General features: G+C 45.9%; 1 protein-coding gene across 2 annotated transcripts; it reads right to left on the bottom strand.

Annotated features, from left to right (window-relative positions):
- Positions 1–7,880: 7,880 nt before the first annotated feature.
- Positions 7,881–34,459, bottom strand: SLC5A9 (solute carrier family 5 member 9). Of its 2 annotated transcripts, XM_010309262.2 has the most exons (15): positions 32,862–32,974; positions 31,458–31,655; positions 29,987–30,058; positions 27,396–27,500; positions 25,358–25,522; positions 22,669–22,774; positions 22,013–22,093; positions 21,022–21,227; positions 20,075–20,210; positions 19,083–19,190; positions 18,757–18,907; positions 17,376–17,544; positions 16,372–16,587; positions 10,917–11,064; positions 7,881–8,828 (listed from the first exon to the last, which is right to left on the bottom strand). In XM_010309262.2, exons 2-15 carry the CDS (start codon positions 31,584–31,586, stop codon positions 8,620–8,622), a joined length of 2,001 nt encoding a protein of 666 aa, XP_010307564.1. In that variant the 5' UTR covers positions 31,587–31,655; positions 32,862–32,974; the 3' UTR covers positions 7,881–8,619. The 2 variants fall into 2 exon arrangements, with proteins under 2 accessions (XP_010307564.1, XP_075615568.1); XM_075759453.1 differs by lacking the exons at positions 31,458–31,655; positions 32,862–32,974 and adding an exon at positions 34,348–34,459 and having other exon boundaries at positions 8,588–8,828.
- Positions 34,460–53,237: the final 18,778 nt, after the last annotated feature.

The raw sequence follows: 53,237 nt of genomic DNA on the forward strand, positions 1-53,237 counted from the left end.
AACTTGGCCAATCAAAATTGAGGTTTCTCATGTACTTGAGGATTTTCCTTAATTGCGGCTTATGCATAGCCTATAAAGTGATGTGTCCCTCAGTGCTACCCAGTATTACACCCAAAATGAGTGCCAAAGATTGAGATATAACCCAAGCCATTTGGAAATGACAAGAATTAAGTGCTCTTAATTTTGCATTGATCTGCTATTTTAAGTTAAAAAAAAAAAAGGCAAAAAAAAGGGAGTAATAGAAGATGGGCATATGAAGGGATTGTACTCCACTTTGTGGAAAATAACTCTCTGCTGTTTAAATGCCTGGTACTGAAAAGAGAAATCCCAAGACTGATGGTGCCCTCCTCTTTAAATAAAAAAAAAAAAAAGTCATTTTTCATGCCAATCCAGTCCTGTTTCTTCACTGACCCCCATAATCTTGACCATGAACCAGGAGGTACCATCAGTCTTAAATATACTGCTAGTACGTAAGAACGCAGCCCTGACTGTTTATTGATAGCAGCCATATATTGTCAGATACTGATCTTATCTGCCAAACGCTTTTCAGAACCATCTCGGTGACTGACAGAGGCCCAAAGTATTTCTGTAACAAGAGCTTAAAAAATAAAAAAAAAAAAAATGAAAAGGAGGAGTAAGAAACTAGCAAAAAAGGAGTACATATTAAACTGTTTCCCCTTTGCTGAGGTATGAGGCTGGAGGGAAAGGGTTGGAGCGACTGCTCCACACGAATGCGTGGGGGAGTGGGGAGGGCAACTTCAGCAGTTCTGACCTAAGGTCGGTAGAAATAACCAGCTGGAGTGACACGAGTGTAAACCTGCTTGAAGTGACAGGCAGCTCAGCTCCTGGGACTCTATTTACATATGTTTAAAACAAACAAAAAAAGCTGCCTTTGTTCCCCAGGAAAATCTATTTACTTGGCATTCAGCTCATGTATAAGCTGGAACTTCTTTCATGGAAGATGTAGAAACAAAGCAACTGACATTTCTGCTTTGATGTGAGGCTGAAGCTAAGATTTGATTTTGAAATATGAAAGTAAACTGAAACTACCTCCAATTTAAAGGTGGGTTTTTTAATGACCTTAAAAGTTTTGAGAAGGGGTTTGTTTGGTTTTTTTCCCCTCCCCTTAGGGACCAGAAGAAATTATAACAGTAATCTTACTTATAGCTGTAAGTCTACAGAGACAGTGGCTGTAGGTTAATGAAAAATTGACACTGCTACCTGCCTGTGCTTCCAGCAGAATTTTTTTTTTTCTTCAAACTGATGTGAACTATTGCACTGCGTGAGTTGGTTATGAGACTCTCATATTAAATTGAATGCTGCTTTTGTGGAAGCTACAGGAGCGAGTCACAGCTGAATGTTTTGAACAACATTCCGGTTTTGAACAAATGCAGCAAAATTTATGGATTTCTTAAAATGGTTACCCTGGTCCTTCCCCCCCCCAGGAATAAAGCCTGCTGTGTTAGTCAAAACCAGAAAGCGGGCAGAGGAATTGTCCCCCATGATCTCCATCCCAGCACTGGCTCTGGAGTGCTATCAACCCAACCTGAGAGAAGTCTAGTAGAGACCACACCACGGAGCAGTCAGAGTGTTGTGAGTGTACTTACTTTATGTTTTGTGTACACGTGTGTACTGTTGCACACTCACGCACACTGGCCCTTGTGTGACCCTGGGACTCCTTGGGGTACCCTGTGGCTCGCAGAGCATCGTTCAAGTGCCCTCTCCGGGAGCCTTTCTGCACCGTGTTTTGGGACAGCTTCTTTCTTGTTCCTGCGAATCATGCACAGAAATGGTATGAACTCAGCAGCTCAGGCTGACTTTGGTTTGTACTCTGACAACTTAATATCTCTGTTTGTTGTCCTTGGCATGGTGGTGCCATCTGGTCTTGCTTGGACAGCTTATCCATAATATTGCACTGAATGATATTTCAGTTTTTGCTTATGAAATCTTGGGCTGTGCTTGAATGGCACACCGCTACCTTGATGCCAGCCTTTGTCCAGATGGCACATGCTTAAATAACATCCCCGCATGTACTGTGATGGAGACGGATATGCAGAAGTACTGGAAATTGCGTTTGAGATAAGGGGAGGGAAGGCATAAAGGCAGGTTCAGATATTATATGGGATCTCAGATTAGGAATAGAAGAGCCATGGGATGTCCGCAGACTTCCCTGCTCCCCTTGAAGGACTTTAAACCTATAACAAAGAGTGCCCAATTCCTGTGTTGAGGGGCAGTTCTCATGCAGAAGCGTTCTGTGTCTCTCCTGTAGGAGTTTCAAGACCCTTTGGGTCACAAAAAGGTGGAGAAAATGTGTGACTTGGCAAGTCAGGGTACACTTGGGAAAAGGCAGTGGTGTGTGCAGTGGAATTTGGGGCGATGATAGGCAATGCTGACAAAAACTCCTCCTTGAGCATTTCTCCAACAAGGACATCTGTATTCTAGTGTTCCCAGTGGATTTGCTATCTCTACTGGGGACAACGTTTCGTCTGGGTGATGATGAAGTCGTCGTTCGCTTCTCTGAAGGAGACGCAGTGACGTTTCTTTGCAGTATATCACAGCCTGGAAGGATGCCGGCATCACCACTGCAGCAACACTGCGTTGAGGCGACAGCTTGACAATTGTCTTCCTCACTCATGTTTGCCTCCTTCACAGGAGGTTGTACAAAAATCTCAAATTGTTGTCACACCAGCATTTTACCTATGCTAAAACAAACAAAAAAAAAAATCACTTTTATTTATTTCTCCCTGTGTCACCTTCACAATACCTTGTACATCACTCTTAGTTCTCAAGGCAAAGAAGCTGAAAACTTCATACCCAGCTTTGGGGAATCACCGAGGTTGGACAACACCTCCCACATTATGTTGGCATTTGTCTGAAAGGAGGAAAATAAATGTACCCCATGAAATGCCTATACAGGACTGTGAGATGAGAGGCTTGAATTTGTTTTTTGCATCTGCTACATTTTGTCCTTTGCCACTTCCTTTTGGCTTTATTCCCTTTTTTGCCTTTTATAAAGCCCCATTTCGCTGCATGCACTGCCTATGATTTTTATTTATGTGGTGTGAGTTCATAACAGACAACTTCTTAATGTCACAGCAGCAGCTTGATGAAATCCAGCAGTTGAAAGCTGGAGTGACATGCAGGCGCACTAGAAATAAGGTGCAGCTCTTTTTTTTTTATCTAATGTAATGAGTATTTAGCTTTTAGAGCACCTCAAGCCAGAAACTGGTTTCTTCTTAGCTTGCAGTCTTTGTGCCAGGATTGGCAGTTGTGCTAAAAGAAACATGGCTAAGCTGGCAGCTTGCTAAAGAAATAGGCAGGGATGTTCTGCCATATGCATTGGAGTTATTGCTCAGTCAAAAATCCCAAATCCTACCAGTAAATGCCATGTCAAAGTTGAAGATTCAACCTTTTACAAGCTCAGAGTCTGGTCCTACTTCAGTATGCATGGCCTGGGCTGCACAGCCTGAGCTCTCACCACTTGCCAAATTACAGAGTGTCACAAAGAGAGATGGATAGATGGAGAGATACCTCTCCAGCTTAAACAGAGGGCCAACAGGCTTCTCTTACTAACTCATTACCTTTTGATCTGCAGACAAGCCAAACCCTACTTTGGGGTATATTCAGGCTCTTCTTATTAGTTATAAATTTTTGAAGCCCTATGCTACATTGATGACTTTTTAATTTAAAAAAAAAAATAAATCCAGAAGACTTTGTTACGTAGCAATAAAATGTATGGTTAAATACCAGCTGATACAGGGAGTGTGCTTTTGCTGCTCCGCAGAGATATACAAACACACACTTGGAAATCCTCTCGCCAATATGTCAGCATTTTGAAACTACTACAGCTTGAGGTTAGCAGGGTTATTTTCTTTTGTCTGAGGTTTAAAACATGGCTCCTGACCTGCTATCTGGGTGAGATAAGATGAATCCACTGAGGTAAGAAGTTAACTTTGTTATCTGTAGAAGAAACACTTCTTGACTATGTAATTCAAAATTATTTTAAGCAACCTTCTCCTCTTCCCCCCCTGGCAAGGAAGAGGAGTAATTTGCTGGCATTGGAAGCACCGGGCACTGAGAAACAGATAAGTGAGCTGCGATATTTGGGGAAAAGAAACACCTTCTGGGCACAGAGCTGTGGAGGGGGTGGTGGGATTCCCATTGCCAGAGATGTCACAGCCCAAGCTGTGGGGAAGGTCCTGCAGAGACACAACAGTGGGTACCTGCACAGAAATGGGGGACAAAATATAAGTTCATGGGTATAAACACAGCAATGCAAAAGCAAAGTTGGTATTAAGTTCTTGCATTCTATTCATAGTAGAAGTAGGAGGGGGTTCTGATATGTTCTTTGATGATAATTATCGTTTGTTAATATTTTACTGAAATGAAGGGAAAGGACAAAGAGAGTGCAAAAGGAAGGAAATGAAACCATGTAAATTTACTGTTTGTTTCATTTCCTCATAGGAACCAAAAGTTGAGAAGGGTGCTGGGACTCTGTCAGCCCACATGTCCTCTCCTCTCCCTCAGATCTCCACGAGCTTTACCCTGGTGAAGTTTCCTTGTGTAGGAATACAGGGAGGGCAACGCTCCCCTCGGGGAAGAGAGTTTGTGAGCCCAGATAGGATCCGTTTTAACCCAGAAACAGTGACTTCCAGCTACAATTCACCTGGGCAGGTGCCCGTCTGCGCACGCCAAGAAGGCTGCGGGTGCTGCTCCCTCCTTCTCCCAGAAAACGAACGCAAGGAACCAGAGAAAACACGGTGCCCTGTTTGCTAACTTACTCTCCACCCTGCTAAAATGCATGCGGTTTTGCTTCTTTCCTTTGTAATAAACTGTGCCCACCATAGCGTATATTCTTTTAAATAACATTTTAAAATATTTTCCGGTAAATTAAAGTGATGACATGTTTGTAGGGTTCATTGTTAATTTCATTTCCTTTGGCTCAGCCAGCCAGATAAAATGCAATGTTATTAATCTTTGTTTAAAAGAAGATCCTTTGCCGAACAGTAATAAATGATCTTGATAGATTTGTCAGGAAAATGAACGATAATCATTTGCAGATAGACACAAGCCTAGTATGGAAGATTAATAAGAAAATATGTATTGGCATCATTAATAACATCTGCTGCCAATGGACTTGTATATTGGTTACAGCTCTGAAAGCGATGCATTCTTGTTAGGATATTGCAATTCATCACGCGCTGTGAGGAGCGAGGCCATATAGTGCTCCTGCGGCGATGACAAGCTGCTCCCCAGGAAAGGCTCGCGAGGAGCCCAGCGCTGAGGCCGTGCCGCATCCGCCGTCGGATGAGTCTGTCATCGTCGAAGCCCTGGTTCTGCTGGGCTGTGACTTCCCATGTGCGTTTGCCATGTCACTGCTAAAAACTCTTCAGGACCCCACGAATTTGCTCATTCCTTGCTTTTGGGGCTATGGCTGGCTGGATTTGCAGGTAATCCTTGTTCCCTTGGGAGCTCTGCCCTCGTGGTATGGGCTGAGCAATGCTGGTGGAGAAGCTGCTCCCGGCGCAGAGCGGCTTGGGCTGCAGCAGCTGCAGCACCTGGTGTTTGACATACGCTTTCGCTCAGGGTCTGTGCTCGTCCCACCACATGTATCTCTAAAACGGTTCCTCCAGAACCTGCCACAGGCATTTAAGCACTTGTATGTCTTCAGCTGACACAGCTTTGGAAAGTACCCCCGCTTCCCTGGATCCACAACGCGTTAGGAGATAAAGTTCTTCACAGGTGCTGCATGTGACTGTCATGGGCCTTGGTTTTTCAGCCTCGATCATCCCTATCAGGAAAAGACCATTTTATTTTGGGCTTATAATCACTCCACCTGCAGAACCTCTGTTGGGGTTTCCCTCTTAAAACCCCCAGAGCGTATCTGAGATGGTGCAAAGAGCTGCACACTCACAGCAGCGTTCTGCCACAGTGTCACCCCTGCGGCACCAGGGAGTTGAGAATCATCCCACCCCGCCCTGTCCTGTCCCCATCCTTGTCCCTATCCCTGTCCCCGCAGCTCCTTGGCACGCAGGGATGAGGCAGGGGGAGCTGCCGGGGCGAGCAGGGTCCTGCTTGCTGCTGGGAGGCGAGCGGGAGCTGGGGCTGGAGGGACTCTGTGTGTTTAGCCCGACCCATGGGGAGATGTAGCATAAACTGGAAATTACCAAGGCTGGGAAGGAGGGGCTGGGAGATGCAGAGGGAAGAGCTGCACGTGGATGCAGGCAGAGGGAATGGGTGTGGGAGACAAGAAGGAAGGAGCAGAGGGACTGAAATGAGGAATAATATGAAAAGGAAATTCTCTCCACCCCAATCTTCAACCAGGAGGAAAAATATAATCTCTTTTTTTGGGTTTTAATTTTTTTCAGCTAAATATGGTGTTTTCCTAGAAAATACAAGGAAAAGTCAAGATGTTTTGAGATGACTTTGGTTTATTTCAATAAAACATTTCAGACTCCCCTTCCCCAATGATTCTTTTCTCTTTTGTTTTCCTTTAGTGGTTCAAAGCAGAGTAGTGAGTCAAATAAATTTACCAATGAAATGTGTTTCTCCTGTGGGGTGCACAGCTGGCTGCATCTAGCAGTGCGGATGTCTCCATTCCTTCTGTGGGCCAAGCTCAGGGATGCAGTCACATCTCTCAAAGCTCATTACTTTGTTTAACTGACATAGACATCAGCATTTTAAAGGAAACATCATCTTCTAGGGTCCGTGGGGTGAGATGGGGAGGGGAAGAGGTCAGCATCGTATATCCAAAGATTAAAACTATTTGTGTCATGTAAAAAACCCCAACCAACCAACCAAAAAAACCCATAGTAAATTTCACTTTATTCTCTGCAAAACTGAATTTTTCTTAAGGGAAAAGAATAATCCCAAATGTTTAAAAAAAATGCCCCAGTTTTCCTCATCCTGCTCCACGTTGCTTTCCCCATGGCTGTAGCAGATGTGTGGTCCAAAAAAAGCCAACAAAGCCATTGAGCTAAGTGCTGCTGAGGGGCTCTGTGGCTCAGGAGCGCTCAGCACCTCGCTGATCTAGGCAAGGAGGCGAGCGCCCTGGTATTTCTATCTGCGTTAGAAATGTGTCCATTATTATTAGACATTTACCAGCTATTAATCACAGCTGGTAACTTGATTTCCTCTAAATGTTTTGAGGCACCCTCTGATCTGGGCACCACCTGCTCAGAATTGAATAGTGGAAAGACAAGGCAAGCTCCGTGGCGTATGCCTCTTCCCACAGGGATGGATGGGCGACTGACAGAGCTGAGATCTCCCTTATTCAAAGAAAATCTACTTTTTCCTCTTAGAAAAAGCAAATGCTTGTATTGACCTGCATGAGCACAGCACAGACCCCTTCCTGCATGGCTGATTCAGTCTCCTCCATCCGAACCGAGAATGAGCGGGAGAACCATGACCTGGGCTCCCTGTGACGGGTGGGCACAGAGCCTTGTTTGTTCTCTCCTTGTTGGATCATGACTCATTTTCTTCATCTTTATGGCATTGTACTTCACCTCATGCCCTCGCCTCCCCACACAGCCCATGCCTGGTGGCTTGGATGTGACCCTCAGATGCTGGAGTGGAGGGGTCACATCTCTGTGGGCCTTCTCCAGGTGAGCATCCTAACCAGCAAAGATAGTAACGGTGGGTACCGCCACCTCTTCTTCCAGAGGTGGATTAAAATGCTATAGCCATGCCACATTTCATGATGATACCAAGGTGGGTCAGAGGGGCCTGGCCTTGCACAAGCAGGGCAAGGTCCAGCCTTGGACCTGGCCCAAGGAGGGATATTTCTTTACCCTACCATAGCCAGGTCACCATGGTCCCAGTGAGAGCTTTGTGCCTCAGTGCAGGATATATAACTACAATAATCCAAAGTCAAAATTGGCTTCGTTACTAAGGCACCTTTATTGCTGGTAATGCTGTTAAGGGGCAGGATTGGCCCGACGAGTAAACAAGGTCAGGTTGTTGTAAGACCCACTGTCACATCGCAGAATGGGCAAGGTGGGGGAGCTCAGGGAGAGCGGGGAAGCCCCTGCCCCTGCTGCTGATGCCAGCTCAGGGCAGGGGTCCAACACAGGTCCTGGGGTTGCTGTGGGAGCTAAGGTTGTCACTGCTGAGCTAATCCAGCAGTCCCACACTAACCCCATCTGAATTTTGGCCGTATAAAAAACATGCAGGTAGTGCTTAGGTGTCCTTCCCCACACCACTGTAAACCAGAAGTCCTTCCACTAAGATCAGCAGAGCAAAGTCAGCCCTGAGCTGGTGCATGAGGGGAGCGAGGATCCAGCCATGACACAACCAGACTTTCCAAAGCCTTTGCTCCTTGCTAGACTTGGCTCGGCACCTTTAAAATTGACCCTGGGTCTCCTGACTTCATACTGTCCCACACATCCCCTGCATCCTGGATGTGACCAGTTCTGAGTCTTGGTCACCCCTTATCTTGTGGAGAAACCAAGCCCCCACAGTCATTTCCAGCAAACAGTGCCTCTGGGGGAGGGCTGCACCAAGGCGTGCCAGCGCCTCTGGGGACCATCACCAGGGTGTCTGTCACCCGACGCCTCTGGCTTAGACATGAAGATGAGGACATCTGAGAGAAACCAAAGCCACATGCTGCCTGACCCCACCTCAGCCAAAATATGCCCACAGAAAGACATTAATGGTCAGCAGGACAATAGCATTAACATTGCAAACAGTCTTCCACAGGGCCTTTTCCTCGATGCTGGTGAGTCTCTGCTCCAGGGCAGCTCTCTCCTCCTGGGACAGCATGGGTGCAGGGCCAGTGGACAGACCACAGAACCACAAGTACAGCATTTTCCAGCAGGGAGGCTTGGCTGCTGTGAGAGACAGACCAAAAAAATGGGTGTTATCATCTAGCCAGGACTCTTCCCTCCCTCCTTCCACTAGTTTGGACGTGCATTGACCAATCTGGAGTGGGGCTTGAGATGCACCTTGGATAGGAGCTGCAAGATTATGATAGAAGATGAAGGGAGGGGAAGGGAAGGGAAGGGAAGGGAAGGGAAGGGAAGGGAAGGGAAGGGAAGGGAAGGGAAGGGAAGGGAAGGGAAGGGAAGGGAAGGGAAGGGAAGGGAAGGGAAGGGAAGGGAAGGGAAGGGAAAGGAAAAGAGAAAGCTCTGCCTCGACCATGTACAGCACAGCCTGATTACAGTTGGTTGATTGCAACACCAATCATTCATTAGTTAATTAACAGACCTCTTCCCCCTCCTCCCCGACCCAGCTTCCATCCACTTTCATAAATTTCTGACAGCATGATGGTCCATTTAGAGATCTCCTGGCTTATTTATTACACGTGACATGCCGGGTGAAGTATGTGTTTTAATTGTCAGCCCTGTGCTGTGTGTATTTCGCTGGCTGTTCTTTCCAAATATAACCTTTTTTTTTGAAATGCAGAATGTCATAAGGCCTTGAAAAAGGTGTTACCTGGGAAAAAAAAAACCCTCATTAAACTGTCAAGTGCTGTGTTTCGCATTTCCTTTCCCATCATTACTAATTACCAAAATACCAAGACATTTGTTTATAAAAATCTGAGCTAGTTAAGTGAGCTAGGAATTGATAAGAAATGATAAATAATGCTGAATGTCTGCATTCAACTTTTAAACCCAAACTTAGTCTATTCGGGAAAAAAAAAATTAAGAGATTTCTTTAGTTGTTCACTTCTGTTTAGCTTGGCTGTAATTGGTACCAGTGCCCTTTGGATTGACCAGCAGAAGGAAGGAGTGAAGAAATCTTGTGTATATCTGCCTTTCTTCTGAGTTTTTCTGCTCTGTAACCTTGGAAAGTTAAGCTCAAAACCAAAAAGCTGCATTTTTTAATGGATTTGCTGAATAAACCTCTGTCCACTCTGAAAAGATCTTGCCTATGTATCATCTCCTGCTACTCTTCTGTCTCCTGACAACTTTTAAGTTTGTTTGACTCTTTGTCTTCCTTCTTATTAAATATCCTTGGCAGGGCACACAGCTATTTAAGCAATTTGGGTCTGAGTTTTAATGATGGCTTATATCCTAAGGGAAGATGAAAGATACTATTGGCATAATGTTAATGAGAAAACTGAGGCTTGTAGATTTACCGTGGGACATCCACAAAGTGCACACATCTGCCCCTGGCGTCTCATGGTCCCTTTGGACCGTGGTGCTATTGTGATACAGTTTGTTACAGCATCACTGGGTGAATTTGGCCAGCAGACCCACACAGGGGGACGCATCTCTAGCACACACACAAGGGATTATCTCCTATCAGTGATGAAGACAGGAAGGGGTGCCACTTTTTTTGTGCTAAAAGTTGAAATTACAGAGCCTGCCATGACTTTCATAGTGCTAGTGGTAGCTGCTGCTTTGGTTATGCCTGCAGTAGTGCTATGGAGCTCCTCAAGAGCATCTTGGTGAGACAGACAAATAGATGCAGTGTCATGGCACAAAGCCCCAGTGTCCATGGGGCAAGGAGCAGCACAGACCACCATCCTCCCAAGGGATGTTCCTAAGTGGCCATTGACTCCCATCTAAGGAGTCCAGCACACCACTAAGTGCCCAGGTCTGAAGTGCTGAAACCGCACTGTGAGTTGGGGAGAACTGGACGGGGGTAGTTTGCATGGGTAAACGACTTGTTCTAGGGAGAAGGAGGAAAAACGTTTTAGTGAATGGTGTGTGGGGTTTTGGTTTTTTTTTTCAGCAATGACAGTTCTTCTAAGCCATTCAGAGGATTGTGATGTGAAGGTAAATGCTAGAAGATATGTTGGAAGGAGCAAGAAGTGCAACACTTTCATTTGTCACATCCTTATAACCGGTATACCCCTAAATACAACCCCCAACTCCAGTGTATGCAACAGATGGCCTCTCATGAGCTTTAGAGTGACTTGCATGACATCTTGGCTGTGCATGAGCATGCTTGTTCACAGAGAGCCACCCTACCTGCCTCCTCCTTATCGCCTGAATCTGCACTTTTGACCAAGTCACTCTCTCCATTGGCTGGATTGATCTGTGCTTCTTCACTCTTGTAATTTTTCAGGTCAATAGCAGGTTCTTTTCTGTGTCTTGTCCACCACGTCAGGCAAGCGAGCTGCAAAGTGGGACAGAGAACAAACAGGTTATTGGCTGTCAGTCCCAAAGCACGCCAGTCATCTCCCTTTTGGAGGGGGACAGATCCAAGATGGTGCTGAGAGACCTGTTCTGGGGCAACGGTTGTTCCTCCAATTTCTTTCACCTCCCTTTTGCACAGGTGCCCACACCCTGGAAAAGAAGGCTGGTACCATCCAGTTGGAGCTCAGAAAAGTGTGAATTGCTCTAGTGTCTTTCCTTCTTTTTTTTTTATTAACCTGTTCCATCCCTGTCTCTACCAGGAGTAACCGTTTAGCAGACATTGACACAGCAGCTTCCTATTTGCTAGGCTCACTTGATTGACATGAAGTAATGATGATGTGTGTCCAGAATGGCAGCCCTCCAACAGGGAAGGGTAACAAAGTAAATTTAAAAAAAAAAGAAACCCCTTAGCAGAGAAAGACCGGTTGGGTGCTGGCATGCAGATATATGGCCATAGGGCCATGACACCGACATGTGGCCATGGGAGCACTAGTATTTGAGCAGCTCCTTCTCTGTGATATGGGAAGGGATGGGAGGGTCTTCTGTTTTATCTCAGTTGTTGTTTTATAGGAAAAGAAAACCCAATGTGAACATTAAACCGCACAGTTTGGACAAGCTCACATCAAAGTAGTAACCTGCACATCCAAATGAGCTTATCTCAGGATCTTAGTGGGAAAAGTAGCATTATTGTGGCTGTGCTCTGTGACTGCAAGTATGTGTTCAAGAAGTGCTACTATGTGGGCAGGCAGAGCCATGACAGCAAATATCAAGTCACAATTCACAGGGAGGATAATACCATGCATTAGACCAACAGCTGTAGTTAGAAGTAGAAAAAAATGAGCTCTAGGCACACACTTGCCTGTCCAAATGCCTTTTCTCTTTTTTTGTTTGTTGGTTTAACCTTTTTTCTTTGCTTTGTTTTTTAATACCAGTTTTCTTTATTGGGCCAATACAAGTCATTGCGCCTCTCTGCAGCCTTTCAGTGAAAGGACCATCGAAAGCCATGAAAGATGTTCAGTCCTGGACAGGCTGCCATGGCTGCAATCTGCTGTGCTTTACAGAAGTGGGAGGTCTGAAACTCTTATCCTAAAGCAAGTCTGAAAGTCTTCTCCTTCCTGGGACACAAGGAGTGCACAGGAGGCATTAATCTGGCAAAATGTGACAGCGATCCTTTCGCAGTGGTGGGGTGAGGGCTCAGGGCCCCCTTCCAGGGGCTCAGGTCTTTGAATTTAAGCCAGCCCTGCTGTTTCTTTGGCTGACCATGGCACACCAGGCACTTTGATGGCATCGGCACTTCCTAAACTTTGCGTGCTCTGGCCGAGACAGGCAGCAAGGACCACGCTCATCAATCCCACTCAAATGCAGCTGCCCAAGTCCGTGGTCTGCCCTCTTGCTCCAGCCTGTCAGCTGCCCTGCAGAGGAGCCGCAGGATGGGACCAGGGCAGCAAAGCCGCAGTGGTGACAACAGGTCAGGCAAAGTCACACATTTGCCTGACAGGCGGCTACCTCCCTGCTCTGCCTGTATGCAAATGAACGTCTCAAATGGGTCACTTACAAAGTAACGTGAGTTTAATTTTTGAATTTTACACACACAAATCTAGGCAGGAGTTTCCAGCTGACACAAAATGTTGCATAATATCCAGAAGATTTATAGCTTTATTTAAATCATTTTCAACCAAGATGAGCATTGGGCAGGGCTAATCTTTCTTGTCACGATGTGCTAAATTGCTTTGATTTGATGATCCTCATCTTTCTCAAGGATTTTTTTTTTTTTAATCACTTAGGAAATGTCACTGGAACATGGTAAAGTTTCAGGGTACTAAAGGATTTCCAAAACTTTTTTTCTTTCCCCTCCTCTTCCTATGTGTCACTGTATGACTGCCTCTTCACATTACAGCAAAGTCTGCAAGGGTTGGAGTTTGCCTGGGACTCAGCAATGCCAGACGGGAGCAACTCCCAGTTGAAAGCAGCATAGACACACAGGTAACCTCATCACATACCATCCCACTGATCCACCCAGGAGCTGGTGCTTTGACCATGGCCGGATAAAGGAAACCACCACCCTCAGTAAAGCATCACACCCACGCTCCAAATTCAAGATCCCCTGTGGTGGGTTTTGGCTGGCTGAATTCCTTGAGGTCCCCTTTTCTCCTCTTTGCCATCACCAGAAGGGCAGACCGGCAGCATTGTGTGGCCGTGGAGGCCACCACGGGGATAGCTATGCTTCCCTGGCACAGGCTCCGAAGGAATGGGGATGGGAGAGACAGATGATGGCACATGCCTGGAGAAAGTAAGCAAATACATAGATAAGGAGAACTGCTGATGGGGAAGCTGTGTTAGCAGAATTGACTTGGACCCTGGAAATGCTGCCCGAGGCCACCATGCCCAAGGGCAGGGGAGCAGGGGTAGCCGCTTGGCGGGTCCCGAGGTGCCCTGTGGGTTTGCTCCCCACTGCAGAGCCATGTGCGGGCACTGCTTGTGGACCTCCATCCCCCCCTAGTTTGCTCCTCTGCGAGTGCCTGGTTCCCACAGAACCTGAGCACGCTTTGCTGTCAGTGGGACTAAATGATGTGTGGGACTAAATGATGTGTGAGCTGCAGCACCTCAGGAGTGCACGGCGTGGGTGCAGGCCAGCCAAGAGAGCTTGGTGCTCCTCCTAGACCACGCAGCTAAAGCAGCCACTGAAGCCAGACCTCGGGACACAGGGAAAACACCCCCAACTCCAAAGCACATCAAGTGGAATTACCAATCCATCAGCCTGTCTGAGTGAACCCTGGCCCCTGGGGAGGTGACCTGCTCATGTAGCATTCATGCTTTATGGTCTGTTCCTCTCCCTTTTCACCCTCACATTCTCCTTGGGCAAGGGAGTTTGCAAGAACTCAGCAAAGTTTTTCTTTTGTTGTTTGTAAACTAGAATAAATCCTTCTGTTCCAAAATGCCATCTGGCACCTGACAGTTGTTTTTTAGCTTCACAGTCTCAAATTTAATTGTAAGCTCTTTTGCAGGGTTTTCAAGGACGGCGTGACACAATATGGACTACCTACAATGAAGACATATGAACTCTGGAGCATACCAAACAAATTCCTTGCATACTTGTTTTCCAGCACAGCATCAATCACCACAGGGATGGGAGAGTGTCCAAAACAGCAGGAGAAAATGCTACAGCTTGCAGTTCTTGGATTGTAATTCATTTAAAGCCAGGCACACTAGCTGTACCACTGTAACATCAGATACAAATATCTTTTCTCCTTTTGCCCATTTACTATCTGTAAAGCATTGAGATTCAATATTTAAAGTTGTCCAGCGTAGATCCTCAGCTGGTGTAAAGTGGCATAACTGTGCTCAACAGCTGCTCCTGGTCTTTGAAGGCAATGGAGCTGTGCTGATTTCCATCTGCTGAAGTATGATCTATCACTATACTTCCTTGGCTTTTTCTTTGGTGGCTTGTTTTTCTTTTCCTTTTGCTTGACAAAATAAATGGCATAATTCCTAGCTCTTATACGGTGTCTTTCATCATTACATCTCAAAGCACTGCACGGATAAAGGCTAGAAGAACTAGCCTCATGCGATTTTTATGGGGGAAATATCTGAGGCTCATAAAGTGAACTGACCAACACATGGGGCTGGGAAGAACCAGAGCTTCAAATATCCTCAGCCTGAACATCCCTCTTCAGAAAAATTCCCCAAAAAAGCCCAGCCTGTTTGTTCATGGCCTGCAGTGCCCTCTAGCAAGCTCTTCTCCCTCCCTGCCTCTCCAGATATCCAGATATACATGGGGGAGCCAGCCACCACCCCTCATCCTTTGTTCCTCTGGAATAACTGCACACAGATGTTTCAGACTAAATCCCATCCTTGCTGACCATTCCTGGACTGCTTCCAGTCTGAATCCACCTTTTCTGAGCATTGGCTCTTTGAAGAATATGTCAAATAAGGTCTCTTAAGTCCAGCACCTATAAACTCACGTATGTCTACTGAAAATCTCCTCTAAGGAAGGACTTATGATTATAACCTCTCTTTCCCTGATGCTATTACAGTAGGTCTTCATCCTTCAAGCACCCTTAAAACGTACTTTAAATGTTTTCATACCTTTGAGGTCAGACTAAAAAGCCTGTAAGTGCTGTGGCCAGTTTCTTAATTTCCTGAACTGTTGGTATGATGTTCACTATTTGCCGGTGCCTTGTTAATGCATCTTATCTTGCTATTGCTGTGGGCAGGGAGCACTGCACATGTTTAGTTATCACAGGTCAGATGATGAGTGGGAACTCATTAAACCACAGTAATTAATTGCTGGCAACCATCTGGCCACCCCTGAGCAGTAGTGAACAACGTAAGCAGCAGAACTAATGGTGCCTCCTTGCCAGTATTTCTCTCTCCCATGTGGATCCTCTGATAGCTAATAAAAGCTGAGACTTTATCTCAAAGCAGACACAAAGACAGTCTCTCTCTCTCTTCCCCGCCCCCCCCCCCCCCCCATCTGAGCACCTGCTTTCATGTACTCTTTAGGAGCTGGGTATCTTTGACACCACTAACATTCAATCAAACATCGATGGAACTGGTTAATGCTTTACAAGTTATGAGGAAGCAACAGATAGAAAAAGCTATGATGGCATCACCCTCATTTCCTCATGCAGTTAGACAGGAAAAAAAATTGTTTTTTTAAATCTATCCAGTAACCTTTGTTTGGAGGTGGATGGCAGGTTTTTTTATATTGACAGTTGCTTAAAACTTAGGACTGGGAAGAGTTGTTTTAAGGCTTTATTATATAAAGCCTCCCAACTCTGCACCATTTTAATGTGTTAAGTAAAAGAAAGTTGTGCCTGACTCAAAGTTATTAAATATAATTGAAATCACATTGGGACAAAATGTTATTTTCCTAAATGCCCATGTTGCAAAAGATATTAATCTTATTTGCCTGCAAGATTGATGCTGGCTCTGTTGAAACAGGGTAGATGCTACAATTAGATATATTTAATTCCTCCTCAGCAGTGCTCTGTAATATGATTTCATCTCCTTCCCCTTATTCTTTTCTTTCTATTCCAGTTATGATGGGCTGTGGTGTCTGCCCAGCTCTAGGCACAGCATGTGAACTCACACTCAATTTGAAGCACTCAGTGCCTCAGGAAGCATTAACACTATGCAACCTGGGGAATAGAAAGCTGAGGAGCAAGGGCTTCTTTGCAGCATATGCATTACACACCATTTCTTAACCATGGGAGGAAAAGAAAAGGACAGATTTCAGGGATTTTTGGAAACCAAATGGGGGCCCTGAGAAAAGGGTGTCACTTACCTTTTCTTCAGGGATCGGTGGGGTGCAGAGACTAACAAGGACAATGACAATCGCAGTGAGGACACAGAGGATGAGGGCAAAGTAGAGGTAGTGCAAGTCCTTTAGCACAGCTGGTCTTCTGTCCTCCTCACCACAAGACGGTGTGCTATAAATAAACTCGATGATCATCCGAACGAGACCAACAGCTAGCCCAACCATGAGGCCCCAGAAAGCACCCTGAGAAAAGGCAAGCACAAACAAAAGGTCAGCATATGTTATCTTTGGTTAAAGTTTTCCTTTTCCTTTTCCTTTTTTCTTCTGCTTTTTCTCTTTTCTTTTCTTTTCTTTTCTTTTCTTTTCTTTTCTTTTCTTTTCTTTTCTTTTCTTTTCTTTTCTTTTCTTTTCTTTTCTTTTCTTTTCTTTTCTTTTCTTTTCTTTTCTTTTCTTTTCTTTTCTTTTCTTTTCTTTTCTTTTCTTTTCTTTTTCCTTCCCTTCCCTTCCCTCCTCCCTTTTCCCTTTTCCCTTTTCCTTTTCCTTTTCCTTTTCCTTTGCCTTTTCCTTTTCTTCCCTTTCTTAGACCAAGATCTTTTATGCCTGATGGAAACCCACACTGACATGCATCAAAGGAGGATGTTTTCAGTTAAAAATCCTCATATTTTTTTCTTTCTGCCCTTGAACATGGAATAGATAGAGCACTGACAATGTGTATCTTCCTAACAACATGCCTCCAAGTGGACTTTGACACATCATCCCTAAAGTGCGGAACAACTTTGCCTTTCATGCTTTCAAATGAAACTGCCAAGAAGTACCACTTGCAGTGGTTTCTTGGAAGCAAACACACATCCTCTAGAGACTGGGCTGAGATCCACTAATGCCTGCCAGGGCAAGGCTGTCTAATTGTCATACTCTAGCTGGGCTGGCTTTGAGTTTAAAGAGTCTCAAAGGCTAGTTAGTGAGGGAAGAGTTATTTATTTACTTTATCAAATTAAATATGTATATCAATTGTTTTTTGACACTCTACTTACAGGCTCATTAATCCTCTTGCAGAAGATTGCCAAGATGAAGAGAGCTGTGATTGGTGGGGCTAGATAGCTGGTTATGGACTGAATGTAGTCAAAGAGCTTGCCGCTGTTGGCTGATTGAATGATTGGGATCCAGAGAATACTGATGACTACAAGGATGAGGATGAAGATTCTGGAAGATGAGGATAAAATTGTATTAGCTGTGCAGGCGGTCAAGTCCACCTGAAAATGAAGTTTTGCAGGAAAACACACTACCAGTTGCTCTCAGAATTTCCAAGGAAAAAATCCACACATCACTTTCAAGAAGAACTGTTGCCTGTGTGCACAGGAAAAGAGAAACTTTTTCTCATCTAGAAAGGCAATTCAAACAATTCCCAGAGCTAACTTCACTGATTTCAGAGTGTGCTGAGCTAAGGCATGCCAGTCAACATGCCTGAGAGATCCACAAGGACATAGTGGCTCCCACCATGAGCTGGATCAGTGCAAGCCCTTGAACCTGATGTGTCTAGAGAGTGATAAGTTCTTTGAAGGACTAGCTCTTGGCTGCAACAGAGAGATGGAGCTGGAAGCTGTGGAGACAATCTTTCTGCCACCTTTCCAAGCACATAACATGTTCAGCTTTGTGCCTTTGTCAAATTCCAACTCATTTGTTGCTTATTAAAATTGCTTCTGGGGTCTCAGGTGCATACCATAACCTTCCTTCATCTTTGCACTGTGCGTTATAGAGGTTTCTCCATATTGCTGAACAAGAGGTACTTTCCCTCCCACTGCTCTACAGTGGTGGAATGTGAGATTGCCTGCAGCCTTCACCCACCCCACAACGCAGTTTAGAAACTTAATGCTCATGACAGTAGAGGAAAAGCACCACAAACAGGCAGAATGCAGCTTAAATTCTGCTGTCAGGAGGAGAACTTTATATGCCCCTGATATAATGCAGTACCAAAGCTTGCTTGCAAAGGGCACTATAACTTATCAAAGAGATAGAGAGCTGGGAGGCCCAGCTCTCTGCACTTTTCCCTGAAAAAGGAGTAATTGCAATGTATCGCTTCTGTCTGATGCAAAAATAACATGTTCTTAAAGACCTCTGGTGACAGTGACTCTAGAGTACCTTTGGCTTTTCCGAAAGTTACATTTAAGGCAGTATTTATGTTAAATTTAGAGAAGAGAGAGGCAATGATCTGCCTAGCTCAGTGGTACGCTCAGTGTTTCTCTTTGACCAGGTCTATCTGAGATGAAGCTGGAAAATGTAATGCTCTTTCCCAGGCTGCATTCCTGTTCTATATTTTAGGCACCAGATTTTTCTCAGTAAGTCCAGACTGAAGAATGTAAATGCTGTATTCAAAACAGATGATGAGAGAAATGAGACTTAAAGAAATGTAAAGACCTGCCCACAATCATCAGCTCCTGCTCCGAAGCCTTTCTGCGGATCCGCTGCCAGATGTCTATAACGAAGAGAGTGCTGCTGCTGTTGAAAATGGAGGTGAGGGAACTCATCAAGGCTGCCATCATCACAGCAATCATCAAACCCCGGAGCCCTGGCGGAGCAAAAAAGGGAAGGCAAATCAGGACTGCATGTTTGGCCTCTCAGCACTGGTTTTTCAACCAGTTTCTGGTAACTGCAGTAAGATTTCCTCATCCTTAGGAAGGATAAGGGCAGTCTGATGCAGACCACGGCTCAAGCCCACCTCCACAAGTGTAAAGGTTTCTCACCATCAGGCATGAGCTCTATCACGAGTTTGGGGTAGGCGATGTTGGAACAACCCACTGCAGCTCCACAGACCCTTTTACAGATGTCTGGGTCTACGCAGCCCACTTCATCTGTAGAAGACAGGAAAATGACAGGTCAGTGCAAACCCCATTGAGCCATAGGTTGTTTAATTCAAGGGAACAAATCTTGATGCCATGTGTGGTTTCATATAAATTCAGAGTTGCAGCTGGAATACAGCTAGAATGAGTAGAGCTGAAGAACATTTTACATGGTAAAATAAAGGTGAAACTTTAAGATGACATTTTGCAATTCTGTTCAGGGTACAGATATAACTCTCCTGGATGTTGTATAATTGTAATCCTTGACGACTTGTAGTTTGTGGGAATTGGACTATTTCCATGAACCTGTCAGCTGGGTTACCAAGGATGTTGCAGGATGACTTACTCCTGTTTGAGGAAATCTGGGAGAGAGGCACTTGAGACACACTTTCCTCCAGGAGTGGTACTCCTAACCAGGGTATTCTTCCCAGGAAGAGCCATCATCTGGAGAAACCAGCCATGAGAACTCCTTGGGAGACAACAGGAGGGGAACACTTGCTCTTTCACAAAGGAGAGCTGCTTTGTATAATCCACCAGGAATTACATGAATCTGCGTGGTAGATGATTGCTAAAACTCTCACCAAATACCTAATGAAAGTAATCTATAGGACCTGAAGGACAACCTCAGTTCTTCATATATTGCATCTCACTGCTTTCCTCCAGATAGACAGATGCATGCAATGTCCACAGCATGGAGCTATATGATCCCAATGGCAAAGTATGCCCCATATGGATACTCCCAGTGACTTCTCCCACTGTGGGAGCACTGGAGGTGGAGGAAGGGCATGGCCTGCAGGACAGCAGTTTCTGAGGTATAAAAGTGCTGGTGGACCTCTGTGGGATTAGTGGTCATGGCAGGTATAAAGCCCTGTGGCAAGGAACATGGGAAGGCTTACCTGGGTAAAGAGCTCTGCTGATCATTCCTGGCATGACAATGAAAAACATAGGGAAGATTTTCAGATATCCTCCCAGCACTGATCCACCTTTGGCATGGGAGAGGTTCTTGGCAGAGAGAGACCTCTGGACTATCACCTGCAATCAGTGCAGAAAGGGAGCAGAGAGTAAAACAGAAGCACTACAGAGAGAGCAGGCTCCATCCTCTCTCTGTCTCTCGTTCTCATGGATGACTTTCATCCAGCAGGATCCCAGGGTGTTTTGCATGCCAATGGCAACTTTCCCATCTCGGCTGACTGCAGCCTGCTGCCACTGCTCAGTGCACAGGCTTTAGGAGAGGGCAGCGTGGAAATTTCCTTTACAGGAATCATTTCGCCCTTGACTGAAATAAAGCCACCTTGAGGACCGGAGACAGCAGCTGTACGGCTGCAGGAGACAAGGAATGAAACAGACTGTAGGTGATTTGGTAAAAGTTCAGTGGTGGGTTTTCATAATTATCCCATCTTAAAGCACAAAAGCACCGTGTCTTGAGAAACAAGTACAGTTTTCCTTGTTTGTAGCTTGGAAAGGAATAAGAAACATGAGACCTCCAGGAATATCAATGACTTATCTGGAGGTCTACACAAGGTCACTGCAGAGCCAGCTCCAGATCCACATTTTCATATCCTTGTCACGCTAACTGCATGAAGAGTCCCAGTACTCACCAGCCCACAGTAGGATAAAGAGAGAAGAAAATAACCTGTTCTCTCTGTACTAAGAAGTGCACAAAATTAGCAGCTTGCTGAGAAGGTGGAAGGAGTGAGATATTCTGGTCTAGACCAGTGAAAAGGTAGTAATGCCTACACAGTGAGATAGATACAGTTATCTTTCAGCTCACAGATCCACAAACTGAGGAGTGGACTGGAAATAACTATGGTGGTTTGCCTGCAGAGGGAAAGACTTTCTTTACCTGGTCAGTGCACCAGCACCAAAGAGCCAGCACAGAGAGACCAAATGTAAGGCCAGGCCAAGGAATGTCTCCTGTGACCGGATCCCTGAACAAATGAAAGGCATCCCCACGTGGAAGGTGACAGGTCGTGTTTGGGACTATGATCTTTGGTATTGCTGTGCTGTATTTCTCCTGAAGTCCTTCATACCAGCCAACTTTTTCAAATCCTGAAAAGAAAATGCCAGTGATTTAAGGTCTGCTGCATCCTGCAAAGTTATTTCCTTATCTGAGTCTCATGGTTACTTCTCTTGTCTCCTATCTTCCTCTTATCTCCTTTCTTTTCATGCTACCCTCACTTTTGGCAGTCAAGGTTTCCACAGAAGTCACTTGGATTTTGCCCAGAGTCCTTGTGGTTTTAACAGTACATCTTGGAAGAGGATCAATGCAGGAAAATCTCTGTGATCCATAGCCCCACAATGTCCTCCACATATAGTCTTTGCTCAGACACCCTCCAAGAGCTACTGCAGGAAGGCATGACATGAAAAAAAAGGTATACCCTATATTTCTGCTTGCCAAGAAGGCTTAAAGCAAAGACTGATAATCACCAGTTCCAGATGCTTTTTTATTTTTTTTATAATGCTCAGTTACACCCAGATGAATCCACAGTAACTCCCAAAGTCAACAGGCAAAGTCAGCAGAATTACTCTGAGTTTACATGAGCATAGTAAGAGCTGAATTTGGCTTTGGGAATGTAGTGTTGCAAGCTCTCTGGCAACTACAGGTAAACCCAAACCAGTGAGGTGAATTTATCCAGAACCTCACCTCTGTACAGTTAGTGCAAAGGATGAAGCTAGTCTGATGACTTGGTGAATGAGAGTTGTGCTGGCACCACTTCTGTGAGTGGTTAAAACTCATTTCTGCATCATATGTGAAAGGGTGAGGTACCCTGCTAAGCTCTAATGACCTTGGGACCATTAGACTAGTGTATGATGCCACTGTAGATTCCTCTTACCTATGAACATGAGGACCAAAGCTCCCAGCACCATGATCAGGGTTTGCAGCGCATCTGTGTATATCACAGCCGTTAAACCACCTGTCAGGAGAACCAGAGACAACACACAGAGTGCGTCACCATGTGCAGTGAAACAGGTACCTCACCTGGAAAAAGGTTTTCCTTTGCCCCAGCCCTGTGATTTCAGGACAGACCCATTGGGAGAAGCTGGCACTGAGCTGGTCCCCAGGAGCCTACAGCTGTCACAAGCCCTCCTGCAAGGAATGGCCTGAAGGGCTTTTCCACATTCATAGGAGGATTTGGAGGCAGTTCAGCCTCTTAATATCTGAAGTTGCTGATGTTGCAAAAAGAGAAAAAAAAGAGCAAATATGGGCAGTGGTAACTGTCTGCACAGAGGGAACCTGGAGCCCTCTGCAGTGTTAGAAAATCCTCTAGAAAACAGTGATGTTCCCCCCATACCAGTTTCCCTTGGGCCTGGAGGGAAGAGAGGAGTAGCCAGAGGTCTCCAACAGCTGGGAGTGACAGGGCAGGTACCACCAGCAACCAGGGGAATCTCTCCCTCAGACCAGGATCTGAATACTTTCTCCTATGTAGGAAAAGGGAAACTTACATCCTACGGTCCAGTTTATAATGTTTCTTTAAAATCAGCTATTTACCAGCTATGGTGTAGACAGCAGTCACTGCTAGCAAGACCACAGTGGACAAGTAGAGGTTCCAGCCCAAAGAGATTTGGATGAACAATGCTCCGGAAAAAATGTCTGTCTGGAATAAAAAAACCCAAGGGCAGTCTGGCATTAGTAGTGCTTCGTGCAAGTGAAATCTAATAAAGCAGCCTGCAGCCCTCTGCGGCTGAAAGCATTGACGAGGGAGGATGAGGACACCACAAAGGTGAAGTGGAAGAGGAGGAGAGAGCATGGGGCTGTTGGCTGTCAACCTTCTTGTTCTTGGTGTAAGCAAAATCTTCCCTCCAGGTCAGAGCTCTCAGCATCTGGGAGCTGGGGCAGCAGGGGGGTAAAAGCAAGGTCCTGTGCCAAGAGACTAAAAACTCATTAAAATAAAGACTATCTTACAGGCAGCCTTCATGGCACGTAATCCTCACTGGCACAGGGAGGTATTGGTGGAAACTGTCACTCCTTTTGCTGCCTGTGAAGACATCCATGGGGAGCAGGAGCCCATGTATCCACAGGAGGGGAAGGGAGGAAAATAGTAGAGACCAAGTTCTTCCCAAGACTACAGCTTGGTGGCCTAGTGGCCAGGAGACATTCCTGCTTGAAAAACCCCTGAAGAATCCCTGATGTCTTGTGCCATGATTTACTTATCTGCAAAGGTCAACAGCTTGCTTTTCTATTATTGCACTTCAGCACGCTAGAATGACTCCAGAAAAACAGGTTATACCTGCTGAGGACCTCACTAGAAATACAGAAATCCCCATCGGCTTTGTTTTGTTTGGACCTACCGGCAGAGAGAGTGAAACCAGAAACTGGGCAAAAACTGCAATTATACAGATAACATCATTCAAATGCAGAAGGTGGTATGGGAGATGTGTATGTTGGGAAATCAATTTGAAGGACACCTGAAAATCTGGTATGGGGAGAGATACAGGTAAAGACATTTGCCAAGGGAAACAGAAGGGATGGGGCAAGATTTCTATTTGCTGTGCCTGAAATAAGCACCTTAAAAGCAAGCACTTGGTGCAACTCCTGACCTCTGCAACTCTGAGACAGGACAAACACTGTCAGTACCCCACAGGAACCACTGTGTCTTCTGGTTTTTGACTTCCCAGAAAGAAATCCATGCAGGATCAGTCCTTTGACAACACTGTTTTTTGAGATGTGTTTTCCTTTGCAAGTAGGGAAGACACTGCAATGTCCTAGTTGCTAACCTATGTTTGGGCAAAAAGCACAGGGAGAAAAAACCTTCTTGTAACCAACTGCCTGCTGTCCAGCCAGCCGCTAAATGAGCTCTCTACAAACAATAGCGCCGCTTAATAGAAAGCACCTATCATGCCCATAAACTCCACCAGCCACATCCGTCAGCCACGCGTGAATTAGCTGCACAGAGGAGAAACCACTGAGATGAAACAGCAATGACTGAGGCCAGGGTCCTTCTCTGAAAGGCATTGGCAGATACTGCTCTGCTGAAGGTCATTTCAAAAGACTGGTCTGTTTTCACCACATACATTGACTGTGTAGCTGTGCACATTGTGGTGCTGTTGCAGGAGAGATCTTCCATTTACCCCTCATGGGTAAAGAGGTTTCTAATGCCTCTTTGCAGGACCTCTTCCTGGGCAATGCTTCAATCCCACAAAGCTCCTGGAGGCAGTGGTGACAGCAATGGGTGACATGACCAAGAGCTGACCATTGGAGGAGGAAATCTATCCCATTCTCCCAGCCTGGAACTCCTCTTAATGGACCTCCCAGGATGTGAGACATAATAAGCCTGGGAGAAGGACTCTGAAGCCAGCTGCAAAAGGCACATGGGTGCCTCATCTGCAGTCAATGTCTTCCAAGGCAATTTGACAGCTAAATACTTCAGGGTCTAGGGAAAATTGACTTGTACTGGCCACAGGACAATCAGCTGGAGACAAAGGACTGACATTTTCAGTCCCTGTAATGGGCTCTGAAATACAGTCATCTCCCTCCAAGGGCACAGGTAGTTCTTAGCAAATTTCTGAACGTTAAGTTTTGCCTCTTTACTAACATCATTTAAATGAAGGGAAATACCCAGTAGCTTACATTGTTTTTTTGGCTACCAGAAGGGTACAATGCTACAAACAATCCAGAAAAGACACTGAATTTTGTCTTAAGGCAGAACCTCCCTCCCTCCCTCCCTTTCACAGTACCCTTTTTATACAACACAAGTGACAGAAAGAGGAATAACCATAACATACCTAATGCTGAAAACTCAGCTACAAGAACAACAGCAGATTTATGATCATTTAAGAGAATTTCACATCTACAAGATGCAGCCAGCCAGATCCTCAGATGGGGTAATGCTGCAGTTCCCCTGTCTATATTGCCTAAAGTTTGATCTGATAGAAGAGGAGAAGCAGGCAGACAGCTTATGGTACTTACACTGTTTAGTAATTAGCTGCTATATCCCTGTAAAGTTCTCACTGTGTATTGCTGTTTAATGAAGGCTCTCTCTCATAGGATAGGTCTCCGTGATCAATACAGAGGCAGGTATTTACAAGAACAAAGCAGCACACTAACACACTGGTACTGTTTCTGGTAGCTGAGCTGGCCCTTTCAAGGACATCTGAGTTATCTCTGAGCAGCCCTGCATTGTACCAGGATGACCTACCCCTGCCCTAGACATAAGGGTTGTGTTCAATTGGATACATACGGATATCTTGGTGAATATATAGAGAATGAGGGACAGTACGGACATGTAGATTTGTATCCTCTGCCCTCCAAATCTCTTCTGCAGGTACTCAGGCATGGTGACCACTCCTGCCGCGATGTAAACAGGCACAAAGATCCAGCCGAGAGCCAAAAGTGCCCAGGTGGCCTGTAAGGAGACAGAGAAAATAAAGGAACATTATTCAACATGTGGGAACGTCCTTCTCCTGTGTTCTTTCAGTGGACATCTTAACAAAGCAGAAAGGGACATGCCATATATTTGGGAAGCAGTCTGACTTTTTCTCCCTGCTCAGAAGATGACAAATGGAGGAATTATTACAATGGAGGAATTATTACAATAAGGTTATTCATGATTAAGCTTTTGAAGTTATCCTCCTGAGCCCTGTGCCTCTGTCATGGGTAGCACATCCTGTTCCACCTCCTGGTCTTTCGGGCAAGATGTTGTGTTCTGTGGTTCTGGATCTCTAAAAGATGGTGTTGTATTTGGTGGCCTTTGAAACCACTGATGCTGTGGCAGTGAAGAGTTAAGTGATTCAGAGAAGGATGGGAGCATCTGTTTGTTGCTTGATTAGCAAGTGATGAGGCTGAGGCAGCAGACTGTCCCCGCGGAGCATAAAAATAAGCAACAGCAAGACTCTGCTGGGATGTTCTCCTTGCAGGCGGACGCAGATGCGCTTCTGTTGCTGGTAGATAAAGAGGCAGTTCAGTTGCTTTGCCACAGGTGAGGGGTCTTTTAGAAGGTGTAAAGGCATCTCCCATCACGTATTTCTTCTCTGAAACCCAGCAAAAGCCCAAACAGGAGATCTTGAACATCAGTAAAAGCCATTGCATTATTAAACCTCACCTCTTGGCTGTCTCAAGCCATTACCTTTCATCCAAATACCTTACATTAGTCTAGATTTTACTTTGATCAATTATTTCAGTTATCAGAAATGAAACTGATCCCTGTGAGCAGAGACTGTGAGTGATCGAGGAGAACAGCCGTGACTCCTGCAGGGGCAGAGACTGGCTTAGGTAAAAGCTGCTCATATGATCCCTGCAGCTGAGTGGTGTCCCATGACAAAGGGAGAGAATAATGGCATATCTAAGGTCCCTTTCCAATCTGAAAGAAATTAATCTAAACTCATGAAGTTAGATTTGCCCTGACATACAATCTTGTCTTCATGGGCTTCTAAAATGACTTGAACAGATTTACTTAAAGTACAGCGATATTGACATGTCCTACATGCACCAGGCTGAACGCAGGCTCTGATTTTTTCACAAAGGACTTAAAGGTGATCTTAACAGTTTAGGAAAAAAACAGTGCAGTGAATAGATATGCCAGGAAAGAGCTTTTGGTGGGCCCTGCCTGTGCTTGGCAAGTATCCGGCACTATTAGCAGTCTCTGCTGATATAGACAAGAGATTTAGAGTTAGGTGAGTGATGTTTATTGTGAGGCTGGTACTAATCTCATTCCTCATCACTGCAGCTGAGAAATTTCATTAGCATCACATACAAAAAGGGCCTGGTTTTCATGCTCTGTGTGGTGTCAGTGGCAATTTTCCAGGCCACTTCAATAGGGCAGAATGAGACCTGCCTTCACACCCAGATGTTCACCCCAGAGATGTCACATTTTGGCAGTTGACAGGTGAATGTAGTGTTCCCGATTCTCATGACTTTACACTGAATTTAGGAGCACATGCTGCTTTTTTTTAAAACTCCCTGTACCCAGAATGCTATGATTATCCAAGTACCTTTTCAGCATTCATTATCTTTTATTTTAATCTTGATGAGTGCAGACTAAAGCTTAAAAACATGGCCGTGTGCTTTTGGGAAGGTCAAAGAGCTAATAATTTTAGTGGATTCCACTTAAAATAAAATAAAGATCTCATGTTTTTAAGGCTGTCTGAATGTCTGGAGGCTTCTCTCCTGAGGCTTGAGAACTTGTAGTTGCCGACAATGTTAGCATTTGATTTTGGAGACAAATCCCCAGTCCCTTTGTAAACAGTGACATCTTAGTTGACAACATAACTGACTCTTACGTTCCACTCAAAGCCCCCAACAGCAAGACCCCCAGCTGCTCCAGTTCCTGCCAGGCCAATGAATAAGCCACTGCCCACGTTGCTTGACATCAGGGATGCTCCAATCTGAAACACATGGCACAAGCACAAAACGCAGAAAGTCACCTTGAGGAACTTCTGTTTCAGCCCAAGCATTTTTCCCAGGCACTCTCTTTCCCCAGGGCCTTGTCTTCTTGTAGGTAGGTAGCTGGGTACTAATGGAGAGTTGGGTTTTCCCTCTCCTTTTAAAGAAAACTACATTTTTATATCTTAAAGTGGGTGTGTCTGCTCCCTTCCACCGCCCCCACTCCAATGCAAACCTTAATCTCAGAATTAGGGTTCACTTTGTCAATAGTTCCCCTGAGATACATGCCTGCTATGGGGAGTACAGTGGGGTGAGGGAAGTCTGGTGGCAGCCACAGACACCTCAGTGTCCATGAAACAATGGATTTCTCCATTCCCTCATTATTCAGCCAGCAATGTGCCTTCTCCAACCTCGCTGACCCTTGCTCTGCCTCTCCTTGTCTTGCTGGCAGCCCACCCTCTTTTAAGTCTTGCACTGAACATGTATGTGGTGGTTTACACAGCCATGGTGACAGCAGTGCTCTCTCAGAGCTCCTCCTAAGGGAGCTATGAACCATAGCAAGGACGATGTCAGAAACATGCAGGCCTTTTGTGTTTAATGTCTACACATAGGTTCTATGCTATTCAGCTCCGCAGTAGGCTGGAAAATGCTAATGCCTCAGGTTAACTTTAACTGTGGGCTGCGGGCATGGTAGGCTGTCCCTGCCATGGCTCATTGACACCCTAATTGAAAGAATGCAAGTTCCCAGGTGCTTTAAAAAGGGCAAAGACTATCAGACTTAATTACTACTTTTATTTGGCGCAAAGCCTCACCTCCTTTCTGTATGCCAACGTCAAATGTCTCTCAGGGTCAAATGAGAAGTTCCCCAAAGGACAAGCCTAGCCCTTTTTTTCTCTACATAAAGTTTGCTTTTAGCCACATCACCTACAAGGAGCGTTTCTCTCCTTAGTACTGCGACATGTGAAAAAAGGAATGATGGAATTTGATCTGCTTCTCACTTTTGAGCAAGGTAAAACATTAATATAGCATCAACACCCACACTGATTCCTGCCCACAACTCTGCCTTCTTGTCTGCCTGAGAAAACTCTTGATTAGAGAGCTGTCTGCTGCAACGTGACTTTGCGACTGAGGTGGGGACTGGTGCTCTCAGGAAATGTAAACAGTTTTCCTGATATCTATATATCAGACACAGAAATACAGAAGACACATTGCACAGGAGCAGCAACATAATATCAGGGTTTGGTTGAGGCTGTCTAACACACAGCAGAAATCTGTCACCCCTGTAAAAAACCCGAACAAACCAAAACGTGTAAGCCAGTCATGTACTCAAGGTGAAGGCCATGAGGAGCTGAGCCTGCAGGACTGCTGCAGAGGTGGAATCAGCTCTCTGGCAAACAAAAGTGAAAAGTGAAGAGGTTGCTTTGAACCTAGAATGGCAAGTCAGGAGAGCCAAGAGCCAACCTGCACCCAACAGACTCTGTGGCCACCTGTGGTTGGAGCCAAAAGCCATGAGAATGTTTCAGGGTTTCGGTGTTTTTTCTAAAGAAAAAATAATGATGTTCTGGAAAAAAATGTTCCATTTTTGTATCTTTTAATTTTTCCCCTCCTAATTAGAGAAAAACATCAAGCTAACCTTTTCCATTAAATGTCACTTGGCCAAGACAGAAGCATAAAGAACATTTAAGAAATAACAGATTTGAGAGAGGTGTATGTGTCTCTGATGGAAGAGGTTGAAAATCTAGCCTAGTGAATTTATGGGCAATGTACATCGAAAGGAGAAAAAGAAAAAAATACAGTGTTTTGGTAGAGAAGTGCATTCCGCTACCCACGACTCACTGGAGAGATATATGGTGCTAGAGTCTGGCATTGGCTGAGAAGGATCTTTATTCCTGTGGTGTTTTTATTCCTTTCAAACTTTAAATTATCTTTATATGTACCTTTCACTCCCAAGAAAAGGCGCCTTCAATAGATTTTTATTTTCTTCATAGTGAAGATTTATACTTCAGTGGTTTGAAGTTTATATCCTTTACATCGTTAGTCAATAATCTCAACTTTACTCTAAATAGCAAGGGCTCAGAAAGTCCTGGGCTTTGGGATTATTTTTTCTTCAGTTTCTAAATGCTTTTTTACTGGATATCACATTCCTAGATTACCTAATGCTCTCTTGGCTAGCGGACAACCGTACCTTTGGTGAGTTGGGGCCAAAGAGTTTCAAATCCAGCTGGGCAGTCAGCACTCCCTCACTTCCATCAATGTGAACATTTTTATTGCAGGGAAATTGAGAGATGATAAAACCTGAAGATGCTGAACTATCCTTTTGGCCCAGCAGCTCCACACTGTAGCTGCATGGGATGATTCCTGGTGGATCCTCTTCATCTCAAGACTACAGTCAAAACATGCATGCATTGGGTCCCTTCACTAGACCTGCCCTCCTTACCTCTGGAATTGCTTTCAAACCATGAGAAGCAGAGGGATGTATTTAACTCACAGGCCACCAAGTCATGGATCGTCCAGCTAGGAAATAGCCTCCAATGGTCCCCCGGCTTGCTCGTATTGATGACTGGAAGCACAGGAAAAAGAAAAGTGTTTTCCCCCATTCATCCACCCTCATGTCAGACTCAATGCTCATCCCAGTAGCCTTGAAACATCCCATCAGCAACCTCTTGCACCACCCTAGTACTACTCTCTTGGATGTCAGTGCAGTCAACTGGCTCGCCCTACTCAGAGCTGCACAGGCAGGTAGTGCATGGCTCTGACGCAGGCTGAAGCAGGGCCCCTGTGAAAGGCATGTAATTTTGAGAAATCTAGAGGTTTGTCTGCTCTCAGCCATGTGAAGATACATGTTTGCAGCTCCAAGAAAGGCTGCCCACCTTCCGATGATGGTATGCATTAAGAGGAAGCATTTCCCTCCTCACTGTCCAGCACCCCTAGCAAATGCCCTCAGAGACAAATAAGGGAGGACATGGCACAGAGGTGTATCCCATGGGATGCCATCAAGGACTGCATTTGGGCTTGACCTGCATGTGCACTCCAGGATGGCTAGCAATGCCCTGCTGCAGCTCCTGCTGCCTTGCTTCTTCCCAGTGTGGATTCAGGGTTTCCAGCAGCCCCACACTTATATGGCCACATCATGCAGCCCCATGCAGGAACTGCGCGAGAGCTGCAGGGATTTCAAGAGCAATAGCCTGTCCATCGGCCAGCAAGCCCCTCTGATGTGACTGAGGCTGACTGTGCTTGCTGTTTGCGGCAACCAGGAACTTGCAGTCAGGTACCATAATAAAATGGTGTGCTGCAAAAAGCCTTTGCACATGGCAGCACCCAGACTGGTGAGCAGCACTGCCACCAAGCCAGAAGCCTGAATGTGTGGTCTCAGCATCAACTCCAAAATTTTTTTGTGGGTATCTGTTAAGTACGTCAGGCTTCACTCATTCCTTCTGCCTCTCTTTGTGCAGGTTTCTGAAAGTCCAGCTTTGGAAAGAAGCTGTTTGTATCTATTTAATGACTTCTCCTTGAATGTACAAATTGGGAAAGAAAAAAAACTTCAGCCAACCACTATAGGTCTCTGTGAAAGAGTCCTTCACAAAACAACATGAAGAAATAATTAGCACCAATCTTTCCAAAGCTTTTTAAAGTCCCATTTCAGTCTTCACCCCAACCCTGGCTTTTCTTTTGCCCTCTGCCTGCCCACACCCTGGTGTGAAAATACTTTGCAGCATGGGACGTAGATATAATTCCCAGCACAATCTCTAGGGAATGACCCCTTGGTTGTCCCCATGTGGGGGTGAGGGCTCACAGGAAGACCACTGTCACCCCCTAACTTGCTCAATAGGCCCTGGGATAACGGTGTGCACAGAAGATGCCCTTTGCAGGCAAACACCTTTGTACCCAGGAAGAGTCCAGGGAGGTTCAAAGGCACTTTGCCTCAGGCAGACCTAAACCCAGTCACCTCAGACACTCACCCATATCCCGACGGCGAGGACAAAGACAAAGTAAAAAACCACAACGATGATGTCTGCCACCCCAAAGGCTGCTGTCGTGTCCCCCGGCAGCACGGGCAGCTCCGTGGTGGCTGAGGTTGGCTGGCTCATGGCGGCGAGCGAACTGCTGATTTTCTCTCTCACACTGGACTTTGGTGCACGTTGGCCTTCATCGCTTCCCTTGTAATAATTAACAGGGTGGAGAAGGTGTCAGTGGGGAGCAGGAGCCAGGCAGGACTGTGGCTCACGCTTTCACAGCAGGTCCCAGCAGGAGCTTTGGCTCCATGGTTCATCAGTGAGGACCTCCCCATAGCTCTGTGATGTGAGCATCCCTCCCGGCTGTTCCTGCATCCTTTCACCAGCGGTCCCCTCTCCTGCCCATTTACCCATTGATGACAGCCAGTGGGATGGCAAATGGTAAGTGTCAAAATCTGTGCAGAATGGGTGCAGCACCTGCACCCACCCTCCAGGGCAGGACCAACTGCAGGCGAGGGCACCGGTGCCCCTTTCCTCACTCGATCCAGCCATGTGCTTCCTCCATCCCGCTTCAGTGCTGCAGCTCAGCAGCTCAGGGAGACTGTGCTGCAGGGAAACCCGCAGCCTGGTTGACGGTCAGCAAACGGTGCATGTGTTAAGCTGTACATTCACTTTGCAGACAGCAACGGGGGGGGGGGGGGGGGGGGGGGGGGGCAGGGAGCAGAGAGCAGAGAGCTAAGTTTTCTTGGCAGGTTCTCCAGCATGCTTGTGGAGAGCAGTGAAGGAGTTAAGCTTCTTAGGTGACAAGCGGAGCAAATGCCAGGTCACGCTGTCCCCTACCACAGCAGCAAACTGCAAACTGCTGGTCCTCCTCCCCATCCTCCTGGCTGCCTGGTGCAGCAGAGTCATTTCCCAGCTGTCTCACCCTTCTTCACTTCTTAATCCTGGGGCCACGCAGGACCTGTGCATCCACCTCCCTCCGCAGCAGGGCCCTGCTCAGAGGCACTGGCAGGAGTCCAGGATGGTCCCTGCGGGTGCTACAGGTGATGCTCACAACCCAAGAGCCTGAGACAGGCAGACAGGCAGAGACCTAGCTTCTCAGCGTGGTTCCTAATAATGATAAAAGACATTCAAGTCCCACAGATTTTGGCTCCTGACACCATCTTCAAAGCCATGGGGGCTTGTGACATCCATGATTCCTGAGGCCCCTTCCAACCTGGTATTCTGTGATTCTACGATTTCCTCCTTAGTTTATAAATGCAAACATCTCCAGGCCATGGCTGACCCTGGTCACTCTCTGGAGATATCTCTCCTCTCTCTCTTCTGGTTGAGGAAAAGTTCTGCTGAGTGCCCACAGTGCTGTGAACGCCCCTTCAAGGCAGCATCAGTTCCCTGCCTCACTTTACCCACCCGCAGTAGCACCAGGGAAATCACAAGGTTGCTGGCGATGTTTCCTGAGCACTCCTATGGAGGGGATGCTGCTGTAGGAGAAGACAGGGCAGTCGGTTGGGGTAGCAGGCAAAGGCAGGGGCTACGACCGATGTCCTTGGGAGAGATTTGGTTTGGGGCTGCCACCCTGGCAGACTCAGCAGGGCTTACTCTGGGGCCTGTCAGAAAAGCAATCATGAAAGTTTCTAGCTGGAATGTAAAAGAAAGATAATACTTGGGACACACAGAGGGTGGTCCTGACTGCGGCACCAGCCACCAAGACTCAAGCTCTGACATGGCTCCAAAGGTCCTTCCATTACCTCTGCCTGCAGTGATCTCATTCATGCTAATGGGGGACAGGACACCTCAGCTGAGGGCACCAGCCTGATCTGAAGACCAGGTGGGGACCCTCCAGCACCAGCCCAGCTCTCCTTGACACCACCAGCCCTCTGAATCAGGGCACAGGTTGTGGGTCACACCGCCCTGGACAGCTTTGGGAGCATCACTCAAGGCTCCTACCGCGCTTGCAGAGCTATTAGAGAGCTGGCTGCAGGGCACAAGCCTTCTCCAGGCAACCTGCTGGTCCTCAAAGCAGAACCATCTCCTACCTCCCCCACCCTCCTACATCCGTGGTCTCTCACCCCATAACATATCAGGTGGACATTTTAAACTTAGGTGAGGTTTGCTTGTACTTGGTTCCAAGGAAGGCAACAAAACCTCTCATTTTATTTCCCCCCCTCCTCTCTCCAAGCTTTTTCTTGCAACTGCTGGCTACCTGCTTGCTCATTAATTGCACTGCCAAAGCAAGGCCCCCGTCCGTCCCTGCTCCCCAGTCTGAGGCTTTCTGGGAGCAGTGCCTCCCTGTAGTCTCATTATCCACATGAGGCTTTTCAAGACTTAAATGTTTCAACAAGCTGAAGTATAGTTACCAGAAATTAAATATCTGGAAGCCTAAATCCCCTGGTGTAAACAGGCAGCTCTCCCAGCACAGAGCTGATTTACGCTCACCCACACACTTTTCCCTTTTAACACCACAGCACCTGAAAGCAAAAACACAGTCGCCTAATCTTGAAATGCATTGAATTCCTGCCCAAGAAGAAAATGGAGCCAGTATCTCCGGTCTTCCCAAATCAGGAATCCTGCTCCCCATGGGGACCCCGACCCAAAGTACTAGCCCAACCCAGCCCTTCACCCCACTTTCCCAAGGCACTGTACCAGTAGCAACTGGCTCTTGCAAACACTTGAAAGCTTTCACCCCTGCAAAGTAAATGCATCTAACAAGCCATTCCCAGCAGCTGTGAGCTATCACGAGTCCCTTGGACCCACTGGAATGATGTTGACTTATGGCGGCAGGACCCTGTCAAGTGTTGCTACACTGATTAGATCATCCCGAGCCACAAGTGATCAACCCCATTACTGGTGCAATTGGGTAGGATTGCAGTGGCTGCACCTCAAACGTGGACAATACCTCAAGCGCATCTGCAGCAATGCCCTTCTTCGCTGCTCAGCGGTGTCATGGCCCTCCTGCCCTCGGTCCCGATCTGGCAGAAGCTGCTCTGCTCCCCAGTCCTCGGGCCAGCTGCAGAGGTGTGTGCTCCTCCCACGCTCCCCTGGGACGTGGCCGCTGTCCCTGCCCACAGCCAAGGGGATGACGCATGAAGGTGTTGCGTGACGCCCGCCCTGGCTCCCAGCCCCACGGCAGGAGCCCCAGGCGAGAAGCGCAGTGCACAGTGTGAGGTGCACGGCTCTGCCGGCCCCGGCAGCAGGGCAGCGCTTATCTCCTGCTACACGCACTCTTAAGTCAACATCGGCAGCTATCCGCCCCCAGGAGACGAGGCGCTCCTTGCCCTGGGAACGGATGGGGGAATTCACGTGCCCGGGAAACAATAAAAATTCAACACAGCTGACAAACAGACAAGCAGTCATTGGAGTGAAAGGTATTACAGCAGCATAAGCCCAGCAGGTGCAAGTGGGCAGATCTCTATTGATTCTGGGGGAGGCACGACTGTTTGCTCCTGCTTATTCCAGGGGACCTGGCAAGACACCTCGGGTGCTCTGGTTAGCTGCTACAGCAAAGCCATCTTCCCCAGCAGCAGAGCACCTCAAAGCCTCTTGGTCATATAGGTGAAGCTGACTTTTGTTTCCCCAAAGCTAAGGGGCAGGTTGGGTAATGTTATCTGTGTCGGCGGGAGCAGTGGTGGTGGTGGCAGAGGAAGTGCTGGGCATGGTGGGGAGGGGTGAGCTGGTGAGCATGGAGGACAAGGTTGTTGTGGGGTGTCACCCATGGCACGAACAGGCACTGATGGAGGTGTTGGCTGTGCTCATGGGGGAAATGGGCACAAAAGGCTGAGCTGAGTAATACAGATCTCCATCCTCTCACCATAGTCCTCTTGAGACATCACTCCTCTACCTCCCAAAGAGCCTTTCCTCCTCCATCCAGGACCTACTCTCTGGTGCATGCCTGGCTTCATGCAGTCTTTCTTTTGCCTTTGTGAGGTTTGAGGGCAAGACTAGCAAACCAGGGGAGAAGACAGCCTCTGGAGCTCAGATAGTGAAGCTGGGGCTACACCTCATGTGCTTCATTGACTTGGCCAGAGATGGGCCCATTGGCACTGAGCCCTGCAGCCATGGCCTCTCCCAGCACCATCATGATGCTCAGCAGAGGTGCGGAACAGCAGCCCCATAAAACCACACAGTTTAAGCAGTACCTGTGAGCTGCAACCTGCCTGCTGGAGACCTCCTGCAGCACCATTAATACGCTCTCCTCTCCTTGCAGCAAAAGTGACAGGACATTTAGTGTCCTCTTGTGGAGTATGCTCCCTCACTCATGTCACAGCAGCTGAGAATGAGCCCTTCAGGGACTGGAAATTATAAGCGGCATTTCAAAGCATGCAGCTTAAAAACAAAACCAAAAAAACCCCCAAACATGCTGAAGAGCAAGTGTTTCTGGGGCAAAGGATGTTCAGTTAAGTGACAGGCAATTATTTTTGCAAATGTTAATGAATAAATGGACTTCCTCTACATTACGAAGCTACTTCACAGTCGTCAGCAAATAGCTCCAATGACAATTAGTGAATTTCTAAATGGATTGAGAAATTGGCTTATATACAGATAACAATGCAATAAGGCAAGGCGATAGCCAAGCCTCACTTCTCACCTTACCTCCTGGGGTGATTTTTTTCTGCGTGCTGGATGGGTGAGGCATTCAGCTAACCATTATTTTCTTCTCAGCCCTTTCTCAGGGGGAACGACTCTTGAATAAAATCCAGAAGTTTAGTTTAGGTTTTATATGAATGGGCTTTAAACGTATTTAATGTTTAAAGGCAAGCTATGTTTAAAGGCAGAGCCTGCTCCGGAGGAACAGCGCGGTGGGGAACAGGCTCGGCAGCCGGAACAGGAGCAGACCCCCGGGAAGCTGCGGCAGTGCTACCACAGCTCTTTTCTTCCCTCTGCAGGCCACACTCCGATTTTCACTCCTGGACTGTCCCATAAACCTGGAGCAAGTCCATCACTTCAAGTCTCCTTGCATCTTTTACATTTTTTTTTTGTTTGTTTAACCCTAGGGTGAGTCAGGGATACCTGTGCTGAAGGCAGTGATACAAACACTGTGCAGAGGAGCCAGGGAAGGTGCTGGTTTTGGTGGGAAGCTCGGTACCTTGGCAGAGAGTCCTTTGTGCACCCATCACAGTGGGGGGAAAGCTCACAGCTCCATGCGCTGGAGACTACTCCTGTCTGCTCCTAGGGCAGGGGACAGCCCCGCAGAGGATGCGTTTGCCCAGCCACAGCCATGCCACCCTGGTGCGGAGGCAGGTGGGCTCACGTGGGATGTGCTTTGTTTGGGCTTTCCCCTCACGGGGAGCTGTGAGCATGGACCTCTCCCAGCGAGCAGCACTGACCATCGCTTACTCCTCCTCAGTCTATCCCGAAGGTCACCTGTAGCTCCTGCTCCAGCACTCTGGACCCATGACCCTGTCTTCTGGGTGTAGATTAAGGGTAGTCTTGACATGCAGGACAGTCTCAAGTCAGCATATGGGTTTTGCTGCACTTAATTGGGACAGTTGCTGAGAGGACATGGCTTGCACTAAGCACGGTGTTACCAACCAGTCAGTCGAGGCTGAAGTGAACATTACTGAGAGTGGAGTTTCATCCCATTTGCCTTTATCCAGACAACTCATTTGCTGCCCCGAACAAGGGTTTGTACCTCTCCATTCAGCTGAGCTGCTGTGACTCATCTGGTTGCCCCTTCCATCCTCATGTGCCCTGCTGGGAAGCTTCAGTGAGCGCTGGGAAACTGAGGTCAGCAGCCACAAGAGGAGTTTCAAGTCACACTTCCAGGCATGGCTGCCTAGAAAAGTCATTCTAGGACCAAGTAGACTTACACTAGATAAAATATGTCATATTTACTGAGTGACTTTTCTGACTAACAGCCAGACTTTGAAAGATATTAGCAAGGGTAAAACATTAAGTGACAGAACAAGGACACTTTAGATGAAGGATGTTGTTCTCCCTTTAATTTACTCCCCTGTACAGCCTTGCAAAGATCTCAGCAGAGTAAGTGTCCTTATTGATGGATACGCTATCCTTGTTAAGATGGGACAATATACTTATTTACAGCTTTCATCATTGTCATGAAGGCACAAAGCAAACAGATATAACTAATGAAGATTTAGCTATTACATAATGTCTTTGCCAACTCCATGCAGAAGTCTGGGTAAAAGCCCTGGGAATAAATCTTTTTATAAAAGCCTTTTTAATGAATTTAAGACATGAAGAGATCTACTTGAAGTTTGTATTAGGACTTTGGGTATTGCTTTTCTGGAAAGATGGTTCAGGTTGGGAGTACAATGAAATGACAGTCTGAGAAACACCAAGGAAGAAGTGAAAGCCACATAAGCTCTACAGTCTGAGCCACGAATTACTGTGTTCATGGGGATGCTGCACGATGAGGCTGTCATTAGCTACCACCAGCAAGATGGATATTTAATAATAATGAATCAACAAGCAAAAGAGATGGAGGAGTTGCAGTGAGAACATGTCCACCTCATTTCATCGCCTCTGGATGACAGCCAGCCAAGGGGGAGGGCAGGAGGAGGTGAGTCACGCTGCCTGAGACAGTACTGCTCCACAGCAAAGCAGGTAAGGTAATGCTGCACAGCCACCGCAAAGGGCATGTTCGGTAGGTACTACAGGAGCAACCAGTTTCCTTTGATGTTCTCTGCAATGCATTGTCTGAGAATCATGAGGAACTTTTAGACCAAGACTGGTAAAACTGGAGGTGGTGCAGGATCACCTGGAAAGCTCCTGTGGGGCAGGGGAGGGGCTGGGCTCATACCCATATCTGTTTCCCGGTATGACCTTGCACAACCCTTTTACAGGTCACACAGTGGGGAAGAAAACAGACTTTGCTGAATGATTTTGACATCTGCTCTTAAAAAAAAAAAATAACACTCCCTACACACAACTAAAAAGTGATCCAATGCATTTAAATTTTCACTGTCTAGCCCATTTCAAGAGAAAAGGCTCCACGACAAAACCACAGATGTCAACAACCTGGATGGTTTAGAACTGCAGATTCAGACAGGTATTGGCAACTTTGATCCATCTCCACTTGCTGACTATTGAGAAAATCCTTCTTCTTCATGTCAGGGAAAAAATGGCAAGGAAGGATTAGATCCTTTATTTCAGAGTTAGGAGGCAGGATAAGAACACTCTCTGTTTTGACAGTTTAGTCAATGTTTGGGGGTTTGGTGCTTGTTCTCACCAGGAGGTGAAGCCTGGTACAAACCTGCTTGTTTAGAAATATTGAAGTCCAACAGAAGGAATCAAGGAAAGGGTTTTTTTCCCCAGCTGGTGCTTTCTCCCAGAGCTCTGCAGGGCTTTTATTAAAGTTACAAGGTCTTCCCCATGATCTTCTGTGCTCCTTCTTTCCCTCCCTTATACGCAGCTCCCTCACTCAGTGTCTGTTCCCCACGTCTGCAGCAGGGCCCCAGGGAAAATATCTTTGCCAGCATGACTTGGCTGCTGACCCTGCCTTGAATGCAGTCTTGAAATTCCGGGGCAGCAGCTCCTCTTGCTCCGATGAGTGGTCTATGAACACACCTAATTTCTTTTCACATCCAGGCTCAATGAAAGACAGTAATATTTCAGTGTCACTTCCCTGCAGTCACCATGTTACAGACTCTCACGGAACTGGAAATGAAATCCACATCTTTTGAGTCAAACTCTGTTGCTGCAAGACCCCCTTTTTAGCTTCAGCAAGAGCTTTCTACAAAGCCTGTCGATCCATTTCTAGTTGGAACTTTTCAAAGCAAACTGGACAGAAAAGATACAACTTTTTTTTGGTAGAAAGGAGAATTTTTGAAGGATGCTGCATTTCCTTTGACTAGTCGATAAAATAGATGTTGAAAAGCTCTAAGGATGATGGATATATACGAAGTGAGTACAGTCTTCGGAGTTACTATCCCTAAGGAAAAGAATCAGAAAGGAAGGCTGAGCCAAAATGGTTGCTGAAAGAATGAATGGGGGGGGGGGGGGTAGAAAAAATCAACCTTAATGGTTTGTTACAGTTTGTGGGGACTGAGGAAACAAAGTTTGGAACTGAAGGAGTTGTCAGGCAGTGAAGATAGGGTTACACTTCCTCCACACACAGCCTGCAGTGTTGGCTTGATTAGGCGAAAGAACTTGGGATTGCTACAGAGAAAGCCGCCTCGCTCCCTGTCAACTTGCAAAAGCTAATCAGCATCCCAAAATGACAGCTCCCTCCAGGGCTGAGATTTCTTAAAACAAAACTAAAATAAAAATAAAAAGTCTCCTTAGTCCAGTTTCAAGCCTAGCTACACTACAAAAAAAAAAAAAAAAAAAAAAAATAGAATGAGATAGAAAGACTATGACATTCTCCAGCAACATTCCCAATGCTAATCTTCCTCGTGGTAATAATAATAATAATAATAACAACTTATACGACTCCTATACCTTAGTCGAGCAGCTTGTATCCTGAGGAATACATCAGACTTGATAAACTACTGCCATCAACTTGCACAGTGTGATGAGACTTAGCGTGGGAGGATGCTGCTGTTTCGTGACGCCCTGGGAGGATGCTGCTGTTTCGTGACGCCCTGGAGAAGCTGAGGACAAAACGTGATAAAGAGCCCCATGTGGAGCTGGATCTTCAGGACAGGGTTTTGAGTACGTGGAAAGGGAATCATCCAGTTTGGGACACGAGCCAGGACACAAGAAATAATGCCCTTATTCTTGGCCAAAGCATCGGTGGAGTTTTGTTACTGCCAACTCCAAACCTTAAAAATTCTTGAGTTGGGGGCCAAAATTGAATTACATTGGCTTAGACATCATGAGGATTTTTTTTTTTTTTTTTTCTAGCAGTGAAGCTTTTTTGTTCCTTCTGGTTTCTGTTCCTAGGGGTGCATCTTTATGCTTTTTTCCACCACATGGGGTTCTAGAAGTGTCTCATACTTCCATGAAATTTGGGATGCTTACTGCAATCCCATGACTCCAGAAACTGGGACTTTGGGAAAACAGTAAACCTCACCAGTTCCACAGAATTACTAACACTGGTGCTCAGCTGAGGCCCCAATCTTACACTTCCTCACTCTCCTAGCAGTCTCTGCTCTTTGATGTGTAGCCTTCCAAGCTGCAGCTCCAAGGGTGAGTCTTCAAGAGGACCCCAAGAAACAAGCTCTTCTGTGAGCAATTAAGCCAATGAGACCTGCTTTCCTTTGGATGTAAATCCTAGGATTGGAGGCTCTGGTGTCAGAGGAAGGTGTGAGGTCTCACACATCCATTCTGGTGGTCAGAATACACTGCTGCTGTGGATTCTCTCCTGGCTAATGAGGGTTACATCTCACACTTTAATTTTTCCTTTGCTGGTGGGACTGGTAAGGTCTTTCTCCTCTGCTCACTCATTTATTTTCATGAGCCTTGTAAGAAATTCATATATTCAAAACTATCAGTTCTCCACCACGTTTAGTTGGTGTTAACCAACGCATCCACTAGTGACTGAGGCCAGGGCTGCTGCTCACAAGGACCAATGCACCCTTGCTACCTCCTTCCTCCCTGTGATCACCCCAGGAAATCCCTCTTCCAAACCTGGTGAAATAAATCACTCGGACAACTTGTGGCAGTATCTGTGGCTTTTCGCCTCCCACCTACAAGAGTCCTGCACGCAGGGAAGACAGGAACAGTGTCACAGGGCCTGGCGCTGTCTGGGACATTTTCACACTTACTAGCTTTATACCATAACTCAAAGCAGAAGGGGTGACGTGTTGGCCTGTATGCAGAGGGGACAGATGCCTGCTGGCAGGTCACGCAACAGGCCATGCCTGGCCACCGTGTTACGTGACATACCTGACAACGTCCAAGATAAGAGGGGCAGTTGCAGTGCGGGGCTGCAGGCAGGGAGAGGCTGTTTCCAGCCCAGCCAGAGGTGCAAACAGCACCACGAACCTACTGTTCATGCTTTTAGGGACACTGAGTAGTCATGCAATAGCCCTGGGACCCATTTGACTCATCTCTTCTTTGGCAAACATGCAGCAGAACAGCTTTGATGTTGCAGAATTCAATTAAAAAAAACCCCACAACCAAACAACAAAAAACCCACTATGCAAACACCCAAGCTCCCAATAACCACTTCACTTTTTGCTAACTTGCTTTTCTGTGCCTAAGTGACCAGAAAACAGCAGAAACATATTTTAACAGATTGTTTCCCACTTCTTCCCTGCCTCTCCAAGGCAGGTTTAATATCTCTCCAGAAAAAAATTAGTCTCCAATAAATCATCAAGTTTACTGCAGCGCTTAAACCCTGCTTGTCCATCAGTGCTCTGCTACAACAGGCTTGATTCACCCACACACACCTTGAAACAAGGTCCCTTTAGCTCAGGTATCTCTTTGCCATCTCTAGTGCATTGCTTTGCCTCGACTGGCATGGGAAGCCGGGAGCTCCTGATGCAGGTCCCTGGTCCCCAGGGATGATCAGCCTTTGCACCAGCTAGGGAAAGGTGTCCGGCAGCAAAGTGTTGGCTGTCCAGCTCCGGCACGGCGCAGTTACCAGCAGATGGCAGCTGGAGATCACTGAGGTGCAGCTCCACAGCATCACAGAGGGACGTTTGGGGTTTCTCTGGCCTTTCAAGTGCAGTTTGCAAATACTGGGTGACCTGGGCACAGACATGGCCTCACCACCAAGTGGGGTTGTGACTTTCCTGCTTTTGACCGTAAGCAAGTGGTGAATGTACTAGGAGCCCCAGCAAGGACAGAGAGAAGAGGCTGAGAAGGACACGATGCTTATCCTTCCATGCATATGAACAAGAAAAGAAAAAAGAAGAAGAAATCATCCAATTGACAGGCCACATCTCTCCTCCCACCACCCCAAGCTTGACCTCTCAAACCACAAAGTCACTTAGATCTCCTTTTCTAACCTGATACCACCTCAGACTTGCTCATGCAGGCCCCAGACAGTCCCCAAATGCATTTTGGGCAGAGTAACTCAGAGTACAGGAGTAATCCCTGCTCCCTCTCCGCACCAAATCCTTACCCACAACACATCGCACTGCTGGGCTGCAGTGGTTCCCCACAGGACCAGAAGTGAGAATTAGCCTGTTATTACCACTGCCTCCTTTCATTTTCAGGCTCCACTGCTCGGGAAGGATCCTCCCTCCATCCCAGTCAGTCCTGCAACAGTTGTGCCATGCCACAACTCCTGCTCCAACTCCACATCCTCTTCTGAGATGTCGATGTTCATGTCCATGTCCTCCTCCTCCTTCTTCTTTTCCTTGCCCCTTTTCCTCCCAGCTGACGGCCCAGGGGGGCTGTCTCAGAGAAGAGAGAGATACAAATCCCAGCTTCCACAAAGCAGCTGTGGGAAGTGATCAGTCCCACCTGCTCACCAAGCCCCTTTGCTTTGAGGAGCTACAGAAATGAGAGGATCTGCCCATTCCCTGATGCATTGACTGATTGATTGATCCTCTGTCAAGAGGCCATGATGGGCTCTCCTAATGCAACTGCTTGGGTTACCCTCTCAGGCCAGGCAATAGGAACACTTTATATTAAAATATAGGAAATTCCCAGAGATGCCCCATCAGCTTACAACAGTCCCCTGTTGCCTGAGGGCCAGATCCACACCTGATCCCAGGGTGTAAGGAAGCACTCTGCATCAGCTCGGCCCCCTGCACAAACATGTAAGACACAGAGTTGGTGGTGTGTCCCACCAGGGTGACATCTGGGGAGCCTGCAGCACAGCTGAATCTGGGTCCACTGTCCCCTGCCAGTGTTTTCCACCCAGGAGGATCCTTTCTGTCCTGGCTCCTCGCAGCCTTCCACAGGCAGCACAGAGATGACTCACACATAAGCTTTTCTTGTCAAGGACAAAAAAATGGAAATATCATTTTTCCTCATCCTCCTCTCCCCAATCCCCAAAGCTTCAGTTCTGCAGAAACCATGGAGCCAAAAAAGGGACCAGAAAACACATCAAGCACTACCAGTTTAATCTAACCCCAGTTCCTCATTTACCAGCATCAGCCTCCTGTCCAAGCTTTCACTGGCTTTCATCTCTTCTTTTATCTGCGTGCTGTCTCTGGTTTGCCCCTTCTGGTTGCTACTGCTTTGATCTCTTGTACCTCTGTAATCCAGAGCCGAATCCATGATAGCCTATGCTGAAGAGTTTGCATGTTTCCCCTGTTGTTACACTCTTTAAATTCTTTCTGTTTTTTTCTCTCCTGAAACTTCAGGCAGATTCCTTCTGTGCAGCAAATGGGTGTTTTAGATGTCCAGCCTGGGCAGGTGACCCTTCTATGGTTCCCCAGACCCTTAGACCTGTGCTGCTGGGTTTTGGTCTCTTCCATCATAACATAGTAGCAGTTCCCACTGCACAGGCTAAGGGCTGTACCTGGCTTGTGGAGATCTGCAATAGCCCCAGGATTAATCATAGAGGTTTGCCTATGCCATGTTATCTGGTTCCTAAGGAGCACAGAGAGTGTCTGCTGCTCCATGAGTTTCACCAGATTATTGGACAAGCATGGGAGACACAGTGGGAACTCAGCCTGTGAGCAAACTCATCTGATCTCAGCTGTTTTCTTATCCAAAGGTGGATGGTGATTCTTTATTTCACCATGAGTACAGTGAGAAGAGGAAAAAAGACAACAGCAGAAGGATGAACAGGGGCTTTTAAGAAAGCTTTGCTCTGCCCAGGTAGGGATGTAGCCATCAAGCAGTTTTGGGAGCACTCATCTTTCCCATCCTGGAGAGTGCAGGAGCACTACAGTAGAGCCAGAGCACTGCAGCAACCATGTGGCTTCCACATGAAAGACACTGCTAGCTTGCTTGCTCAAAAAGCAGCCCCTCATGCTGTTCACCGGTAGTTTTAGAATAGCTATGCACAAAGCAAAGCACCCTCATTTTTAATTCAAAATGTGGGAGAAGGAAAACATGAGAAAATATGGTTGTGCTTCAAACTTCCTGATTGTACATGGAAGGGACAGTGTCAGGGCAGAGGCTGTCCCAGCTCTCCCTTGTGCCCCCCGGCTGATACAGGCCCAGTCAAAAAATAGAGCAGTGAGTCACTGCACTGAGCTTTCTGCCCCAGTTTTCTGGGGTGCAGACCTACCTGGGACCAGCCTCTTCCCCTCATCCTCAGAGCCACTGCAGAGTGGGGGCTCTCCTGCCCCAGCCCCCGCACTGCTGCAGGGGTGCAAACTGCTGCTCGGCTTCGTCTCAGCATCAGGGGGCGGCAGCTGATGCAGCAAGACCTGCCTGTCCCTTCCAACCAGCCCTGCCCAGCTAAGGGCCCTGCTGCCTCTCCTCAGGCTGATTCCTTTTGAAAGCAAAGCACATAACATCAGGTCTGTGTTTATTTTCCCCTTAAATTAGGGTGGCTTGATTTTAATTGAGAGATCTGCCAGAATAAGGCACGTTTGTGCAGCTGTCATCAGAAACGCATACTTTTTCTTTTTCTTTTTAATTTGCTTTTTTGTTTTCTTTTTCTCTTCCATTCTCTTTTTTCTCCTTTTTTTGTTCTTTTTTTTCATTTCTTCTTTCTTTCTGCCTTCATTCCTTACTTTCTCACTTCTCTTCTTCCCTTCTTTCCCTTATATATCAACTTGCTTAATGCAACCCTTTCCAGGTTGAGCTGCCCCACTTACAGACAAGAAACAGGACAAAAGGGGAATAATTCCCAGGGGAGCTCTGGGGGACCCAGCTGAAGTGAAGGTGTCACCTTCCTCTGAGGCCAACACTGTCCCCCATATCTGATGTGCAAAAAGGATGCTGTGCTTCACCTTCCCCTGTTCACGGCAATCTGGGACATTTGTGTTCATGTACTGGGTTGCGTGCTGGTGGGGCTGGGCAACCTGTGAATGGTCCCCTCTAGGGAGAGGGCTGCAGGGGACAGTCCGACAGAATCCGTGTCTCACAAGGAGTTTTCCCCTGCTGTGGCCCAGACTTCCTTGTAATAAGTGGAATTTGGGAAGCCAGATGTTGAAGGAAGGTTCCAGGTCCATACCATTCCCAAATCCAGAGCTGAACAGCACAGCTCTGTTTAAAGGCTCTGATGGACAGTGTTCCTGGGTACATGACACTGGGAATGGCTCTGAAAAGAGCAGTTGCCCAGCAGGGAGAGAGGTCTTGCTGGTGTCCTGTATGGCATTGTGACCCCAGCGTCCTCTAACCTCTCTAACCCCTTCCTTTATATCAAAGAAGTCTACCTTACGCGGTGGAAAGCAACCAGGGAGATACAGCCCTGCCTGATCCTTTTTCTCATCTGGAACAGCTGGAAAAAGACAGTAGCCTGAGAAATTGGCTGACCTTGATGCATTCAGCTGTCTAGCCTTATATTTGTCTTTTAAATAACTTGCCAAAAAACAAACAAGCCCAAAACAACCAATCAGCAGGAAAAAAGAGCCAAAACAAAACAAGAGACACTTCCTTTTCTAGCCTTGCCCTTCTGCAGTGGCTGGTCTGAAGTAGTTTAATCTAAACCAGGCTTCGGCAATTGCTGGAGAAAGCAATGTCCATGGTGGGTATTTAGAGACAGGAGCTCGCCTGCCGTACACTATCCAGGGGTTTATTACCTGCTGAAAAAGCTTAATGTGCTTCAGGTGCTACATGATGTCCAGATGTCATGGCAGAAGCAGCTTGGAGAGTGCTGGTGATAGAAATGCTGCTGGGTGAATGCAGAGACATTAGTGCCGAATGTGATATTCAGTCCCAGCTCATCTATTAATACAAAAACACAGGAATAGCCTAACTGGTTAGGACCAAAGGTCCATCCAGCCCAATACCCTGTCTATGGCAGCCAGCCGTAGTAGGTACTTAAGAAGGGATATCAGAACAGGGCACGCAGATCGTGGCTCAGGGCCAGTGATTTGTGGTGCTGGGATTTCCGGAACTAGACATAGTGTCTTTGTATTTAATAGCCTCTGGTGAATTTTGCTTCCAGGAATTTATCCAGCTGCTTCTAAATCTTTTTGTATCCACAGTTTCCTGTGGCAAACAGTTTCACAGCTTAACAACACGTATTGTTTAGTGTTGCCCATCTTTTCATACCCTGAGGCCATTTGAGTTTCCTGTGTTTGATGCCACTCAAGATTAGCCCTAGATCCAGCTCACACATGAGGAATGGATAGATAGATAAATAGATAGATAGATGGAGTCTGAAATAACGTGGCTGTTAGGATCAGATGTGCAGGCCACAAGCAGGGTGTGTTTTAGGAGCTGAGACATGGCTCCTCGCCTGCCTGGTTGTTAACAGGTCACATGTTGCTGTCTGCATTATGGAAAAAGTGAGTTTCCAAGAGTGAACAGGAACAGGAGAAGATGGGCACAATCTGGGCAGTGAATGAAGGACAGCACAGGAGAAAATGTGTCTGTCAGATTAGTAGAAAACAGTGTGACTGAAGGCAGCATCCCTCATCAGGAAAGTGGAAATCATGTTCAAACAGCTTTATGCCCAGTTCAGGTAAGGAAAAGAGAGTTGCAGGCAGTGGTTTGTATGAGAAACTTGGAAGGAAGACCTGAAAGTGATAAATCCTACAGGGAGAAAGGATACAGCACCCAGCTTTGCAGCATATGAGAGGGCTGATTGCGGAGGTCAGAGAGACCAACCTGGCAGACACGGTAGTCTCTTTCATTTGAGAACTGACAGCTTTCAGGCTAAAGCCCACCGAGTGGCTAGGCATTTGCAAGGTAGAATAGCTGTGTTTAAATTAGGTCAGCCAAGAAGTTCATCTTATCAAAATCACCTGCATCATTTCCACCCTAATCAGGAACAGTAGTTGATGGGAATTATCAGCAAGCTATGGCTCAGGCATGGGGGATTTAGAAATTATTCTGAAATCCACATATGGTAAAAGCGTCACAGTGCTTTATTTCTCCACCAACACGACTGACGGAGAAGTGGGAATGTTTTCTACTTAGAGTCCAATTTGCAGAATTGCTCAGCTCCCATTTAGGCAAAGTCATTGGCCAGATGTGTGAGCCAGTCCAAGGGTTGGTGCTGAGCAATTGTATGTCACCCCTTCCTTGAATGAGAAATTCAAAGCCTTCTCAGCTGTCTGGCAGCCTTGTCCAAGGGCTATTTATGGATCCAGAGCCAGTTTAAAAGCTGCGTGGTTGACCTCAGGAACACGATAGATGGTCAGCACATTTTTCTGGGAAAGTGGAGTGCAATTCAAGATTTCTTGTAACTTTTTTTGTTCACCTGACACACGCGCTCCAAAGACAGTGAAAGATGAGAAAATAATATGGGCTTGATAAATGACCAAAAGAAAGTTTCCGATCTGTAGCAGTTCCCATTATTCTTCTTATTCTTGGCATCAGCAGAGTTATGGCAATATTCCCCCTGTCCCCCGCCAAGCTCTACTCCCCCTTAACAATTTTTTTCTCCTGTCAAATTCACAAGAGTGGCACCTGGGAGCGTTTTGGCCAAAGGGAAATTGACTGAGCAAAGTTGCCTCTTTTCAAATACATTTTCTTAAGGGACTGGAATGAATGAGAATCATAGTCATAACATAGCTAAACAGTCTTTGTTTAACTTAATGCAATATAATAACCTAAGTGTTGCAACACAGCTCCTTGCTGTGACATCCTTTTTCCATTTGCTTAATTTTCACCCCAAACACACGCTGTTAATAAGCTGCTGAGAAAATACAGCTCTTGTGACAAAATCCAGAAACTGAGACCCTGTATGGTGTGTTAGGTACACAGCTCTTATTTGGACTGGCAAGTGGCACTGAAATTGGTATTGCAAAATAGATTCATTTTTCTTGCCGGCAAATGTGATGGACAGATGAAAAGGGAGGGTTGGAGAAGTGGACGGCAATAAGCAGAGGACAAATAAAATAAAATCCCTGACAGAAAGTAACATGTGAGTTAGAATAGACATGTGATTGCCAGCAGGGAAATGCAGGATGCGGGGTGCTTTGTCAACAGCCAAAGTTAAAATAAATGTCACACTGGCACTGAAAACTGCAAGATTAAACTCCTCCTGGTGATTTATAATTTAAGAGAGAAAAAGGCAGACAGACACCCAGTGACTGGGCTCAAAAGAAAAACTCCTATTGACTTTAGTGAGTTTTGGAGCAGGTCCAGCGCAGTAAAGGTTCAAATCTGATCTCTGGAGTCAGAGTGTGTTTGGCCACTGATTTTAATCAGCAGAATCAGACTCTTAATCAAAGTTTGGTTTACATTTCCTGCTTTTTCACTCGCTTTGTAGCAAATCTGGAAGTCATACTTGGTTTTGGGGAGCTAAGTGAAAGTAAATAAAGACTGCCATAAAATTTGTGACATCTTTAAATTAAAACACAGTTTCATTACGGAATATGAGTAAACCTTTCCCTTCCATTTTCCCAAACCAGCCCAATCAGAAAATCCTGAAACAAACTCTGTTTTTGTACAAACAACAATATTTTGAAAGTTTCACAAAAGATTGCTGGGGAAGGAGGTTTTTTCTTAAAAAAAAATAAATAAAAAAAAATGCAAAAGCCTGTCCTACTAAGTGCAAGCTGTAAAATGCTATATTTTATGTAATTTATATAATACAATTTATACAAAAATGACATGGAGCCATGTGGAAAATAGGAAATAAGATGCAAAGACATTGGTTCCCAGATCTTTATCCTTCCCACACCTACAGCATTCTGTGACTTTTCACCAGGGATTTCCAAACCACAGTTGAAGAGCGTATTTGCTAGGCACTGAATACTGAGGTCCAAACTGCAAAAGCAAGAGCAGAATGAAAAACAATAAAAAATTTCATCTTTGGCCCCTCAAACCCTTTCTAAGAATCTCAAGCATGTTTTAAACAACAAGATCAGTGATTGTGAAAGAAGTGTTCAGTGCGTTATTTCCTTTGTAGAAAAGGAAAATCCTTACAGAGGTGTCCACCTCTGTAGGAGTGGATGATTCATAAGAATATAGAAAACAGATAAATACTGTTGAGGCTTTCCACTTTCTGGAAGTGACTGTTCAGTGGCTCCGATGCTCCCCAGGTTGCTCTGTTAGCCCTGGACAATTTGTCATTGGCATTTAAGCCAAAGCAAAGATTGCTTATTTGATGTGCTTCCTTTGGGAATACGCAGCTAGTGGGAGAATGGGAGGGAGCCAAAGGTAGACTGCAGCCTTACCCAAGTGATCTACCAGGAATGGTGAATTCAAACATATTTTATTTGGGTATTGATGGTTTTACTCTTTTATTTGTTGGATGAGTAAGTTTTACTTTCAGTTAGAAACTGAAAGCTGGAGCTTCAGCGGGTGATACCCAAGCTATTTTTAAAAGCACGCGCTGGAGGCTTTGGTCACCAAGTCATGGCAATACCACGCAGAGATGGGATCTTCCTTCCTCATACCTATCACTTTTCTGGCCAGCTATGCACAAGCAACAGTTCTGTCACACCTGTGAAGGCTTTGGTACAAGTTTAGCAGAAAGGGAACTAGAATTGCTTCCGTACTACAAAGTTATTTCAAATCCAATGAACCAACACACACTGAAGTGCTAAGGAGAAACTGCAATCCACAGAGAGAAATGAACTTTACCATGTTTCTTTAAAAAGTCTCTAAAAACAGGCAGATTTCAAACCTCAAAAGCCTATGACTTATCAAAAGAAAAAAATGCACTCATTTTCATTTCATACAATAACTAACAAAATTACTGCGTATCTCTTAGTTTATGCATACTTTTCTGTAGCCTGACTGTAGATTTCTACAGAATCTTATTTCTATCTGCTCAAATGAAATAAAATGGATGATTAAAAGTTTCCAGTGTTTCAGAAATTATTTTAAGCTTTTTCAAAGAGCTCCTGGGCAGTTCAAAGGGCTGTCTGAAGGGATTACAGCTCTTTCTTGTGTAGTGAGATCCTCTGCATAGAGACCTAGCTCAACAAAGCTGAGTCAGAGTCATGGTTTTGTGAGCAGAGTCCTTTCTAAGAGTCAGGAGAAAATCCAGAGTTCTGACTCTCGTGTAGAACTATAGACAAAAGTCTCTGGAGCAGAAACTTCTGGTGGACAAGAGCCAACATATGGAGCAGGTATTGTTCTAGCCGAGAGACCATGGCTGTGATCATCAAGGAGAGGAATAACTAACTCAGTGGGATAGCTAGAAGTCGCAAAGCTGAGGTGGGAAGCTGAGTGTCTTTACACTAACACTAGGAAAAGAAAGAAAAGCTAAGGACAGGAAAGAAGGTAGAAGGTTTCCCTGCAGTTGAAAAAAAATAAATTCTTATAGCAGTTGCTCTAATGTATAATCATTAGCAAAAACCTCTAGGAAAGATCTCTACTTTGAAGAAGGGAGACACCTTCATTATTTGAAGAAGGAATTCCTTGCTGCTGGAGATGAGAAGACAGTGCGACTGCAGTGTCTTACAGCCCTTTGGTTCAATGGACAAAATTACTCAGGAGAGTATGGGCAAGATTGCCCACATAAGCTACAAGTGGAGACAAACATGAATCACATGGACAAATAAAAACTCCAGGAAGCAATACCCAGAAATTTAGTGATGTCTGTCTCTGTGAGACTGGAATTAGATCACACATTAATTGCGATTTTTGTTTGACATATAAAATACCTTTGGAGCAGGCTTTGTGTAACAGCAGCATTTCTGGAAAGAAAAGGTCCTGAAAAATGTCTTCATACTTTTCTATATATGTGTATAAATATTAAACTGCCTTCCTTTCAGACACGCCACTGAACTCTGCTTGTTTGGATGTTGAACCTGGAAACTTCTCAAAAGTTTTTCGTACGGATAATTCATGAATTAAAGCCCAAATTGAAATGCCATGTTACAACTTGTAGAAATGTTAGACAAATATAATGACCATATTTTCCAGTTACCTAATACCCACTCAAAATATAAAACCCAAAAGAACGGAATTGTTTTCATTGCTGTTAACCAGACAATATCACTCCAACTAAATATAGTATGTGATGAAACCAATTTAAATATTGTCCAAGTATTTAACACTGTAAATATTAGACTTAACACTCCATAAAACCAGGCTTTGATGATGCAGGCTGACAAAAGGAGACTAGTTAATTGCAGATTACATCATGGCTAGGACAGCATCACTGCTAGGACAGCCATGATAAATGTGAGGTGAAAAGTAAATCTAATAAAATAAAAATAGTCTCTGTTCAGTGTTCACCTTTATCAGTTTTGCTAACCTTTCTTAGCAAAGATGGGGGAAAAATGTAGTTCCAAGTAAAGCAGTATTCAGAGTTCAACACATTTGTGAAGCTTGCATTTAGGGCCAGATTCAGTAAAACATCCAAACCTGTGTTTGACTTCTAGGATGTGTTTATGTCCCTCTCACTACAGTGGGACTCATATGTACTGACATTTTCCTATGGTGGGAAGCTTTCCTCAGCTGGGGTCTGAAGTCTGTTAAATCTACCATATGTGTCGCGAGGGATAGCTGCATGTTATTGTAAAGCATGGCACAGCTCCATCAGACTTGAGGAAACAAAGGTTTAAAGTTTTCGGTTATTGATAACTTGGAGGGATTTCTTAAACTTCTGATGTCAGATAACTATGTTGAAAATGGGGACAATTTCCTGGCATTGCAGACCTGATTTTCTTCTTGTAGCAACCCTGCATCCTTGTGTGTCTATCAGCTTGAGTTAACCTTCACTGATACCTACCCAGACATTAATGTCAAGATGGATTCTGCCACGTGTTTTAAGAAGGCAGGTCCTGTGGCACCAGAATGTCCCCAAATGCTGGAGGTGGGATGTTTCTACATGCAGTTAGCTTCAGGTCCATACCAGTAGGAGATACAGCTTCCAGGTGAAGCCTGGCTCCTCACTTGCACTCCTGAATGATATGGAGGCACCCACTCGATCACCCTCTCCCCTCCATGAGGGCTCCCAAATGTGCCATGTGGAGGCCTGCATTCTCACTTGCCCAGGATAACAGAAGTGCCATTTAATGGATTACAAAAAATGTATTAGTTTCCCTGAAAGAGTAAATAACTCCTTGTAAGGTCACAGCTGCTGTGGCAGTGAGCTGACAAAGCATCTCAGGGGGAGTCATTTATTGCTGAATCACTGAAGGTGCTTCTGCACCTGGTGGCTGATGCTAACAAGTGCTTGCCACCATATTTTGGACATAAAGCTCATGTACCTCCCAGAGTGCTGTTTCTCTCTCTTATTTCATAGATCTTTTTTTCTCTCCTTCTGCTCTATATAAGCCGAGTTCCTGCACTTTCTACAACATCCTTCAATGCCTAGAAAAACAACTAGAAACACTGATGCTGGAAAGAGCCTCATGTTAACAAAAGTCCTCATCCCAAAGTGGCTCGTGAGGCCTGTTAACATGTCAGAGTCATATCAAAATAATGATATTATATAGAATAAGTGAGTCCAGCTGTCGATGTTGACCATCTTGAGCCATGAAAGGAGAAAAGTGATATAACTTAGGATAACTGTTGTTTGTGCAGGCCCAGCTCTATTGTCTGACTGTATTGCATGCACATGGGGGTGGTTACCTGCAGATACACAGTCATTTGGGTAAGTTCATCCCGAGCTGGTGGTCAGCTTTACTTCAGCAGCAAAGCTAGTAACTGAAGTCTGCACCTGAGATAAAAACTGGTGTGTGTGTGTCTTTGCTTCTCCTCCATGGTGGGTAGTTACCTGCCTCTGTGAGGGACACAGGATCACCCACAGCCATGGTCCACTTTGGTAACTCTTGCTGACAAGGGGTATGTTGTGCAGACTGCAGCCACAGAGCACATCTTCCACAGGCCAAGAGCACACTGGTCACAAGTGCAGGCAGGAATGGGATGCAGGCATCCCTCCAGCTTCCCTTGTTTCCACTGTATTTGTCTGTCTTAATTAACCCTGTGCCATGTTACTGACCCAAAGAC

The sequence above is a fragment of the Balearica regulorum genome, chromosome 8 (genome assembly GCF_011004875.1).
Source record: "Balearica regulorum gibbericeps isolate bBalReg1 chromosome 8, bBalReg1.pri, whole genome shotgun sequence".
NCBI classification, from domain to species: domain Eukaryota; kingdom Metazoa; phylum Chordata; class Aves; order Gruiformes; family Gruidae; genus Balearica; species Balearica regulorum.

Excerpts from the sequence above, each read along its gene's own strand:
- SLC5A9 (XM_010309262.2), bottom strand. The coding sequence starts at position 31,586 with ATGAGCCAGCCAACCTCAGCCACCACGGAGCTGCCCGTGCTGCCGGGG. Across the intron at positions 19,191-20,074 it reads CAGCAGAGCTCTTTACCCAG|ATGAAGTGGGCTGCGTAGAC; the intron begins GTAAGCCTTCCC and ends TGTCTTCTACAG. Across the intron at positions 18,908-19,082 it reads GATAGAGCTCATGCCTGATG|GGCTCCGGGGTTTGATGATT; the intron begins GTGAGAAACCTT and ends TTGCTCCGCCAG.